This window comes from Abramis brama (assembly GCF_963993115.1).
Source record: "Abramis brama genome assembly, chromosome: 4".
NCBI classification, from domain to species: Eukaryota; Metazoa; Chordata; class Actinopteri; order Cypriniformes; family Leuciscidae; genus Abramis; species Abramis brama.
This window is the reverse complement of record NC_139966.1, coordinates 4,395,015-4,467,103: the sequence shown is the minus strand read 5'-3', so window position 1 is coordinate 4,467,103 and position 72,089 is coordinate 4,395,015. Positions and strand designations below refer to the sequence as shown.

Sequence of the window (72,089 nt, the reverse complement as noted above, 5' to 3'; positions counted from 1 at the left end):
CCTAACTGGACAGCTAGGCCATGTAAACGGGACAAGGAGGAACCTAAGATCAAGACTTCAGTTTTGCTCTCATTTAATTGCTCTCAATTAGCCAGCCAATGTTTGATATCTTTAAAACAATTTAAGGCTTTTTCAGATGAGCAATTTTTGTCTATACTCACTGGGAAATAAAACTGGGAATCATCGGCATAATAGTGATAAGATATGATGTACTTCTGAAAGATAAAGGTCAGGGGAAGCATATACAATGAAAATAACAGGGGTCCCAAAATTGACCCCTGAGGGACACCACATAGTAGCTGAGCCGATGCAGAAGAAAAGTTGCCCAAATTCACAGAGAATGTCCTTTCTTTTAGATAGGATGAAAACCACTGGAGGGTTGTTCCCTGCATGCACACCATATATTATAAACTATTTAAAAGACTATCATCGTCAATCGTATCGAACTGAGCACTGAGATCTAACAAAACTAGGACAACAGGCGAACCTGAGTCCATGGAGAGTAGAATATAATTTGTGACCTTCAATAATGCAGATTCAGTGCTGTGCAACACATCTGAAACCAGACTGAAATGTATCCAAAATGTTAAATGTATTTAGATAAGAGTAGAGCTGGGAATAAACAACTCTCTCCAAAATCTTTGACATGAAAGGCAGTTTGGAGATCGGTCTGTAGTTGTCATGTATTGCCGGATCCAGAAAAGTTTTTTTTAACAAGGGATGTAAGATTGCATGTTTAAAACTGCTTGGAACAAGTCCACTTGCTAATGAGCTGTTAATTATAGCTGTCGCATTTGCACTGAAAGTCATAAAAATTTCTGTTTTGACGTGTAGAAAGAGAATCCAGCTTATAGCTGGAACACTAGTTCTGGTGTAACTTGTTCAAAATTAGTCAGAGAGCTGGATAGTGGAGTAATTTGTGGTTGATCAAATGGAGCAAGTATAATTCAACATTTAATTTGCTCAATTTTGTGAGTAAAGGAGTATAGAAACGTTTCACTGTTCCCTTTTAGTCGCTCACGTTCGACGTAGTCATACGTTACAACTGATTTGTATCACGCTTAGGGAGCCTGTCATCTTCGAGTATTGAAAAAAATGAGCCAATGCTCATTCCCCTGTGTGCTCCGTCACTGGTGATAGGTCCCATTTCCTGATAGAGCAACACAGGTGCGTTTACGTCTTTTTCAAGATGTCATTCCACCCATGCGTTTCTGGATGCGATTGTTTCCTGTCCCCCCCAAATGGACGGTGACAATAGTTGTATCACGTGTTTGTGAAAATTGTGTCTATTGGAGTTAGACAACACGTGTCAGGACCTACTCATTGTCGTAATCATACTCTAGATCTAATATTATCACATGGAATCAATGTTGATGCCGTTGAAATTCTGCAGCAGAGCGATGACATCTCAGATCATTATCTAGTCTCGTGTAAACCGCAAAGCCGACTCCGTGTTATAAATATGTGAGACCTATCACTTCTGCCACTAAGGATTGCTTTATCAATAATCTTCCTAATCAGTTTCATCATCTCAGCGTCCCGGATAGCTTAGAAGAACTCGATATTGCGTCAGAAACTTTTAACTCTCTCTTTTCCAGCACTTTAGACACAGCTTAAACCGTTGCGCTTAAAGAAGATTAAAGAAAATAGTCCAACGCCGTGGTACAACGATCACACTCGGGCCCTTAAAGGAGAACTCCGATCAATTTTAACATTGAGCTCATTTTTTTGTACATTTGGAGTGCTGTCAGTACAGAGAACAACGACAAAAATCGGTGTTGCCAACACCGTGTTATCCTCTTTTTAAAATTTGCACCCTCTTGACTTCAATGGGGCAAGTTTTAAACCTGCTTTTAGCATCTTAACATCCTTCATGTGTCATTTCAAGTGCACAGATCATGTGAGTGATTCCTTCGGAGTGAACGCGTGTGACTCTGACTGCAGTAGATGTGAAAGATATGAATAAAAATGCTGTTATTTCAGCCAGCGCTCATACCTGTGTTTACATCCTGTTTTCGGTCGAAGTCCATAGTAATCGATTGTCGAGTTCACGCGCATAGGTTTAGTACGTATGATCACGCGCGTGAACTCGACAATCGATTACTATGGACTTCGTATTTTAGACCCTATACCGACTAAGCTACTGAAAGAGATGCTCCCAGAGGTCACAGATCCTCTTCTTAATATCATTAATTCATCTTTGTCACTAGGATATGTACCGAAAAATTTTAAGATGGCTATGATTAAAACCGCTTGTTAAAAAAATGCAACTTGATTCCACAGAATTAGTCAATTACAGGCCGATCTTGAATCTACCTTTTCTGTCAAAGATACTAGAGAAGGCAGTATCCTAACAACTGTGTTCCTTTCTTGAAAGAAATGATATCTGCGAGGATTTCCAGTCAGGATTTAGACCGTACCATAGTACTGAGACTGCCCTCATTAGAGTCACAAATTATTTGCTCTTATCCGATCGTGGTTGTATCTCGCTATTAGTGTTACTCAATCTTAGTGCTGCATTTGATACTATCGATCACAACATTTTTTTAAACAGACTCGAAAATTACGTTGACATTAGTGTAATTGCATTAGCATGGTTTAAATCATACTTATCTGACCGTTATCAGTTTGTAGCAGTAAATGAAGAGATGTCTCATCGATCACAAGTTCAGTATGGCGTACCACAAGGCTCAGTACTAGGACCGCTGCTGTTCACTCTGTACATGCTACCATTAGGAGATATCATTAGAAAACATGAAATAAGTTTTCACTGTTATGCTGATGATACTCAGCTCTATATTTCTTCACACTCTGACAAAACTTACCAATTCACAAAACTAATGGAGTGCACAGCTGATATAAAAATCTGGATGACTAGTAATTTCCTACTTCTAAATTCTGAAAAAACAGAGATTCTAATTATTAGACAAAAAACTTCCTCACGTAATAACCTAGAATACTGTCTAACACTTGATGGCTGCTCTGTTAAGTCTTCGTCGTCAGTTAGGAACCTGGGTGTGCTCTTTGATACCAATCTTTCATTTGACAGTCACGTGTCTAGTATCTGTAAAACCGCATTCTTCCATCTTAAAAATATATCTAAATTATGTTATATGCTCTCAATGAAAAATGCAGAACAATTAGTTAATGCGTTCTTGACATCAAGGCTAGATTATTGTAATGCTCTACTGGGTGGTTGCCCTGCACGCTTAATAAACAAACTACAGCTAGTTCAAAACCCAGCAGCTCGAGTTCTTACCAGGACCAGGAAGTATGACCATATTAGCCCTGCACATTAAACTGCACTGGCTCCCTATTAAACTTCGTATAAATTTTAAAATATTGCTGATTACTTACAAAGCACTAAATGGTTTAGCTCCGCAGTGCTTGAGCGAGCTCTTAATGCTTTATAGTCCTTCACGTCTATTGCGATCTCAAAATTCCGGCCAGTTAATAATACCTAGATTCACAAGTTCACATGTTAATGAAATCTGATGTAATATTATAATGCGTATTTGGCTTTACATTTTTAAGGCCAGACAAGTAGTTTATTGAGGGTTGATTTGTAAAGAAGGACTACACGCCTGCGCACATTTATATTCAAACACCATACCTTTGGGCTGAACGCGTAGTGTACATGTGCGTTTCCGCGGGTTTGCGTTTTGCGCAGAGATATACATTTGCACCTTCAAACCTATTTCAGGGAGTGCGTTCTCAAGACACCAGGCACTGTTTTGTGCGGATGGGTGGCCGGAGCGCGTTTAGGATTTTCCTGTTAGAATGGTGTCGTGTTAGCGGCCCCTAAGTTAATAACTAATGATCGCAACAGAAGTGAATCAATCAATCGAAACTAACTTTAGCTGGACAGTAACTGTAACATGCCAGAAGCCCTAGTCTCTCTCGATGCAGAGAAGGCTTTCGACTGTGTTGAGTGGGACTATTTATTTTATGCATTAAAAAAAATTGGGTTTGGTGATAAATTTGTGTCCTGGGTAAAACTCTTCTATTCTTCCCCTTTGGCGTTGGTAAAAACAAATGTTATTAGTTCTGAATATCTTTCTCTTCACCGTGGGACAAGACAGGGTTCACTTTTGTTTGCTATAGCTATAGAACCTCTTGCAATCTCTTTTCATACTAATTGCAATATCACTGGCATGCATCCATAGAGTAGGAAAAGAACAGAAAATTGTCATCTATGCTGATGACGTAGTGTTATATATCTCAGATCCAGTCACTAAATCGAGTGATTTCAGATTTTATTTGGAACGGAGGCCCAGTAAGAATTCAGAATTTATTCCTTCAGCAACCCAAAAGATTAGGTGGATTCGCACTTCCTTATTTCTTATTTTATTACTGGGCAGCAAACATTCATAGCATTTTATATTGGAGTCAGTCACATTATGGTCTGTGTCATTGGGTTCCGTCATGGGTTGAAATAGAGTGCGACTCTTGTATCTGAGTTTCTTTACATGCTTTGGTATGTTCTTCTATTCCCATTATTCTTCAAACCCTTTAGTTCTGCACAGCCTAAAAAATTGGCAACTATTTAGAAAACACTTTGGCTTTCACAAAATGTCGGGTCTGCCTCCTATATATGAAAATCCTTTTTTATCTTCCATTTCAGATGGAGCCTTCACATTATGGTTTAGAAAGGGCAATGTAAATATTAATGACCTCTTCCGCGATAATACTTTTGTCACTTTTTCATATCTACCAGACAAATTTAATCTTCCGAAAACGTACTTCTTTAGATATCTTCAGACTCGTGAATTCATAAGAAATAGATTCTCTCACTTTCCTCATGCACCTCTGAAACAAGAGATTGATCAAGTTTTAGAAATAAAAGTCTCTAAAGGTGCTGTCTCCAATATTTACAAAACTATTTTTTAATTTTCTTCACTCTCAGATTTTTCACCCATGTCTAAAATAAAGCAGAATTGGGAATCAGATCTTAATCATGTTTTTACTGATGAGGAATGGTCAAAGGCCCTTTGTCGTGTACATACCACCTCCATTTGCACTCGTCACTCACTAATGCAGTTTAAGCTGTTACACAGAATATACTGGACAAAAGCCAAACTGTTTAAAATAAACCCGGATCTCGATCCTACTTGTGACTGATGTCGACAAGCCCTGGCTACTCTCTATCATACTTTTTGGCTTTGCCCAGCGTTGACCTCTTCTATCTTCAAGTCAATTTCTGACGTTTTTATTTTAGATGTTGAACTGTGCCCTTTAGTGGCACTATTAGGTCTTAATCCCGCAAAGGTGTCCTCATCATCTTTACAGTCAAACGCTCTAGCTTTTTGCTTAATAATTGCCAAAAGGCTTATATTGATGAACTAGAAAAATCATTTTCCACCCAGCTACTTTCATTGGATGCACGACCTGTTGCAGTTTATTCAAATAGAAAAAAATAGATTTACAATGATTGGCAGAACAGAACAATTTCACATTATTTGGCAACCTTTTCTTTTGCAATTTAAAAAATTATAAATTTCCTATAAATAACCCGTTATGTAACCACTCCTCTGTATTTGACCCTTGCTGTTTTTTGTCCTCTTTCTCGTCCCTGTTTGATTAAGAAACAGAGTACATAAAAAAGTGAAATAAATTGTATTTGGTTTCCTTGACAGCTGGCAGTGATTGTTTAAAAAAGGTGCAAAGTTTGTTCTTTTTTTGTTTGTTTTTTTCTCAGTAATATTTACAGTTTTTTCACCTACAAAACCCTGGTCCTCACCTACAAAGCCCTCCACCATCTGGCCTCTTCATACCCCACTGACCTCCTTTCCCCCTACCAACCCTCACGGCCCCTCAGATCCACCTCAGCCAGTCTCCTCTGAATCCGCAAGTCCAACCTCCACAGTTTTGGGGACAGAGCCTTCTCCAGGGCAGCTCCCAGGCTCTAGAACTCCCTCCCCCTAGAGATCCACACCTCTGAGTCCCTCACCATCTTTCAGTCCCGCCTCAAGACCCATCTCTTCACCTCTGCCTACCCCTAGCCCCATACCCCCTCCATTTTCATCTCTGTCTGCATCTTGTTTTTTGGTTTTTTTTGCATTGTTTTTATTGTCTACCTGCCCAGTAAAGCGACTTTGAGTTCGTGAAAAGCGCTATATAAATTCAATTTATTATTATTATCACGCTCTGTTGTTATGGATCGTCATCACTGTCCCGCGTTCTCATTGGTTTACGCTCTGTTGTTATGGATCGTCATCACTGTCCCGCGTTCTCATTGGTTTACGCTCTGTTGTTATGTATCGTCATCACTGTCCCGCATTCTCATTGGTTTACGCTCTGTTGGTATGTATCATCATCACTGTCCCGCGTTCTCATTGGTTTACGCTCTGTTGTTATGGATCGTCATCACTGTCCCGCGTTCTCATTGGTTTACGCTCTGTTGGTATGTATCATCATCACTGTCCCGCGTTCTCATTGGTTTACACTCTGTTGTTATGGATCGTCATCACTGTCCCGCGTTCTCATTGGTTTACGCTCTGTTGTTATGTATCATCATCAATGTCCTGCGTTCTCATTGGTTTACACTCTGTTGTTATGGATCGTCATCACTGTCCCGCGTTCTCATTGGTTTACGCTCTGTTGTTATGGAAAACTTATAAACTGTTAAAGACAGGCCAACTGTAAGCAGACCTGTAACTATACAAGGCTGTTAATCGTAGTCTATGTGTTTGTAAAGTCATCAATTTGCATTTTATATATATATATATATATTTTATAGGGATGCACCAATAACCACTTTTTCCAGAACAAGTCTGATACAGATACTTTAATTTTTGGTACTCACTGATACCAAATACCGATACTGATACCAATACCTGAATTTTCACGGCATTTGTAATTTTTAAATGTATTGGGTAGAGAAACCAAAAGAATGTAAATCATATTAGTTGGCTTAATTTGTTCAGCAAATATATATTTCCTTAAGTTATTTCCATGCTTAATTAAGCCTGCTAAAATGCATAGTATGAGTTTCTGTTACTGTTACTGTCACTGTGTATATTTGATCTATCATTTAACAGCACAGCACATATTTAGAGCTGCTTCAGCAGGGCTCAGTCTTGGATTGGGTCAGCGGTTCAAATGTTCAGAGGCCAGTGAAATATCACAAAATGATCTATTACACTTTTGATACTACAGCAAAACTACAAGCCTAATTAATGTCAATTTAAAACATTATTAAAGACAAGTAAATAGTCAGTAATAACATATGAACAAATAATAAGTAAACATTTTCTGAAGGTTCCAAAACAAATTCACTAAGCAACCATACTTTAAAATCCCTGATAATAACACCACATTTTGCACAAACCAAGTCAAAACCCATATCTATAGAAAAAATATATATTCTTTTTTTTCCATGATACCACAATTGTTTGAATAACATTAATGAGACAGACAGACTTTATATTATGACCTACTTTACCGCATGGATGTAATATAATGTTACAAATCACGTTTTTCCCCAACAGTTAACCAAACGTTTATTTAAGACATAACAGATAATGTTTGCGTTATGCTGCACTAAAACAGTATTTTGCATGGATTATTAAAACAAAGGAAAGATATAGGAAGGTGTACCTCTAAGAGAACCTCAGATTTTTCCTGCAGCTCGTAATTGACATTCTGACTCATTCTGCTAGCACGGGACACACACCAGTGGTGTGCCCCAGTGGTCATTGCCCCTTTGTCCTTGAAATGCTTTCTGGCAGTATACAATCATTTTGAGTGAGGTACGGAGTAGAATTGATTAAAATGTTAGTTTCTGAAAATTATATCCAGATCCAATCAGTGAAGTCACACATTCAAACGCATTCATTACGCTCTGTCCCAAACGGCACACTTCTGCCGGATTCACAGACGAGGCTTGAGGGTTAAAATGCATGTTTAAACTGTTTTAACTGAAAGCATATCTTTTTCTAAGGCAGGTTTATAAAAACTACTTTAAGGTCCTAGTTTAACTAAGGCCTAATCCTGACTTAATCTAAACCCTGTCTGTGAAACCAGGCCTATATGTGCTAAGCATAAGTTTAGACACCCATGCTTAAGTTGACTAAAAAGAGGAATAAAAAAATCATCTTTTGGAAATTTAACTTAATGCCTTAATTGAAAAAATTAGGAAAACTCCAACCTTTAAGGACACCAATTTTCTTTGTGAATGAATAATGTATTGTTAATAAATAAATGTTCTTCCTTAAAATACAGGGTGCATAAGTCTGGACACCCCTATGTGAAATTCCCATAGAGGCAGGCAGATTTTTATTTTTAAAGGCCAGTACCACGGTGTTGGACTAACTTCTTTAATCTTCTTTAAGCTCAAAGGAGCAACTGTGTCTAAAGTAGGGATGGACATTTTTCAAAAATATTGTATTTGAATATTTAACCTCATTAAAATCGTAATATTTGAATATTTGTTTATTTAAATGATGTTTAACCCTCTATGGTACGCAATATGATATCAGTGAGGAAAAAAAATGTTTTTTTATGTTTTTCCTGCTTAAAAATGGACACTATAACAATATCAATAAACATTATCATAATTTTTTTAATTTATTTATTAATTAAAAGTTTGTTGCCTCAAGGCAACATTGTACCACAATGGACAAATTTAAACATTTGAGATTTTCATGAAGAAAAAATTTATATATTTATTGAAAACATTAATTTCTTTAACTAAACACTTGAACAAACATATTTATCAAGTTTTTAATGAATTACACATTTCATATTTAATAAAAAGTAACATTTATTATCCAACTGTTGCCCTCAGGCAACATTGTACCATCGTGGAACGCAAGTACTTCAAACCATCATATCATCAAGTTATCATATCAAAACATTACAATCGGTGTTGTTTCAAGGTTAAAACATTAACAATCACCATAACTTTATCCTAATATGAACCTCATCCTAACTCTGCTGTCTCTCCGGTAGAGGAGCCAGGCCTCAACAACAGCAAGATCAAACATGTGGAAGACCTCCCTGGCCGACCTAATGACCAGTGTGGGGTCAGAGGGGGCTCTGACCCCACACTGGCCACGCCCCCGTCCCACAAACCCACTATTTGTCTGATTGCCCACTATAGTGGCCAAATGTCCCGTTGAACCCCTGACCGGTCCCAAGCCACGCCCCCGTCCCACGAACCAACTATTTGTCCGATTTCCCACTATAGTGGCCAAATGTCCCATTGACCCCTCTGACCGGTCCCAAGCCACGCCCCCGTCACACGAACCAACTATTTGTCCGATTTCCCATGTCCCGTTGACCCCCCGACCGGTCCCAAGCCATGCCCCCGTCCCACGAACCCGCTATTTGTCCGATTACCCACTATAGTGGCCAAATAACCAGTCGGCCCCCCCGACCGGTCCCAAGCCACGCCCCCGTCCCACGAACCAACTATTTGTCCGATTTCCCACTATAGTGGCCAAATGTCCCATTGACCCCTCTGACCGGTCCCAAGCCACGCCCCCGTCACACGAACCAACTATTTGTCCGATTTCCCATGTCCCGTTGACCCCCCGACCGGTCCCAAGCCATGCCCCCGTCCCACGAACCCGCTATTTGTCCGATTACCCACTATAGTGGCCAAATAACCAGTCGGCCCCCCCGACCGGTCCCAAGCCACGCCCCCGTCCCACGAACCAACTATTTGTCCGATTTCCCACTATAGTAGCCAAATGTCCCGTTGACCCCCCGACCGGTCCCAAGCCATGCCCCCGTCCCACGAACCCGCTATTTGTCCGATTACTCACTATAGTGGCCAAATAACCAGTCGCCCCCCCCTGACCAGTCCCAAGCCACGCCCCCGTCCCACGAACCAACTATTTGTCCGATTTCCCACTATAGTGGCCAAATGTCCCATTGACCCCTCTGACCGGTCCCAAGCCACGCCCCCGTCCCACGAACCAACTATTTGTCCGATTTCCCACTATAGTGGCCAAATGTCCCATTGACCCCTCTGACCGGTCCCAAGCCACGCCCCCGTCCCACGAACCAACTATTTGTCCGATTTCCCACTATAGTGGCCAAATGTCCCGTTGACCCCCCGACCGGTCCCAAGCCATGCCCCCGTCCCACGAACCCGCTATTTGTCCGATTACCCACTATAGTGGCCAAATAACCAGTCGGCCCCCCCTGACCGGTCCCAAGCCACGCCCCCGTCCCACGAACCAACTATTTGTCCGATTTCCCACTATAGTGGCCAAATGTCCCGTTGACCCCCCGACCGGTCCCAAGCCATGCCCCCGTCCCACGAACCCGCTATTTGTCCGATTACTCACTATAGTGGCCAAATAACCAGTCGCCCCCCCCTGACCGGTCCCAAGCCACGCCCCCGTCCCACGAACCAACTATTTGTCCGATTTCCCACTATAGTGGCCAAATGTCCCATTGACCCCTCTGACCGGTCCCAAGCCACGCCCCCGTCCCACGAACCAACTATTTGTCCGATTTCCCACTATAGTGGCCAAATGTCCCGTTGACCCCCCGACCGGTCCCAAGCCATGCCCCCGTCCCACGAACCCGCTATTTGTCCGATTACCCACTATAGTGGCCAAATAACCAGTCGGCCCCCCCTGACCGGTCCCAAGCCATGCCCCCGTCCCACGAACCCGCTATTTGTCCGATTACTCACTATAGTGGCCAAATAACCAGTCGCCCCCCCCTGACCGGTCCCAAGCCACGCCCCCGTCCCACGAACCAACTATTTGTCCGATTTCCCACTATAGTGGCCAAATGTCCCATTGACCCCTCTGACCGGTCCCAAGCCACGCCCCCGTCCCACGAACCAACTATTTGTCCGATTTCCCACTATAGTGGCCAAATGTCCCGTTGACCCCCCGACCGGTCCCAAGCCATGCCCCCGTCCCACGAACCCGCTATTTGTCCGATTACCCACTATAGTGGCCAAATAACCAGTCGGCCCCCGCTGACCACTCACAAGCCACGCCCTCGTCCCACGATCCCACTATTTGTCCGATTTCCTACTATAGTGGCCAAATGTCCCGTCGAACCATGCTGAGTTTTCAGTTTGCAAAAATGCATATACATTTAGATAATTCAAACTTCTTTCCTTACAAATAAAATATAGTTTCAAGTATTCAAACCTAGTATGCCTGGTTTGGCCTTATGTGATTCCATTATGGTACAATGTTGCCTCGAGGCAACATGCAGTTTTATGTTATTTCCTATGAAATATTTGATGATATATAATGTAAAGTTTTTGAAAATACTTCTTTACTTACCAATGAAGGTGACTCAGATTTTTTGTAACTGATTATCTGGACAGAAATTAGTGAAAAATGCCCTTTTCAGTGTAGAAAATATGGAGCCATGTGACATGTGCACGTGTGCTGAAAGAGGGATCAAAATGGACCCCTGTGGGTCATGTGACCACTCTTTTGCATTCTCAACGGTTAGTATTTGAGTTCCCCTCCCCTTAGAGAGCATTGACAAATTAAATTTTATTAAGTTTTTATTATAAAAAGCTAAAATAGACTATGTTGCCTGGAGGAAACACCGTACCAGAGGGTTAACGAGAAATATAATTTTTTTTTTTTTCACCATTTCTGAACAAGCTTACGATTAGGCAATATACACAACGAGCTTAGGTTATATTTTAAGGTTTTCTTTTAGTGAAAAACATGAAACAATATGTGTAAACAAAAAATATAAAGAACAAAAGCATTTAAGCTCAAGCAGCGCAAATGAAAAAAAAAAAGCTATTAAAGCAGACTGCGCCAGTTATCGTATAGAACGTGCATATACACTTGAGTCAGAATATGGCTATCGTGTTTATATTGCTCCACATGTTCATGTTGAGAAGAACAATAAAATCCACATGATTGAGTGAGAAAATGTCTAACAGCACATTTTCTGTTCTTAAACTATGGCTCAAAATCATTTTGCTATAAGGCATCATATCGTCTCACGTGGGGTTCAGATGCGCTTACCAGCAGTCGTGATGCAGTGATGGACCAATATTTTTTCTCTATTATTTTTTCAATATTATTTAGCAAGATCATTTTCATTTAAAGGGGGGGTGAAACACTCAGTTTCAGTCAGTCTCATGTTAATCTTGAGTACCTATAGAGTAGTATTGCATCCTTCATATCTCCAAAAATTCTTTAGTTTTATTATATTTATAAAAGAAAGAAAGGCTGTTCCGAGTCTTTCCGGAAAAAAACGAGCGGCTGGAGGCGTGCCGTGTGGGCGGAGCTTACGCGCTGATAGCTAACAACACACAGGCATTTGAAGCAGTTTTACTCACCGTTCCAACGCACGACCGTGAACCTTTATCGTTGGGACTGCTCCGTCCTTAAGCATTAGATGATCTGCAAATCCGGCGTCGAACTGGGCTTTGTTTATAAAACAATCATCGTCGAAATGCAGGGAACAAACAAAGTCCTGTGACTGCAGCGAGCACAGTGCTTTAATGGTTTCGCTCCCTCTGTCTGGTCTAGGGGTGCGCGCGTGCCCTTCCGGGAGAAGTGCCCTTAGGACCCGTATAAGGAAATTACGCCCCATCTGACGTCACACAGACCCATACTCGAAAAAAACTTTCCGAAACTTGTGACAAACCGGAAGGAGCATTTTTGGCACAGAAAAACTCCATCAAACGTACAACTTAATTTTTTGAAACTTTGTCCATGTTTAGCATGGGAATCCAACTCTTTAACAGTGTAAAAAACTCAGTATGCATGAAATAGCATTTCACCCCCCCTTTAAGTAATTACAAACTTCGCGAGGATGACATTGTGATTAAATACAATCAATCAAAAATACAACAATTACAGATCGAATATTCAAATATTCAACTATTCGTGCACCTAGTCTAAAGTGCTGGAAAAGAGAGAGTCAATCATTTCTGTTGCAATATCAAGTTCTTCTAAGCTATCTGGGATGCTGAGGAGATGAAACTGATCAGGAATATTATTTATAAAGCAAAAGTGGTAGAAGTGATAGTTTATATTTGTAACACGGAGTCGGCTTTGCAGCCTTGGCTAAATAAAGTTTACACGAGACTAGGTAATGATCTGAGATGTCATCGCTCTGCTGCAGAATTTCAACGGCATCAACATCTATTCCGTGTGATAATATTAGATCTAGAGTATGATTACGACGATGAGTAGGTCCTGACACGTGTTGTCTAACTCCAATTGAGTTTACAATGTCTTTAAATGCCAATCCCAATGCATCTTTTTCATTATCTATATGTATATTAAAATCACCAACAATTAGTACTTTATCTGCAGCCAGTACTACCTCTTTGATCAAATTCTTTGATAAAGTCTGTATGATGCCCTGGTGGCCTGTATACAGTAGCCAGCACAAATCTCATCCGGGATTAATCATTCACACTAGTCAGTGGTCACCAACCTTTTCAAGCCCAAGATCCCTGACCTCAGCTTTGATGAAAGGCAAGATCTACCTATAGATTTTTCATGTGAAATTCATCCGTTTTCCGGAGTTGTTTTTACAAGCAAATTGGCCAATACCAATACCAGCTGCCGTTTTTTATTTCTTTGTCTTCTTTAAGCAAATTTATTTGTTGCTTATTTGCTCTATAACAGTCCAAACTGGCCTTTAAAAAAAACTCTAGCCAGTTGAAATGAGTCAACCACTGCATTTTAATCACAATCCAAACAAAGATGCTACACACATGTAGCATGAGCAGTTGTTTTTGATTTAAACTAGATTGTGTAATTTCAAGACTTAAAGCAAATATGGAATGGTCTGACTTTAGCTTTGTGAAATCATTACATAAGACACACCTGCATAAAACAAAAACAGACGGACTGAATGAAAATGCAAATTCACTCTTGGACAGCAGGTGGCGCTTATGGAAAATATGCGTTCCTTTGGGTACCGCTGTAAAAAAGCAGCTGCGCTTATAAACACGACTTTATACGAGGTAAGAGGAAAAGAAAATGCCATCGAAACTATTCAGAAGACAGTCAGTTTCCTTCAGAGATACATTCATATAAACCCACCCAATTCAATATTTATTTTTCTTCCTATATTTCGAGCATCACGAACAGTGATCTTGCGGTGTCTGTTTTTTTCTCTGCTGCATCTTTGCATCCATCTTCAGTGTGTCCTTTGTCCTGTGTTAACGTCCTGTTAACAGACTTCGTAACAGTTTGTAAATTTTGAGGTTGCACAGATTTTTGGGAGCATGAGTGACCACTTCAAGCGTCAAACATTCAACACATCAAAAGAAGTATATTTAAAACTAGACTTCTCAGTAATACTGAAGATATTGCTATAAATTACAGCAACACCTCCCCCTTTGCGTTTCAGACGAGGCTCATGTTTATAACAGTAATCTTGCGGGGTGGACTCATTTAACCCTTGTGTGGTGTTCATATTTTTGTTACTCAGCCAGTGTTCGTGGGTCTGGTGGACCCGCTGCATTTTTGGGTTTTAAATTCAACACAATCAAAAATGTTATGTTAAAATACTCAACATATGTTTACTTCATCCCAATTACAAGCAATATAAACAGCATATATGGTCAATATTTTCTCTTTACCTTTGTTAGATCACATTTAAGAATTGCCACCTCGTGTGGGAATGGCAGGAGTAGAAGCACAAAACTCACTCTTGCACTCTTTCACACTTACACACAATCTCTCTCTCACACGCACGCACACACACACACTCAAGCACACACATACACACACCCACAACACACACACACACCCACAACACACACACACACCCACAACACACACACACACACACACACACACATACACACACACACACACATACACATGCACACACACACTCACTTGGATATGTGGTGTACGGTCACTCTCCATAGGCATAATGGTTTTTCTAATGTACAAACTGTATAATCTATCCCCCTACACTAACCCTACCCCTAAACCTACCAATCACAGAAAACTTTTGGCATTTTTTGAATTTCAAAAAACACCATTTAGTATGTTTTAGTATGAGGACACAGATGTCGTCATAAACCATGTTTACGTTGTAATTCCCATGTCATTATACACATTTGTGTCCTCATAAACCATATAAAAGAACATACACACACTAACAGCAGGCCCTGACAGGAGGAGGACAGAGTAAAGGTACACAGGACCTACAATTTCCACACTTTTATTAGCCCCGGGTCCAGTGGACCCGAACATCCTGTGTGTAATATAAATGTGTAGGGGGGGTGTACAGTGTGTTTTCATTGAAAATGTGTTCTGATATATATTCCTCACAGAAAATGAGCCAAGGCCAATGAGTCTCAGTTTGAAAAAATAATTAATTGTATCATTTTTCTTTTGATAAAAAATGAAAACGGGTCCAACAGACCCGAACACCATACAAGGGTTAAAGTAATATAATTGTCTGGTTTTAGCAAGGTTTCTGTCAAACACAGCACATCTAGGTTATAGTCTGTAATCATATCATTAACAATGAGTGCTTTTGGAGTAAGGGATCTAATATTCAGCAACCCGAGCTTTAGCATTTGCTCAACTGTATTATATTCGTTTTTTATTTGTTGAACATCATTAACATTTTGACCCTATGTGATGGGATTTATCTGACTTCTGTGACTTGAAACAGCCAGCAGACGGTGTGTTTATCCAGTCTGTCTGCTTCCTGATCTGAGCCCTGGACCTGAGGCAGGCTTTATTCATATATTCATAAGTTTATTTAACAGGGACAAAACAGAAACATTGCTACAATTTCAAGCAGCCGATGATCCACATACAGGCTTCTAGTCAACGGCTATTTTGCAGCCCCAGACGCTGGTTAGGCTTTTATTCAACAATTAAACCATAATCACACAAAAAAACAAAGCAAAGATTAAATAATAATAATAATAATAATAATAATAACAGAAAGCTGAGACAGTGTACGACCATCAGTGTTCACAAACCTGCTTTTGTTTGAACCAATTTTTAGATTTCTTTTAAAGATGTACAACTATGTTTGCATTTTCAGTTCACCTGATAAGCTCTTCCAAAGAAGTGAACCTTGAACTGAAACTGTCGATTGTGCAAATTAGTTTTTTCTCTTCGGCACTGTGCAATTCTGATTAGTTGCACCTCTTGTAGTGATCCCCTTACTACCTGGAGCAAGATTATTTACACATTTAAAAAACATTTTAATGAGAGACTTTTAATTTTCACAACGAAGCAAACAATTTTTTTTTTAAGTATTACAACATCGCCATCTAACTGGTTTCTTGTCCAAACTGTTTAGTGTTTGTTTATAGAGTTCTAACAGTTTTCATAGCCAGTTGAGAAACCTGACTCCAGACAGTCACACAATAAGATAAATGCGAGAAGACCATTGCATGTGTACAGTTTCTGCCTGATGTTAACATTTCACACAACTTTCCTTACACGTCCAGTAAAATACCTTCCCTGATCAGATCCCATGTGAGCTGACGCTCCCAGAGAGGAGTTTAACACTTTGTTTGTGGGTTTGTTGCAGGAGAAAATGAACTTGTGCCTCCCCTTGTCACTGGGTTGAAGATCTATTAGATCAAGTTTAAATCATCCTATGGCTTTGTAAAGACCACCCATCGGCCCAAAGACGGAGTCCAACGGTGGACGAAGGGATAATGTGTATATGTCTTTTCAGCGCTCCAGTGAAGTTCACTTAATTGATTAGAATTTAGTTTCAATATTACTTTAGCTCTACGCTTAATCTGACTCCAATTTCAAATGATAATCAAATTTAGATCGTATTTCTTATTAGAAAATAGTCATAATATAAATTATGAATTAATTTAGATCTTTAATTATTCTGAGCATCTCATAATTTCAAATATTTGTTCATTAAGGACCCAGTGTCACTTTGAAACGTCATGTCGTAAATGTGTGCTCACAATCACGATCCAGCCAGTCCTGAAATAGCCAGAGGGTGCAGTGCAACTATTCTACCCTTAAGGCGGGCATACACTGTGCGATGTCTGTGCGATTTCAGCAAGGTACCTACTCACACTGAACGAGAAGATCGCATGCGATGTAAAGCCAAAGCTCAGGATTTATGTGCTCACACTGTACGGTCCGAACGTCGAGCTGCGACTTCACTGCTCACACTATACGTGTGAAATATGCGCGAATCAGCGCGATAAATCCTCGTGCCGGGTTGCGCCTATGGACGATATCATGTAGTCTATCCAGAGATATTGTCAAAACAAGCATCAGCTATCAATATCAAGAAGATTTAGCATTTCCAATTTATATATTAAATTATTAGTAGGCTAGTATTATTATTATTATTAGGGAAGGCTACTTTTATTATTAAACTGATAGGCTATTATAATTAAATAGCCACGCAACAATTTCATAGCGCATCACCGCATAACGCGCTGTGAGGATAATAAAATATTACATAGAAGCTTAGGCTACTTCTCCTCATTAAAAATTGTCTAAAACATTTAGGTCGATTACAATGAATTATATACATATAATTAATTATTAACAGTCTATAATATGTCCGAACACTGCAATAATTCATCAATGAAAATTAAAAACAGCTTTATTTAAAAAAAAAAATTTATAATAAAAGAGGCAAAGTGTACATTGCAGGTGGCTTGGAAGAAGTGGGTAATGGTTAATCCATTTTGCAACACGAACTGGAGGTAAGCAACAGTAATAGCTTTGAACTACAGAACTTAAAGATCTCCCTCTTTTTTTTTCTTTTTTTTTTTTTTGCTGCAGATGAAACTGTTTTTGCGCAGGTGCAGTGAGGGAAAAAACACTGAGTTTAGGGCAATCGGTTCGTAGCTCTGCTTCAACTGTGCGATATAGTCACAAGGAGCGACCAAAATTTCTAACATGCCAGAAATTCATCCGACCATCCGGTTGCCGGTCGTGAGAGGTTAATCGCCTCTCGTTTCCCCCTGTACACTGCACGACAAACGACGCATGACAAAGCTGAAAATCGGCCCGACCCGAAAAAGAGTCGCACGAGTCAGAATTCGGCTCAAAATCGGACAAAAATCACACAGTGTATGCCCGCCTTAAGCGGCCGCTCTCTGCTGACTCATAACAAAGGTGTAATTTTTGTAATAGTTGCGAGCTTATGTAGCCGGTCAATTTAGGCATTTGAGTTTTATTCAAAAATAATAATTATGTGTAATAAGAAATGTAGTATAAACTGTTAACTTCAGCAAAACTTGTTTTCAATGTACTATTTTCAATGGTTCCGATCGAGAGTTCCTATCAATTGTTGTATGTGGGGCTTTAATTAGTGGGACACCAAAGGAAACTGTAGCCGTTTCTCAATATGCGTTCTTGTCTGTACTTGTGTTCTTGTGGACTTGTGAAACGTCATCAGTCGCTGCCCTAGTACTGTGCCAATTCAAAGTTCACATCTAGCCAAGTCCAGTTCGAATCCCCGGATGTGTTCTTGATCCGCCCCTTTTACCGAGGATGCATCAAGAGGTGACTTGTGCGGACTTGACAAACCAGGTATTCCAGAATGCATCTCACACCAACCAGCAAGCGTCAATAGCAGAGGAGAAACCCCGCGTAATTTAAAAATACTGCTATAAATGTGTCACGAAATGTAGTTTTAAGAGTATTTCAGGCGAGAATGTAGTTGTTTAAAGCTCAAATCTTTGGTTTATTTATAAATTTAGCGCCTATTTGAAAATTTGATCTGACGTTTTCGGAGTTGTGAGAACCAGGCAATCGGACGCTCGGCGCTCATGTACCCCGCCGAGAACAGCCTTTCCTCGGCTTCTGCTGCTGACTTGCCGTTGGCTCGGATGTCTCTAGTCTAGTGGTATAACCTTTTACAGTCTGGGTATAACATGAGATTTAAATCGTCTTGTGTATATCCAACAGGCGATTTATTTATTTTATTTGTCTCATTAATGTATTATTTGTTCCCTGGCAAAACGTTTTAGCTGAGGGCAAAGTGAAGTTATAGCTTTATTTAACGTTAGTCTATTTAACTATGTAGCCTAGAGAGCTGACTTATGTTTGACTGAATCGTTGGCTTTATTATTGCTTTATTATTGTAGCTTCTTATAGCCTACCTTTTAGGCTACTTATACTTTTAGAATGGCTATTATTGATCATTAAAACTGACATTTAGCAAAAAAGGTTATGTCATTTTATTTTATATATTTAAAACATATAAAATATTTTATTATAATAGCCTACATGTTGCCTACATTCTCTTCACTGTATATACATATATGACACAACCCTGTCTCTTTTTGCTAAATGTTCGTTTTAATGATCAATATTATAATGTTTTTTATTCATCATATTTTTAAAATGAAAACAAAAAGAGTCAGGGTTGTGCTTTATATTTCGTGTTGTTGTAAATATGCAGTGAATCAATTGCGTTGCCTGAACCTCATTTCTGTGGCCATTATGTTAAAGATCTTTTTTAAATGAAAATGAAAAGAGGCAAAGTGGTGGTTTATAACATATTTTGTTTTATTTGTAGCCTATAAAGTGATAACCGGAGTAGCCAGAGCAAGCTGAGTGACGCTATCAAGTACGCCGCTGTTCCATTTGCAGAATTATCGGACTTGTGTCCTCCCGTCCTCGGGAGTTCGTTCTCCTGAGTCGAACTTGTCAGTCCGAACTACCAAGGACTCAAGTCCGAACTTTGCGTACTTGGTATTGAGAAACGGCTTATATCGCTTCTCCTTTAAGCGTTCGCGCTCAGACGCATGGTGTATGCAGACGGGGAAGCGGAGGTAGTTTTTATCTCTCCTACTTGTCTTGTATTAACTGATTTTCTGTAATGAAATCACTTTATTTATATGTCAAAACACTGTTAAGAGGTTATATCATAATGTGTATCATTGTGATTCGATTATTTTCTTTGTAAGTTGCTCTTTTAACCGTGTTAAAGTTAGAGCCTCGTTTGCACCTGCGTCTTTCAATGCAGGAACGAGAGAGTAGGCCTTCTGGGGCCTGTTTCAGAAAGGAGGTTCAACCAACTCTGAGTTAAAACTTGAACTTGAGTTGACTTACCCTGAGATGGGAAACTCTGAGTTTTCGGTTTCAGAACAGCTGAATTGAGTTAGTTCAATCAACTCTGAGTTGACCTACTCTGAGTTAAAGCAGCACTGTGGTGGGGTCCTCTTTCAAACTCCTCACAATAGGGAGAAACACAGGCGTAGTCGAAAAATAGTGACGTGCTTTTTATTATGCCGGCCTCCAATGTACAAATAGTGAAAAAACTTGCAAGAGGGAAAAAAAAAAATATTTGAAAATAAATAAATAACTCACTATAATAAAGTTACACACACAAAAAAAACACATCCTCAATAACTCTTTTTCTTTCCCCACGAAAAATGCAATTCACTAGTTACCTCCTCTGTAACCAGGCCAAGACTGACTTCACAGGCCCAAAGCTGCGACTTTTAAAGCCAGTAGCCCCTCCCTTTAGGCTTAACCATCAATTACACAATATCAACACATTGTACTAACTCCAGAAAAGGAATTATATCTATTACACTTTGACATATTTTCAACAATTACAACCATCTCCACAAACATTTTCCTTCCCCTTGCATCCCAAATTATTTTTACAACCCAAAAACCCATAATTATGCAGTTCACGTGACCATGAAAGCGCGCGAGAATCACGCTATTTAAAAGGCGGAAATGTAACGCTTCGGTTCTGCCAAACTGAATGGGAAACAGAGCAAACCTGCGATGCATCTCGGCACATAGTAAGTATTTATGATGTTCGTTTAAATGTATGCTTAAAGAAGAGTAGAACTACCAAGTGTGCACCCTTGATCGCGCTACTTAGGCTACGTCTACATTAATCCGGATACATTTGAAAATGGCGTTTTCCTTTATAAACGCTCTCCGTCCACACTAGCGTTTTCAAGCGTTTTCGGACGTTTCAGTGTGGATGAGAAACTTTTGAAAAACGCCTGAAAACGCTAAATTCACCTTTACTGCGCATGTGTAAAACCCCACAAACGCTCACTGATATGATTCAGATGGAAAAATAAATAATAAAGTTATCGCGCAATTCTTCTGACAGGATAATTTTATTTAGGAAAATATCTCACCATTCACTGATGCGTCCAGGTCGCACGCAGACACCATATGTTTGGTCTAAAACGCTTCTGCTCTCATGTATTACCGCAGGACAGCAAATGTGAGTAAATTCTGTCATCTTTGCAGGACTGTGATATGAAGAGTGTGCAATGTAGAATATTTTTAGCAACAGTGTGAAAGTGAATAGCACATAACAGGCACAATACTGGTATAAACGTGAATACCTATTGGTACAATATGCGTCACATGAGTAAAATTACGTCATCGTTTTTAAATCTCTCCGGTTTCACAGTCCACACTACAACGCAAAAACGGCGTTTTCAAATGTATACGCTTTGGAGTGCGTTTTCAAAAAGCTTCGTTTTCCTTAATAAAAACGCCGTCTCAGTGTGGACGGAAGGCCAAAACGGAGAGAAAAAGATGCGTTTTCAAACGAAAACGTATTAGTGTGGACATGGCCTTAAACAGTAGATGAAAAGTACATAACAGCGAGGTTTATGACCGGCTTAATTAAGGCTGAAAGGGAGCGGGGAGTGAGTATGTGCATATGTGTGTATGTGTGTGCGTGTATGTGTGTGTGGCCCGCACTCAGTGACGGAGCCACTCCGTCACAAGCACTCAGTAGTTTCGGGATTTCTTCGCTGTATTCTCGCTTTTTGCTCGCAGGTTTCTCTCTAGAGCTCCCCCACAGCTTCGGAATAGATATGTGACAACACTGTTGTAAAAACTTGTTGGCGATTCTCAGACACCAGAGGCTATAGATCAACGACATCAAAGCAGATGGGACATTCTTTAAAACGTCTTCTTCCTTCGGGTTCGGACAGCGTGAGGGAGCGCAATAATGACAGCATTTTAGCAGATTTCTTTTGGCCGTAAAGCAATTGTTTACATCGCGAGACCTGATATCACGCGATACTTCCTGACGCGGCGGCCGCCGGCTCAAAGTTGCAAGTGCGGATTTTCCGCTCAGGGGCACCAGGGGGGTGCGAAACGACCACCATTCAACCCGAAATAAGTAATATAACCATTCCAATGACTCCGAAGCTGTTCAGTTAAGGTAAAAAAGTTACTTAGTTCGCCTTTAAGCGCGTGCACCACAACTATAAAAAGCCAATGGAGCGCAGATATTATGAGTCACCATGGCAACAGTGCCAGACAAAAAGAGGTCTTCATATTTCTCACCAGTACGAACATTATTACTGTAATTTTACAGTATTAGAACATTAATACTGTAATTTAATTAAAGGAATTACTCTTAATTATTCTGTAATTTAAAGTCAAATCTGATGTAATTGCATTAGACTATAGAACAATTCTGTATATTTAACACACATTTTTAAAAGGTATATTTTTAATGTAAGGCCGGCTACACACTGGCTGCGTGGCGTAAGCGTCTCAGCTGCGTGGCGTGTCCGTTTTTATTTCGGCTCCCATGTTAACAGGTTAGAGCTTGCACACTGCCTGCGTGACACGCGCGGAAAACGCGTGCCTGCTAGAAATAGAGCCGACGCCTATTTTTCACGCGACACGCAAGCGTCTTGGAAGCGTTTCCAGGCAAAATTGAATAGGAAAAGATGTTTATATGACATTTTGACACGAATACATATTAATAAATGTCATTTTGATGTTTGAAAGTATCTAGGGTTTGACATAAATGCAAATATAAATGCAATTTAAAAAAATATTATCGATTTTCAAATACTGCACCTGTCAATACAGAACGAAATATTCTATAGTCTATATTGCCGTCAACACTGCCGACGTTGTCTTTGCTGCTATATATTTATGTTTAACATGAAGTATAGGCCTTCCACAACTCTCTCCCCATGTCACCAATATGTCACCTAGCAGCAGCAGCGCCGCGTCAGACACGCTTCTGGTGTGCAAAGACACAGAAAACGCGACGCAGCCGCCACGCATCTAACACGCTTCAGAAACGCCACGCTCACGCCACGCAGCCAGTGTGTAGCCGGCCTAACCTTCTCCCTCTACACACTTTGGTCAATTCAAGAATAGTTCATGCAATTGTATATTGTTTATTTGAAAGCATTAAAAGTGCAGTTTCTTGTCTCTCCTTGTATTGTTCAAGTGGTTGAGGTTGATATGGGATTTAGTAATAAGTAGACCAATGCTTTCTAAAGATAGTCATTATTACATGAATCTAATTACACTGTTGAAAATGGCAGTTGTAGTTAGTAATACAATGTTAGAATATCAGTGGGGAAACTGGAAGAACAGTATGTTATTCAACCTATTCATGTAGGGGCAATCCTGGCGGCATGGCAGCAGCTGAAAATTAAATATAAAAACATAATTCAATCAGGTAAGGCTTGAGCATATTGAGTGTAGGCTACCTGACAAACATTTGACATATTAAGTAACTAAATAGCATCCAGTGTCCAGCAGTGCAGCAGCATTTACAGCTGAGGGAATTCCTGGAGGGACTTCAGAGCCAGTCACTCCCGAAGATCCAAGGGCCTCATAAAATGTAAGAGGTTTACATATGTGTTATTTTTTTTTATATAGGCTATTTTAGAGGCCTACAGAGGTTAGGTGAATATTATGTGTCTACACATCAAACAATCTACACATTATGATTATTTCACATTTTTATGTGGAGTAGCTGATAGAATCAAAGTTTAAATCTAAGTATAAACAGGAATTCTTATTTGTTTAGAACTACATTATATAACTCTAATCTACTACTGTATTTTCAGTTGCCAGTTAAGGAGTTTTATAGACTTCATCTTATTAAAACAAAATAGAAAAAACTGCAGTAAAAATAGCAATATTTTATTTATTAATAAAAGATTAATTTTATTAATAAAAATGTACTGAAAGAATGAATGAGGTGTTTAAACAGCACTTCCTCTTAAAAAAGGGGAGGAGACCGATAGAAACTCTGGGTTTACCGAAGAAAACCTGCTCCCGACCAGGTTAGGTTCACAGAGTAAGTTACCATGGTAACTGACTCTGAGTATAAGTTACCTCTCTTTCTGAAACGGGCTTGACTTACTCTGCTTTCTCAGGTTTAACATACCTCCCATTCTGAAACAGAAAACTCAGAGTTTCCCTCATTTCAGGGTTAACATACTCAGAGTTTTCACTTAACCTCCTTTCTGAAACAGGCCCCTGGCAAAGAGTGTAGAAGCCCAAGAGGCGAAACTCAATAGAACGCTCCATAGCAACAGTTGCCCCCATGACGTGACGGCGCGGCCGCCATTATGGACTGAAAACTGAAGGAAAACGCCGAAAAATAATGGGAGTCAATGGCACTGAAAAACTTAACATAACAAAAACTTAACATAACTTAATTTTTTCTGGCTGTCATATCTAAACATGAAAACAATTTAAAATACATTAATGAGGATGACCGACGTTAAATGACGTTAAATGACAGAAAATATACGTCTGTGTTGGTTATGCATGGCCTAATTACCCTTAGGAAAATAGTATTTTGGGACAAAATATTACTATAGAAGTACTATAAGACTACTATAGAAATACTATAGCGACTCTAGGATATTATAGAGGTATTACAGAACATAACATACTTCTGTGATGTTCTGTAATAATATTTTAAAGCTGCTATAGTATTTACAGTGCTATGCATAAGTTTAGGCACCCATACTAAAGTTGAATAAAAAGAGGAATAAAAAATCATCTTTTGGAAATTGAACTTAATGCCTTAATTAAAAAAATTAGGAAAAATCCAACCTTTAAGGACACCAATTTTCTTTGTGAATGAATAATGTATCGTAAATAAATAAATGTTCTTCCTTAAAATACAGGGTGCATAAGTTTGGACACCCCTATGTTAAATTCCCATAGAGGCAGGCAGATTTTTATTTTTAAGTATTTTTTTTATTTATTTATTTTTAGGATACTATGCATCCTGATAAAGTTCCCTTGGCCTTTGGAATTAAAATAGCCCCACATCATCACATAGCCTTCACCATCCACTTACGGTTTGCAAAGATACAATTATAAAATTACTGCAAACCTTTAATCTATCAATATTTATGTTCTATTATGCATTTTCCTTGTTTTATGAATAACAGAAATTCATGAAATAATATATAGGCAGACACACAGTAATAAGATATTTATTCAAATGTTGATTTTGAAATTAGTGAACATCACCATATATATGATTTGGAAAAATAAATAAATAAATAACATTATAAATGAACATTTCTAAAGAATTTTCTTTTACATAGAATATCACAAAAATATTAACAACTTGTTTTTTCAACATCTTCAGTGAAAGTGCACACAGTGAACGTTTCAATGGCAAGAAAAAAACAATCTATGAATGTCCTATTACAGGCGGAAAGGTACAAAAAAGATGTGCAATCTAGCAAGTGCACATATGAACTATAAACACCTACTAAAATGGATTTTGCCATTGACTGGCGCTAACGATTTCAGCAGCTTTCAGTCCATAATGGCGGACGCGCCTCCACAGCGCCATCTATAGACTGTTACCCATAACACAACAGTTGTTGTGTTTCGCCTCTTGGGCTTCTATACTCTTTGCCCCTGGTATGTCCCTAATTGTGCCTCACTACTCTGTTTAAGGTATGTTTTTTTTTTTCAATTTGTGATCTTTTATTTGACTGTTTACTATGTAATGTGTGGGTTTAACTTGATAGTTGTGTACCTCCAGTATATACTAGGGCTAATTTCATACTAAATGCCTTTAGCATAAATGCATTTTCATACAATGAGACTGTTTGTGTAAAAAAGGAACTTTATTATACACACAGTAGTTCAAAAATCAATTTAAAGTACATTCATATGTGCATTTAAGTGAATTTATAACATGTTGGTATGTTAACTTTCTCAAATGTGTTATTTAATTTCCATTTATGTTTCCTATGAATGCTGTCCTGTTATGTGTGGTAATTCAGCACCATCATTTACATGTTAACCCTCTGAGGTCTGAGCTGTTTTCTGGCCCTGGATGTGTTCTGACATGCTCTGACATTTGTGCTTATTTCTGTTACTTGTGACATTTTCATGGCTAAAGTCTAATTACACTGTATTCAGCACAAACTCTGCTACAATAATATATCAACAGCATGTATGTAAAAGTTTGTAGTTTTGAGATAATGACATTTATGCGTGGTTTGTGAAAATACAAAAAAAAATTCTCACTGAAATAAGGTCATGAAACCCATACTGATTATTTCTTCACAAGACTTTTGAGAATTGTATGACGTAGCCTAGAATATTTGCAGCAAAACTATGTGAAAATCACCCTGACTGCTCATTCAGATAAGACAATATATTGATTTAAAAATGTTATGACGTGTTTTGTGTGAAAAAGCTTTATGCGGGAGCTCATTAATATGTAAGCTTTTCTCGCCTGAGAAAGACAAAGAACCTCCCCTAACGGCCCTATTAGGAGCTATCAGGCCCCTATCATTCTGAGCAACCTTGCACAATACTGTAAATGAGGAGATTTAAAAAAGAATTGCTTTTAAATTGTTTGGATTTATTTACAACACAACATAATCCAAAGATACACAACAAATGCCAAAAAAGCACTTCAAAGACAGAGACCTTTGTGCCATTCCTAAAAACATTGTACATACCTTTCATTTCCAAGATTTTCACTTTACCATGTTCACGTACAGAGACTCATGTGAATGTTGAAGTCCTCAGTGGCATCTGGGCCCTGAAAAAAAAAAGTGAACATACTGATATCAAGAGAAAGGCCTGCACGATTTTGGAAATAAATATTCGATTTTTCTGGTTAAAATTGCGTTTTAAAATTCCTTTTTAAAATTCACAGAATACACACACACACACACACACACACACACACAAATGTTTCCAACAATATATAATATAATGAACACCAGGTTTGTTGTGCCTTGTAGGCATAAGGTATATGCGCAGTGCCGGATAAAATAATAATAACAATAAATAACCTATAGCAGTATAAATCTTCCAAAAGATTTCAGTAACAACTAAGCTAGAGAAAAATATATTGATTATCATGTTACTTCAAATGTTTCCATCCGTTATGATGATATGAAATGAGATAATAATAAAAACATGAAGCCATTTGGTTCGTTTTGCTTTCATCCAAAATATGATACATTCAAACGCGATCGATCGCACTCAAATATATAACATTATGGTTACCATATACATATCTACGTTTGAGCAGATATCCACAAACACAGTAACAGTAAACACGGGTCTAAATATTATAATATAATATTCCCCATATATCTAGCAACAGTTCAACTGCAACGTGACATTTATGCAACAATAACAAACTAATAGAATTTCTTACCTTACATCTTTCTTGTCTTCAAATCGCGTTCTTCTTCTTCTGAGGTAGCCTAAATCCAATGTAAGCTCAGACACATCTTTCAAACTCGACGAAAAGTGAAGTGAAGTGTTTTGTTGTTGAGGTAATGAGAGTCCGCGTTCCATGTGGAGATTTGCATGTGAATATCTTTTGCGCGAGTGGGCGTGGCCAAATTAACTGTAATGAGCAAGCGTTTGAGAAGCTGGACATCTTGTTGGTTTTATACAAATTACTTAAACAGAGAATATTTGTTTTCGTTTTGAATCCGATCATTTAAAAGTACACACTTAAATGTTTATAAAGGTGTATGGCTCATAAATGTGTGACAAGTATTCGCTGAGTTTTGTTTCAGTTTATAGACGTGCTCAAGAAAAAAAAGTTCACCGCGACGGAGAGGCAGAACGCACACCCTGTCTATTTTCTTTATTTTACAAAAGCACGTTTTGATTTGATTGTAAGTGGACACATACAAAAGTAAAAATATCACAGATTCTTTTTTTATATTTCTTTTTTCTGTATGACCATAAATGACTAAATTTAAGTTTAAGCTAAATTTAAGTTTATAGTGCTACAATGTGAAGAAAATCCTCAGAGGGTTAATAGACAAAAAAAAACATTTTTGATGTCAAGCACTGTGAACCACGAAGCATTGGTTGAAACTTGTGATAAGATTGTAGCTGGATTTGCCACTATAGCTGTTCCTTTAGGCATAACTTTGTTGAGACGCTGATAATCAATGAAAAAAAAACATTTACCGTACGCACTGGCAAACATGGAGAATTTGTAGTTGAACTGCTTCGCCGAACTGTTATTTGGTGGAAAGCATTCGTGAGAGTGCCGAAATTGCATTGCAATGATAAGATCTTTTCATACGCGATCAACAGACTGTCTGTCATCTGCTCAATGCTCATCACTGCAGCCTTTCATGTGATGGGAATAGATCATTATGATCAATACTTTTCACGATTCCTTAATCTCAATAGCTATAATAGTAAAAACTTAGTAAAAGTTTTAGAGAGAGTTCCACATGTAATACTAGCTATTTCATATGCAAACATGTCAGCCATTCACAGCAGTAGGCGTTTACGCTGAAGTCTCACAGCAGAGCTAAAATCAGGCTTGGAAAAATGCCTTTTATTTATAAAATTATGACAATTTTTGATGTTAAAATCATACTAACATTATAAGGGCACCCAAGGAAACATTTTAAAATAATAAAATGATCCAGTTTATGACCCCTTTAAAAAGATGTTGCAGTAAGAGTAAATGAAGAGTTGTTTGCTGCATTTCTGGCCTTGCCCAGTTCTGGCCGTCGCCCTTCCTCGCTCTCCCGGGTGAACCTCCTACACCATGGCCCTACTGGTGAGGTGGCACCCGACTTGGAAGGCCCAACTCAGAAGACATAGTGGGGTCTGAGTGTGTGGTGCAACAATTATCTGTTTCCACGGGTCGGCAAGAGGTGCGTGAGAAGGCTTACCTGGGTCCTCAAACCGCACCAGGCTGTCGGCTAACACAATGCTAAATCATAAGTCAGATTTATGTAAAATAATATTACGATGTCCAGCCATCGATTTAAATAGTACATTGGGTTTAATTTATCGTTTAATAAATCGTTTAATAAATAAATACATAGATCCGACTATTTTAAGATGAAATGCAAGGGTGTCGTTTTCAGATTTATCCACTCTGGGACCTGGTTTTAAAAAATGGTGGTTTCAGGCTCCCAAAATGCCTGATCCATTTGGACGAAACGCTGATACGATACATTTTTGTGATACAGCTAAACGCGTCTCTGTGTGGGAAAGGCCTACAATCAGCTAAAACGCCTTACAACTTCACTCAAGAACATTTATTTTTATCTAACTCAATAATAATGGAAACATATGTGTGTGTAAAAATATACATAGTGCTGCTCACAGACACATACAAATCAAGATACAACTTTATTAAATCAAACATGGCACACTTTTATAAACTTTATTCAGTGATTTAATAACGGATAAATATGATTGATGAAAAGGATATAAAGAAAATTATGTGGAGCATCTGAATCCACCCCTTCACCATCAACACGAATAAGGTTGAGAAATGCATACATACAGATTGTCACTCACCATGACACACACACACACACTGTTCTTACTGTCTATATGAGGATTTATTACACACATTTATTCTGACATTATATTTCAGTGACAGAAGTTCAGCTGTGTTATTAATGTAATGAAGTGACAATAAGAGACTCTAGAACATCTCACTGTCACTGATTTATCATGAGCTCAAAGCATTATGGGTAGAGTCTCTCATCAGTCTATTCTGATTCATCAACACAGTCTCACTGATGATCCATGTTCAACCCTAAACCCAGGATAGAGTGTGTCAGTGAATGTGGTCTGGACTGTGTGTATGAGGCTCAGTGTGTCAGAGACGCTGTAGAAGGACAGAGTTCCTGCACTGTGATCCACATACACTCCTACTCTACACACTCCTGTTCTCCTGATGAGCTTTACTGGGACTTCAGTCCATATGTTATTGTGTGTGAATGAGTAACTGGAGGAATAGCAGATCAAACTCCAGGACTGATCATTACCTCCAAACTCACACTCTTTACCCGATCCCTTCCTGCTGATGCTCTTATATGACACTGATATAAACACATAATCACCACTCCCCTCAATCTCCCAGTAACAGCGTCCACACACACTCTCTCTACACAACACCTGCTGCCACTCTTCAAATCTGTCTGGATGATCAGGATACGGCTGAAGCTCTTGGTAAGTGTTAGAAATGACTCTGTTCTTCTCAGACAGAAGGAGGCGTCTATTCGCTGTGTTCGGATCCAGAGTGAGCTGATTGAAATCTGATGGAGATCAAACTTATTAGAGAAAAATATTTTTTAATTTAGCTGAACATCAGTAACTCAGTACAGCTTGACAGATATCCTGTGAAAATCATTTATATAATCAATTTCAAAATTGTTCACTCATGTTTTATTTCACCTTCTATAGGAAGAACATGAACAGTTTTTTTCTTATTGTTTTTAAACCCGTTCACATCACCAGCAACAAAGTGATATGATCCCATTCACTTTGAATGAGAGCTGGTGACAGTGACATGAGCAACAGTGGCCATTACCAACAGGATGGAGGCGTGTTCAGCGATGCTATAAAATTGAGAAATGTTTAACTTTATGCTAATGAAGAGCAACTTTTAGGAGAGACAACCAATAGGAGTAAAGATATTGTCAGTGAAGCTCACACTTCGTCCACCTCAAGTGCAGGTGTAACGCTCACTTACAGCATTTATTGTAATTTGTAGTTGAAAAAGACAACTGCGTACCTGGTCGGACGCTAAGGGCATGCCAGTGTCCAGTGTCTGAAGCATGTGTGAAAACACTATATACCGTATACATACGGAAGTATAAGAGGTTACGTCTACAAGTCATGTACATGTAGTACATGTCTTCACTTTTTTGTCTTCAGGAGCCGTTTGTTTCAGCGTTAATTTTGACAGCAAATTTTGGTTTAGTTTTAGTTATAGTCTTTTGACTAAAATGCCATTTAGTTTTATTCATTTTAGTCATCTGAATTGTTTTAGTTTTAGTTGACTAGATCTACAGTAGATTTAGTCGACTAAAATCGAATGGGTTTAGTTGAATTGCAACGAATCAGTTAAGCTTCAACTAAGCTTAGTTCTAAGCTAAGTTCTGCTCAGCTACTGTTCAGACGCTCTTGCTTACTGCTCTAAGCTTTGCTCTAGCGCTTTCATATTTTTATATTTTATCTCCTTTTATCACCTAATTTTAACTTCAGCAAATCAGCACAGTGCTCAAACGACATAGCTTGGATTACTACAAAAAAGCAGAATTCTTTTATCCGACCAGCTTCCCACTGAAAGCCATCAGCTTACATTCCAGGGAAAGGAAAACACAACTGCCTACATTCATAAGGATAAGAGAGAACATTACTATTCTGGATCAAGAATCTACTTGCTGCACAAACTGCCACAGAATTTTACAAAGGATTGCAGTTCTTTGAAACACAGTTACTTGCGGGACCACCAAACCAGACGGAACACACAGCCGGTGAGTCCAATGAATCTAGTGCTCCTCGACAGGCCATACTGAGTGTAGAGAAACAACCTGTAACCGATCAACACACAAATCGATGGCACAAATAGGGAGCGAGACCCAAAGGCACTCGAGACATCAGATTGTCACGAGCCTCACATATTGCCGCAGTAGCATCCTCTACTCCAGATACGGCTCTGACAAGGATCGCAAACACTGGTCTCCTACCACCACCTATACATCTTGAGAACAGATTTGAAGTACTAATGATTGTAAATGAGGAATCCCCAAATGTGATGAATGTGATTGAACACAGACTGAATGGGCCAGTAGCTAACACTGATGCTAACTGGCGCTCAAGGTTAGTGAGGGACTCCATATCCTTGATAGTGGGGGACTCCATAATCAGAAACATTAGCAGCAGGGATACAACTACGTGCTGCCTTCCACAAGCAACAACTTCTGATATAAACAGGGAACTTCAGAACATTCTGATGAAACATAAGACTGCAAATCGACTCATCATTCATGTGGGGAAGAATGATATTCATAAAGAGCAGTCAGAACTCCTTAAGATGGATTTCAATTAAAGTAGTCACTATGTCTGATTTTGAAGAAATTGATGGCAACATTTTGGAAGAAACCATACAGCACCTTAAAACATCAACCTCCACCCTTGACACACTTCCCACATGTTTTTTCAAAAGTGTGTTACACTGTTTAGAAGCAGATCTTTAGAAAATCATAACATACTTCTTGACAGGCTGGAAAACTGGGTGGGGCTTTCTGGGATAGTCCTAAAATGGTTCAGGTCATACTTAGATGGGAGAGGTTATTATGTGAGTATAGGAGATCATAAGTCTGAGTGGACATCCATGACATGCGGAGTCCCTCAAGGCTCAATTCTTGTGCCACTCCTGTTCAACCTGTATATGCTCCCAATGAGCCAAATAATGAGAAAGAACCAAATTGCTTACCACAGCTATGCAGACGACACACAGCTCTACTTAGCCCTATCACCTAACGATTACAGCCCCATTGACTCCCTGTGCCAATGCATTGATGAAGTCAACAGTTGGATGTGCCAAAACTTTCTTCAGTTAAACAAAGACAAAACTGAAATCATTGCGTTTGGAAACAAAGATGAAGTTCTCAAGGTGAACGCATACCTTCACTCTAGGGGTCAAACAACTAAACACATCAAGTCAGGAATCTTGGTGTGACACTAGAGTCAGACCTTAGTTTCAGTAGTCATGTCAAAGCAATAACTAAATCAGCATATTATCATCTGAAAAATATTGCAAGAATTAGATGCTTTGTTTCCAGACAAGACTTAGAGAAACTTGTTCATGCTTTCATCACCAGCAGGGTGGATTATTGTAATGGACTTCTCACTGGCCTTCCCAAAAGACCATAAGACAGTGTCAGCTCATACAGAACGCTGAGCAGAACCAGAACATATGAGCACATCACACCAGTCCTCAGGTCTTTACACTGGCTCCCAGTTAAATTTAGGATTGATTTTAAAGTATTATTACTGGTATATAAATCATTCAATGGCCTAGGACCTCAATACATTGCAGATATGCTCACTGAATATAAACCCAACAGATCATTCAGATCACTAGGATCATATCAGCTAGAAATGCCAAGGGTTCACTCTAAGCATGGCGAGTCCGCTTTTAGCTATTATGCTGGAACCAGCTTCCAGAGGAGATCAGATGTGAACACAGGGTGAACTTCCGGGTGGAGTGGAGTTGAGGCCATCAGGCAGATTAGAGGCAGCTGGCCACTGTCTCCAGATTGAATAAATCCCACCCCTTTCTGATTGTTGTCGGGCTTGACTGCTTGTTTCCTCCAGGGGCCTGTATCATGAAGGTAGCTGAACAAACTCGGGGTTACAGGATTTGTTTTGAGTTGACAAAACCAAACCGATGCAATCAGGCTTTATTGGTACCATGATGCAGCTCATCAACTTTCTCTGTCAACTCAGGCTTTAATCCTCAAGCTATGATTACTCCACGCGCGCGTGCACATAAAAGAGTGATGTCGACACTGAACAACCAATCGCGGGTGGAGCGAGAGCGATATATTTTTCCGCGGAGGAGCAAGAGATAATCATTCAGAATTACGATGAATTTAAATATGTATTTCAAGCTCGAAACAATACGGTCTCTGCTGCCGAAGCAAGAGAAGACTGTTGGAGAAAGATTGCTGATTGTTAATGTGTAAGTTAAACAAATACGTTCTATATTTATGTAAAATTATGTATATAATATATGTATGTGTAGCCTATATGTGTAATATAGCCTAGCCTATTTTAATAATATATAAAAAATGTGCATGTATGTACTAAGATTAATATTCTTTTTTTTTTTTTTTGATGCAACCCCAACTCCAAATGTTCTTGGCAGCAGATAAAGACAAAATATAAAAAATATAATTCAAAGTGGTGAGTATTTACCACAACCTTTTATTATTTTTGTGAACATTTTATCACAAACACTTGTTTGCAGCAAACAGAAATAAAGAGTTAAATTCAGAAAACCAGAATACACTGGCGGAGGAGTTGGCTCTGAGTAGGCAATAAGGGACGGCCGATTATGGATGTGATTACAGGTGCTGTACAGTCTGACCCTGGTGCTGGCTCCTCTAAGCAAGTAACACTGGGTACATGTGCAATACATTACTACTTTTTTAAAGGAGTCATGACCTAGTATTACCTTGGATACCTACTGCTGTATTATAGTCTTTCAGGCCCTTCTAAAAAAGAAAAGTGGAAAAAAAATAAACACAGAGCTCCTCAGACCCTTATTTCTGAAGGCATTATTGTCTCGCGAGATCTGATGCGATATTTTGGCTGTCGTGGACAGTCATTTTAATAATGCAAATGAGGGGCGCGTTGATTGGTGGCAGGAAGGAGGGGGTTGACACCGCAGGTGACGCTTTAGCATATCATTACAAAATGACATCATGGCGCAAATTATGAATGAACCCGACCCGACCCGAAGTATGAGGCGCCGTTTAGGGCTTAAATCAAACTTCATTCACGCACACATATATGAAACACGCTTGCATACATACTAAGTAGTCACACATACATGTATATGAACTCTCCACGCACATACTCATATGAGACGCGAGCACACCCACACAAACTCGCGCACATACTCATATGAGACGCGAGCACACACACACACACACACACACACACACACACAAACTAGATGGCGCCTCATATATAAGCGTTAGGCAATCCATATACAATAGCCGAATTCATGATGATCTCAGTCATTTGTTGTTTGCAAAGTAACGTTAGCAGCCATTCCCCATGTTTACCTCGAAGCTAATACTCCCGCTAGCATACAATAGCCGCATTAGCAGTTAGCTGCTGTTTGTTACACAGAGTAGAGCAATAAAAACACATTCTTACTGTTTCAATTGCAGGCAAGTGTCTGATTGTTGAAAATGGCCCCTTTTTCCCGAGCTTCGATGCCAACTTCGCCTGATATTGCCTCAAATTTGTGAAGGATTCCGGCGTAAAATGTTTAGTTAGCACAGACACATAACGTTAAGCCAGTGGGAAGGGTTGTAGGAACCGCGTCATTAAAAATGAATTTAATCCACTGGTCCCTGACAGCTTGGTCCGTTCTTGGGAGAGAAAACACATTTACATGTTGATTCTGGCAGTCAACAACAGAGCAACTCAGTGTGCACTACGTTTCTGCTTCTTTCTCGACTGAATATGAGGGGAGGAGGGGCGCCAGGGCGCACTTCCTGTGGCAGGTCTGCGGTGTCCATATATGGTATATCCTGCCCCGTCATGACGTCAAGTCGGGGCTGAAATCAAAATCTCGTATTTGAGTGCGCGTGCACGCGCGCTGGTTTATGAACCCTGGGGTAAACGAACGCTTCACTTTTAAATATCGGCTTCCCGGCCAGTGTATAATCGTTAGGCAATCATAACATACATTGATTCTCGTGGAAAAGTGAAAATTGCAGGTCATGACTCCTTTAAAGTTTTAAATATGGCTGACTGTATGTTCTGCAGGGAAATACAGTGTCCCTGTTGAAGCCAGCACACACACACAGTCTCCCACACAGAGGTCAGTATGCAGCAGACAGAACACCAAACATAACCTGCTTTACAACAGTTATGCTTTACATTGGCCTATTTTTATTTATTAAGGTGGAGGAAATGAAGACACTGTCTGTGTGTTCTCAGACAGTTGCTGATGTGAATGCACTGGGCTTTTTATTATGGCAAACATTTGAATGTGTGGCATAAAAAAGGGACTGGCCCTTACACATCTCTTTTGTAGGATTTTTCACAACCTGCCCCAGAAACTGAGGCCTCCACCTCAATGGCCTTCAGAAGAAATGTGTAAGGACTTAAAACCCTTGACATAAATTACAGTCAGTCCTGTGTTTGTAGGAAGTCAAGGAACTTTTTGTGATTTGATGAGCCTCCAGAAAACTTGTAATGATCATGTTTGTGGTGGAATTATGTTTCAGGTGGAAACAGACTCAGTCAGGGCCCTGTACAAAAGGAGTCTTGAACTAGACTGCATACTAAAGGAGGCTTGAACTAGACTAAAGGAGCTGGACTGTGAGCTGAGGAGGCTCCAAAAAAAATTGGAGATCAAACAGCTGGATAAAACTGATCTCAGTATGTGAACCTATTTAAAGTGAACTTATTTAACTCTTTAGTATGAATATTTATTAATGCAACTTTCTCTTGCTCTCTTTCTCCCTCCCATCCCACAAAACCAATACAACAGTTTGAGGCCTATCTGCAGTTTCAGTGTGCTTTTATTAAGTGTAATATTGTATGGTGATTGCATCTACATCTGCACCAGCTGGGTGGTCAAGTGTGATCGGGTCAGTTTCATCGGGGAGAAGCCGGTTTTGTGTTGTTTCTCACTCTTTCTACTGGTGGCTATATTGTGCAGAATGGCCCATGCAGCCACTATCTGTGATGCCCGCTCTGGTGACTCTTAAGCGCCGAACACAGTTGAAATGTGCCTTTAGGATGCCAAAGGTCATCTCTATCTTCACTCTGGTTTTACTGAGGGCCACATTGAAGCGGTGCTGTGGCCCTGTCTGAGGGTCATGATAGAGGGTTATTGTGTAGGTTTTTCTATCTCAGTTAAAATTAACAGTGTTTTGTGCTGACACAACACAGACTCAGGGAAAATGTGTGAGTCAAGCACTGGAGCCAGGCCATTTGGCATCCAAACTTGTGATCATACGTTCATGACCACAAGTCGTCTGCAGATGAAATGTTGAGTAGATCATTGTTATATCTGTTAATGTTACTATTAATTTAAAGATTCATCTCACAGAATATAATCATCTCACATATTCACATCATCTCTACCTGAACATTAAGGCTGTAATAGGATTTCCTATTAACATAATCTGCCTCATGTTCCCCTAGAGCAGTGGAGATTGGAGCAATAGACTGCATACATGTTGCAATGACTCTAGGGAATCCTATCATAAGATTAACAGAATAATAATAAAGATTTAAAATAATTCTTAACATGTATTATATTGTATAGTACATTTGTGAAATTTGCTTTTTGAAAAAAATAAAAAAAATAATGTGTTCATGTGATGTCACCCTATCAATATATCTCACTGGCACTTTTATAAAAGCCCTCTTTTATGGATATTGTCGATAAATGTCCGGGAAACACTATTAATGAAACTATTCATGTACTCCTGCAGAGCGACCTTGCGAATGGTTTGACAAACCGTGTTTTCCCCTAGCTTCTGTGCGTCACCCACCGTGCAAGTATGTAACACTTGCAAAAAAAAAAAAAAAAAACACAAAAAAAATTCCAACGCAATATTTGCGGTACAGTAAGTGCATGAATTCGACGTGTTAAATTCTTTATGTGCCGCTCAAGAAGTTCGCAAAGATAAGACATTGCTTCCGCGGAAAATCTGTATCTTTCATACAAATAACTATCAGGAAAGGCAAGGGGATTTTGTCATGCTAAAAACTCTTTCTCTACGAAGTGCTCGTCTAACAATTTGCGCTGAGATGCCCACAGGCTTTGGAAGAAAAGGTGAAGTCATTGCAACGGACACGGGGAATAAGTTACGTCACCTATATGTTTCTTTGCTCTCAGCTGATTGGTCAAACTTCGGTCTGAGATCTTGAATCCAGAACATAACCTGCCCCGGAGCAGGTTAGCCGTGCAGCGTAAGATACCATGGCAACGAACACCGATTAAAGCCGAGCTACTTTCATAGTACCTAAAACCCAGGGTTGGCAGAAACTAAACTGAAACATAGCTGGCTAGCCACCTAATCCGGCATCATGGTATAGGCCCCTGGTCCCCAGCACAATGGCGTTTTCTTTGTTGTGTTTTGTTTGTTCAGTTAACCTGGCATTATGTTTTGACAGCCACATTTGTTAAGCTTTATAAAATGATTTGTTATATTTGTTCAGTTAAATTACTTTTTGTGAATAAACATCTTTTTCCAGTAATCCCTTGAGCGTGGTTTCCTCTATTTGTTGTGGCCTTTGAGCCGGGCCAACAATTTAAATATCTTCTTTTTGTTTGGGAAAATTTTTTGTTGATGTAAATTATTTGTCAACTAAATTAACACCGGTTTGTTTGTTAGCGTGTTTGAAGGCTGGATTATAGAAAAAATCCCTGGCAAGCGTTTCAGGAAGTGTTTGCCTCCGTGTCCTGGATATCTGACACCTGAGGGTACACATAACTTGTACATTATGTGCTTGGTTGAGGAGCATGCACGTTCAGTTCTCGAGGGAGCTGAATGTGCCCATTGTGAGAAGTTCACAGTGAGAGAGCTCCGGCTCGTGTTTGTCTCTAGGACTAGGCCCCGCTGTTGCCGAGGCAAGGCTGAGATCGCAGGCCTAACTCGTCGAGGAGTTTGAAAGAGGGATGGCTCTCTCTTGCTTCTCGCCTGCGGGCTCTAGCGATCTGCTGGAATAGGATGTACTGTCTCTCGAGTCTCTCCAGAAGAAAGAGCATTGCTGGCACTCTCCAGCCAAGAGGAAGTGGATGTGGTTGATGGAGGACAGTGTGTGTGCGAGTATGTCTACTGAGTCTTCTCAACCTGCCAGCCCCACATACGGGGAATTATTAGACGTCTTGGAAGTTTAGAGAGGCGAGGTCACAGATGGCAGCGTTCAGAAAGTACATCCCTTGCTGATCCAGATCCCCGCCTTAGGCCTGTCAATGTCTGAGGAGCGGAGGCAGGGCTCCTCCTCCATCAAGGAGGCAAGGCACAAGGAAAAATATTCTAAAGATATGTACACATGAGCGTCTACCCAATAACATTAGAATGACAGCACTAGGAATGCCCATGAGCGACTCATTGTGTGTTGGTGATGTGAATGTAACTTTAGTGACTTACTTTGTAAGAGGTCGTTTCTGGTCCTAGAAACAATGTTGGTGAATGTGACTGTGGAACAGACACGAACAGCGTGAATATCATGTTAAAAGATTCCTATGCATTTATTCCTAAGACATTTCTAATATGATGTTCTACATGATATGAGATGATGGAGGACTGAGAGCAGATGAATCTCCAGGACTTTACCTCTGTCTGAGATCTTTTTGATCTCCTCTTTGCAGAAATCCTCCAGTTTCTCTCCCAGCTGACAGACAGATTCTCTCAGGCCATCAAAAGAGAAGAGAGAAGTAAATGGGATGTTGGGTACAGTAGATTCAGGAGGTGCTGAGAGAGACTGGAAACTCTACAGAAAACAGAAATCGAATCTCATCACCTCCACACTGAATGATGAACTTTATACTTACACATAAATATCCATGTAACAAGACATTCATGGCCGTATGCAGGATTTTAATTAATACAAGGTCCAATATCTGAGCTTGCTAGGGGGATTCAGAAGCATGTACCCCTAGCAAGATGTTTGTAGGGCAAAAATGGGATTACAATTTTGCATATAGGTTTGGAGTGTAAATGATAACAGGGGTTCTGGGGTTCATTAAATTTATACACAATATGCACACTTATACATTTTTAATCTTATGCCTGTTAATGTTTCTGTCAGGATCCTGTCACCTAGTCTGTCATATTTAGGGTTTTATGACAAGATCCTGATACTAATTTCCTAGTCCTTGTTTATGTTCGGTTAGTGCACAGCTTCAGGAATTTTCCCTAAACCTCCCTGTCCTTTATCGAATTGGAGCATGAGGTCTGCTTCATGTAGACCTATTTCTCCACTCTCCTTGCCTTCCAAGTCTGTGACAGTGGCTACGTTTACATGAAACCAAATAATCCATTAGTAATCAGATTGAAGGCTCAATCGGACTGAAAAGCCTTCATGTAAACACCTTAATCGATCCGATTGTGCTCTATCGGAATTAAATTTCTATTGGATTGAAAGGGGTGGTTTATTCCTTTTCTAATCCCATCAAAAGAAGAACATGTAAACACTTATTCGGATTTAAAAACCTAAACTGAAAGGACTGCACATGTGCAATGACCTAAAAATAGCGTAATGATGAATGGTTGCTGAACGAGTTGTTATTCCTGTTAAATAAGGGGCCGTTCAAATATCGATTTATTTTTTTTTTGCACCTGCAAATTTGTTATTTCAAATGTAGGCGCGCTCGTTTTTCCAGGCATGCCTTTGCCGCGGCGAGATGAAAATATCTCAACTTTTCAGAATGCTGCAAACTCATGAGGCTATAAGAACATTGAGTTACAGTACAGGTCATGGTCATATAGAGGTTTTCCAAGACGGGTTCTACTCGGAACAAGTCTCGCAAGGGGCAATCAAAGACATTGTGCTGTGCTTGTGCTGTGCATCAGGTGCAGAAGCTGGCTTCAAAAAACAGACGAATGAGTGCTGCCAGCATTGCTTTAGAGGTTGCAGAAGTGGAAGGTCAGCTTGTCAGTGCTCAGACCATACGCCACACAATGCAACGTCCCACCAGTCCTTGTTTCAGACTCTCATCCACAGACGACTGGTTTTGGGCATTTTTACTGCATGCCGTGAAAAATATAAGCAGCACGGCACAACGGTTCATATGCTCATTGTCTCCAAATGATGACCAGAAATGGATAAATATTAAGTCTGCTGTTAAAACAAATAAAGAACCAATGTAGGAGAATGGTTATTATGGGCAAAGAGCAGGAAACTCGATATATTCGTGCAGTGTGCGCATGTAAAAAAATCTATCCTGATTTGAAGCTTGTGACATATAAACGCGCACATCAACCCGATCACGTTTAGCGTTCATGTAAACAATACGTTTGGATTCATCAATCGGAATGAATTCAGTCCGATTGAAACAAAAGTTGTGCATGTAAACGTAGCCAGTTTGAAGATCACCTGACTAAATTTTGGTGAACATTACTCAAAATTTGTATTTAAAAAAAATGATTTAATTAAAAAGTTAGTAGGAAATAGGTTCCACCAAGCTCATTGATTTTCCATGATGTAAGACAGGGGTTCTCAACTTTGGCAGTAAAGGTCCACTTTCCTGCAGAGTTTAGCTCCAAACCTTGATCAAACCCACCTACATGTAACTTCATAGTAATCCTGTAGACTTGATTAGCTTGTTCAGTTTAAAGTGTTGGTGACCCTACATTTATTTTCCACAAGAAATAACTCCGAAAACTGTTTCCTAAGACAGGGAATTTCTATGCTGTTCCTGGATTCCCTCAACAGTATGCATTTTGCATGTCTCCTTAATCAAACACACCTGCTTCAGGTCATCAGCTCATTAATAGAGGCTCCAAGACCAGAAATTGGTGTTTTAGACAAAGGAGACATACAAAATGTGCAGGTTGGAGAAGATTTCCAGACATAAAGATGCTGTCTCTTCAGCTGATTCTAGTTAACTGCTCTTTCTGCTTTTGTGAAATATTTCTCATTAAGGCTCCTGTCATAGCAGGATCTTACTCTAGTCCACTAGATCTCTGTTACCTGCAGGAAATGGATGTGATCCTGTGTGTGTGAAAGCTGCTCCAGCTCAGTGTTTCTCCTCCTCAGATCATTGATCTCCTGCTCCATTTGCTTCAGTCCTCCTTCAGCTCGACTCAGCGCAGACTGTTCCTGATCTCTGATCCGCTGTGTCACCTCAGAGCGGCTTCTCTCAATGGAACAGAGGACCTCAGCAAATATCCTCTCACTTTCCTCCACTGCTGTCTGTGCAGAGCGCTGTTAAGACACACATCACAATCACACAGTGGGCTTCAGTGGGAATGAAACAGGATAGTCCTAACCAAGACTTCTCAAACTCACCTTATAAGTCTCCACAGCCTCTTTCAACTGCTGAATGTCTTTCTCTCTCTGCTGGATTCTCTTCTGGAATGACCTCTGCGTTACCTTCAAATCGAACTGGATGACAATCCAAACGGTCCGTGTAGGTTTTGATTTAGCATTGAAAGGAGAAACATGAAATAATGGCAACTTTTATTCATTTTTCATTTTTTCTACCACCAAAAAAATGAATGAAAAACAAGAATTCTATTTGATTTTTTGTTTTTAGGTTCGGGGATAGAAAATGGAAAAATAGCTTGAATATCCAATTTCCATATGTTAGATAAAATGGCCCTTTCCATTGATTGGTCAGCAAATTATCAGCATGTTACATCATCAGTTCTGTCAGGACCACTATCGTCAAATACTATTGACAATAAGCATACCGTTTGGATTGGCGGTATGGTTCTGTTCTAGGCAATAACTCCCTGCACATCCATGCAGCCTAGCATGGATGAGAGCAGGGAGAGCAGCAATAACCCCCTAAAACAAAACCACATGCTGATATCCACAAACACAAACTGACAACGAAAATCTGGATGCATTTTTTTTTTTAAATGCAGTTACCCGAGTGAGCTAAGACACCTGAAATATCTGAAAATGTTGCCAACAATTCAGGAAAGACTTAAGAAAATAAGTGGATTATTCATGTATAGCTAAAGAGGTGTAGATGGCTAAGCCAGAATAAAGGCTATAATGGCTGAATTCAAACAAAAGAATAATGATAAAAGAATAATGAAGATTAAGTTTCATCGCGGCAGAGGTGTGAAAGATCCTTCGATTGGCATCAATAAGCATGAATGGGCCAGTTCTCTTCGCCAGACATTAGTCAAAGACTGTAAATGGGTGTTTACAGGGCAATAAAATATTTGATTAGCATCTTATCAGCCTTCTCTAAAAAAAAAACGGTAACACTTTATTTTGATAGTCCGTTCGTTGAGACTTTACTAGTTATTAGTAGCCATTCAGTAGCTTGTCAACAGTGCATCAGTTGACATTCAACAACACTGTTTCAACAGACAAGTAACATACGTTCAACTGACTGCCTATAGACTATAAGGTACAATTCAAGTGTTAATCTACAGATTTTACAAAAAAGTGCCTGTTGACTGTCAATATTATTTTGCAACAGGTTATTAACCAATTGGCGACTAACTTTCAATTGTCAACTAACTTTCTGTAGATTGAGTACCAACAACTCAAGATCAATCTGTCAGTTAAATGTCAACAGTCATGTCAGCATATGAAGTATATGATACTGTATATCCTACTCAAGGGGTCTCATGTGCATCAAATTTATGATTATTTTAGCTGATTTAAAACTGTTTTTAAAAATGTTTTAACCATTTGTAGATAATCTGTTGATAGTCAACTAAAGATTAGATCTGTTGCTTGTCAACAAATAAATTGTTTATGATCAGTAGACTATTAATAGACATTATCCACTAAGTGTTAGTAGATACATTTTAGGACTATCTAATTAAAGTGAAAAACAGTTTATATCAGTAGAAAGTCTATAACCTATCAACAGATTGAAAACATACTTTTTTTGTACGTTTGGATAGATGCTGAAACGTATGATACAGACATGTCTGCAACGTAGAATTATTACGAATTCACAGCTACAAAACGTTTACGCATCATAAAGATATCTGTATCATTTCCCTTATACTGTTTTATAGATAAATGTAAGTTCCCTTAACCCTACTCCCAAACCTAAATATAAATTACTCATTAGAATATAAAAAGAATAAAACACTTTATGGACAGAGATGTGTAGGGAAATGCCAGTTTTATTAATAGCATTAAAATATATTTTGAGCCACTAACATTAATCCTACTCCTGCCCCTAAACCTACCCATAACCATTTCTTAAAACTATGCAGGCTAAAATTATGAAGAAAAACAACAGATGTGTAATCATAATAATTTATTGCGAAAATGTAAATCGGTACCAAAAGTCGCTCAAATGACGATGTGTTGCAGTCCTCTCTGGCAGTATATAATAGTTTTGTATAAGGGACAGAGCAGAATTTAAGTTATTAATCCATGAAAATGTTAACCCAGCTTCCCTCTGCGTGAAGACGGCGCGCGCGCTTCTGCATTTCAGGGCGCTTTCACACTTGGTTCGATTGCCTGTTCCGAACCCGAGTTCGATTGCTCCCCCCTCCCCCTGCCCCCGATGGACAATGTTCACATTATATTATTTCTATCCGAACCGCAGTACGCTTGCGTCATCAGGCTGCAGCTGGCGTAATGGCGTTGCTTGGTAACCGCGAAAGAAAAGGCGGCCAAATGGATAGACTTGCTCGGTTGACATTTTTTGTTCTTTTTTTTTTAACCTTTGGTTTTGTTTTCAACATAGACATACAGAAACACACTTGCGTCTGTCTGCCGCAAAAATTCTGAAAACGTTTCAAAGACAGCGGGCTGTCCGCCGAAGACACATTGTACGTCATCAATAGCGGTTCACTTCCGCGGTTTGGTTCGATTGCGTTCATATCAGCCGCGAACCGTACCCGAGTTCACATGAACCGTACCCCAGACCACCTTTTTAAGCGGACTCGAGTGCGGTTCGCGGGTGCGCACCCGAGTTCGGAATACAGCGTTCACATCATCCAAACGAACCGAACTCTGACGTCATCCGAACCCGGGTGCGCACTAAAAGTGCTAGTGTGAAAGCACCCTCAATGTTGTTTGAACTGAAACACGGCCTGCTGCAATCTGTGACGAAGCAGGCGAGAGCGAATGAGCGTTTGATATCACTGCCGTAAAACATGTCGTAACGCTACTTGAGGGCGCAATTTTTGAATTTAAATTCATCGAGCGCGGGATTTGACGGTCGCTGCTGAGAATGGAGATGGAGATCGCTGGATGTGGATGAAGGGCTGAATTTGGATCTGTTTCTTTCTTGCTTGCGTATGGATTATAAAGATTTGGATTACATCTAACGTTAAGTTAGCTAATAAAAAATATGTATTTTGTTAATTTATATTGTGTTTTGGTGTATTATGGTTCTATAGGAGAAAACGCCTTTTGTGTCTCACCGTAACGTTAAATAAACTAAATGTTACAAAATGGTTAAACGATTAAAGAAGGTATTGTTAAGGGTTTAAACTATAGTCTTGTCTGTTCATCCTCCGAAGCGAGTTTGCAGCAGGAACAGAGATTATTTCTTAAATGAGTAACTGTTATAACGTTAAACTGCATAATAAATGTGATTTTCTGTAAAACTTACTGTCATGAAAGGCTAAATGTATTCATTAATAATTATTTTTATTTGTTGTTTATAACTGTTGGCCTCGGCATTTGAAATGATGTAGACTATTGAGATTTTTCTCATTTGGAATGCTCAATATAATTTTTTTTCACATAATCAGATGGTTCAGATGTGATCGTGATATCCTAGTAAATAATGGGTTGTATTATTATTATTATTATTATTTTATTATTATTTAATAAAAGTTTTTTTTTTCTCTGATGTGCTGGCCATAGTGTTTGTTCTACTTCAGTCAGGTTAGGTAACTTATGCAATCTGTTGATAGGTTATAGCCTAGACTTTCTACTGATATCAACTGTCTTTCACTTTAATTAGATAGTCCTAAAATATATCTACTAACACTTAGTGGATAATGTCTATTAATAGTCAACTGATCATAAACAATATATTAATCTGTTGATAGGTTATAGACTTTCTACTGATATAAACTCTTTTTCACTTTAATTAGATAGTCCTAAAATATATCTACTAACGCTTAGTTGAGAATGTCTATTAATAGTCTACTGATCATAAACAATTTCTTTGTTGACAAGCAACAAATAAGCAACTACATGTAATCTTTAGTTGACTATCAACAGATTATCTACAAATGGTTAATTTTTGAAAAACAGTTTTAAATCAGCTAAAATAATCATTAAGTTGATGCATATGAGACCCCTTGAGTAGGATATACAGTATCATATACTTCATATGCTGACATGACTGTTGACTTTTAACTGACAGATTGATCTTGAGTTGTTGGTACTCAAACTACAGAAAGTTAGTTGACAATTGAAAGTTAGTCGCCAATTGGTTAATAACCTGTTGCAAAATAACATTGACAGTCAACAGGCACTTTTTTGTAAAATCTGTAGATTAACACTTGAATTGTACCTTGTAGTCTATAGGCAGTCAGTTGAACGTATGTTACTTGTCTGTTGAAACAGTGTTGTTGAATGTCAACTGATGCACTGTTGACAAGCTACTGAATGGCTACTAATAACTAGTATAGTCTCAACGAACGGACTATCAAAATAAAGTGTTACCAAAAAAACTCCCCGACATACTCTTACTAAAATCTTCACAGCAAGGATAATTTTAGAGATATCATCTTTAAATCTATCAGCAGATTTAAAATGAAGCCTGCCCTCACTTGTGGCTACACTTTAGTTGTGGTTATAAGTTGTTATACTACATTCACATAATATTTTTATACATTTAATATATATATATTCTTAATATTTTTTGTTTTATGTTTGAGCTTATATATCTAAATTTTAATAACGGTATGATTTATTCTGAGTCTTGAACTGTAAAATTCCAAGGGTTGGCTTTCTAAATATATGTTGGTTATGTGTCTATTCAGAATGAATGAATACGTGCAACCATGTTACGTTGAATAGGTTTAAACGTGATATGACAAGACTGAGATGAATCAGTAAACGGTACTCTAATTGACACCTGAATCTGTCTATTTAATCCATTAGAAATGTCAAGGACATGGTACAGTAATTGTACAAAATTGTACAGTAATGTCAGGTGACATTTCATTTTTGAGGGGAGAGTGTGGTAACTATAGCGGCTATGGTGACAATTTGTAAACCTCCCTTTAAAAGGAAGTACAGATGCATGTTTTGCTGTGTTATTAGGGGCCAAGCACTGAAAGTGCGTAGGCACCTATTGAAATCGTTGGCGTTCTTCTTCTTATTATTCCGTTGTTTATTCTTCTTCAACTCTGGGAGTCTATGGCAGCCCATAGAACTGGTTGCAGGAAAGTTATGAAATTTGGCACACTGATTGACAGTCTGAACAGTCCCATTAGCAAATTTGAGTCTCTAACTCAATTCCAATAGCGCCACCAACTGTCCAAAGTTTAACTCCTGTTTCTGCTAGTAAATTTTGAAACATAAGGGCTAGAAACTAAATTCCTTTCCCCTCTGATTACTTGGCTCAAGATGATTACCATCATGAATTTTTTTTTTAAAAACCTACTTTTTCGAACTCGTCCTAGCCATCTGCTCCGATTTTCACGAAAATTTAACCAGATAATCTTCAGACCATGCCAATTCGTCAAACCGTTCTTGAATACCGCGTAAACTAATTTTATGTAGCGCTTACGAAAACAGACTTAAGGCTGTATCTACGTAACGCTTTATCGTATTCAGACCAAATTTGGTACGTCATCACAAGCATGACTTAAGGCGACATGCACCTACTGGTCTCAAGATATAAAAAAGGCTATTTTTGCTTATAACTTCTGAACAGGTTGTCTAAAAATCATAAAAGTGGTCTTGTTAGATTCATGGCGCCATGCCAAGTCGACTGATATCCAGTTGTCCCATATCGGCCATTTTAGGCATTGACCATTTTGAATTTTGTCCCAAAATGTTTTATTTTATTAACGCATTGTTACGAAACTTGGTATGGGTCATTAGTACAATGCCCTGAAGGAGCCTGAGAAGTTTCGAACCAGTGCCACCTAGTGGTAAAATTACACTTTTAAAAATACTTATAACTGTTTTCACGGGAGTCATCTCCTTAGGTTCCTGAATCCTTGCCGAGTCCAACAATACAAAACATGCTAAGTTTGGAAACATAGTTTGTTGGCTATACGCTAATACCCAAATATCAAGTGGCATAAAAATGCAAACAAATTCAGGTGTGGGTCATTTTTTATGTGTTTATACATATAAATGTCTATAACTTCAAAATAAAATTAGATATTTTCACCAAAATTGACACGCATATGTATGGGCTCACCGTTAGGACACATAATAAAAATAGTGGGATTGTGCCTCTTGTTGGCGCTATAATAGAACAAAACATGAAATTGCCATTGACTTCAATACAGTATTGTGATTTAAAATTGTAAACTTTATGAACGCATTAGCGTATCATTATGAAACTCTGTATGAGTCATCAGCACCATGCCTTGAAGGTACTCAAAACATTTTGGGGCAGCGCCACCTTGTGGTAAAAAAGTGATAATTAAATTTCCAAAAATTCTAATAGCTCTTGAATAAATTTGCCTATTGTAATGACACTGGTCTTAATAGATTCCCTGGGTTATGCCGAAAACATAGATATCAATTTTGCTATAGTCAGCCAAACTTCCTGTCCGCCATCTTGATTTTCTTTAAAGGGGTCATATAATGCCATTTTTGTACAAGCTAATATGATTCTTTAGGGTCTAAATTAAAAGTTTGTAATATACTTTAATTAAAAATTCTCATTAGTATTGTAAGAAAACTCATTTTACCTGGTCAAAAACAGCTGTTTTCATCACGCCGTTTCAGTGCCTGGTTCTTTAAATGATAATGAGCTTGCTCACCACGCCCTCTGTTCTGTGCTCACACCGTTTCAAAAACAATAACACCATATCCATAACGCGTTTTTTATTATAAACATGGGATTATGAATTATATTGAGATCGTCGTACATAGAAAACATGCCGTAATGTACCCTGAGTGTAAAAATAGCCGCATTCATCGTGAAGCGTGCAGCAAGCGATTTGCAAAGATTAATATAAAGATTGATAAAATGTTACACTCACTCACTTCTTCTGGAGGTGCGTCAGGAACACGAATAGTTGGTACAGATCCTTTTTTCAGGAGCAGCTTCTTAGTAAAACCAGCTTTATAACGTACTGACCCTCGTTTATAAAGCAGCCTGGTGAAATGATTCGCGCAAACATGAAAGCATTGACGTTGATCATGATTCATGGGGAATTCCCTTCGAAAACAAACTCAGCCACTGCGTCTTCATCGGATCGGATTTAGGAACATCAGAATGACTGCTGTGTTCGTTATTACACCCAAGAAACACCACAATCGCTTAGACGCCATTCTACTCCAGCATATCAACAAAGGCGGACTACTATGACGAAGGCTGTCACAGCTCGCTCAGGGCGGGTCTTGTGTTGAAACACGGCTGTCACTCAACAATTGCGGGAGGGGCGTTGGATATTGTGACGTCATAATATCGAACGGCTTGATTTCAGAGATGGTCAAACATATAAGGAGATTAAAACAAAACCACTGGATGGATTTTTATCATGATAGGATGGTTGTGTACAGGCACTGCCAACAGACATTTCAGTGCAATCAACTTGTAAAAGTGCATGTACCATTATATGACCCCTTTAAAACCTACTTTTTTCTAACTCCTCCTAGACCGTTTGTCCAAATTTCAGCAAAACGAATTGTATCATCTCCAGACCGTGCAGACTAAAAGTTATGGATTTTTTGATGATAGACGAAACCATTTTCGTATACTGCAGCATCAAAGTTGAGGCATGCTGCCAAATTGACTATTCAGGCTGCATCCCTGCAATGCCTTCACATATTGACACCAAACTTTGTATGTGTCATTGTCACCTCACTCTGAACGCACCACATCAGTTATGTAACTGCGCCACCTATTGGTCGAAAGTGGTAATCCATTAAATCATATTTTTCTTTACTGTTTAAATGATTTTTCAGCCATTTTGCGTAAGATCCTCTTTAAAAGTCTTTAATTGCTCTTGTTGCAGTTGGTCTGACGTTCCCAGCCATGTTGGCATGTCTTATTGTCTGCTTAACGCTTGGCCCAGATGATTGCGGCTTTCAGCTATATTTTTATTTACAACTGTTCATTGGCATTAATTTAAAGACATTGTAAGTAAATGCATTAATTCAAAGACATTGTGAATAAATGTATAGCACTATCAGGCGCAGGTATGACAGCTAGAGAAAGTTTGCCGGGGTCCGAGAAGACGACAAGTGAGCAAGTGAGAGAAATGCGCCATGCTGTGTGTGGCGTGCCAGTGTTCAGGATGAGAGTGGATGATGTGTGATCTCTCAGCCTTACATTCTGGGGTCAATTGCTCAGAATATCCAGTATCCATGTACACAGCGAGCTGCCTAGGCCCAGTTTGTACAGTTTTTTTGGGGAATGACCATAGACACAGCGACCCCATAGACTTCAAGGGAGACCAGTGAAGTCAATTAGAAGCACTCACTTCCTTATGGCTGAGCGACTGCGCAGCCTTAAACTGAGCTTGACGACGTAGATGTGACGTGAGCAACCCGTCTGTCTTCTAGTATCTGTGCCAAGAGAAATCTGAATCATTCCCTTCCGAAACTTGCAGAGACGGAGAGTGTGAGTAGGAGCTGTCCATGAGCTATAGGAGCAGGAGCAACTTTATGACTCTCTATGGGCTTCTCCCTTGACTTTATCAGACTTTATGCCTCCACGTCCCCCCGATTGACTGCGAGCTTCTCCTCCTGTCTACAAGGTAATTTCTCTACTGTGCGACAGAGAGTCGAGTGGTTATGTTAGTGGCTAATCGTTAGCCTATTTTTACAAAAATAGGGCCCATAGTGTAATGGAGCCTTTTATACATTGTCGTGTCTCTTTAGAAATAAACAATGGACTAATGGAGTCTTTAAACGCCTCAGATGTAAAGTTATTCGCTGTCAAAATGACACCAAAATAAATGGGAGTCAATGGGATACTAACAGCAGGTGAGGGCTTGATAGCCAATGGATGCCCCCATGGAAGGTATGCTTTCCGGGTGCTGGATTATTGCAAAATAATGAAAAGTGTAACATGATGAAGCTAGGCGTTTTGTTTTATCAAGGTGATGGGGACGCAGTGCCATCGCAGGTGGGGTGCAAGGCCCTGTGCGAACTTGAAATGCGAGGCCCTGCTTTTTGATGTGGATGCTCAATTGCGCATGAATAACAGTCACACTGACGGACGTAGCTGTTCTAGTTCTATTGCACGCATAATCTCGCTGCAATACGTTTTTATCAAGTAGAATAATACAGCATAATCATGCACATAGTCTCAGAGTCAGCTATGACTTTTGGCTATTTATTTCAGAGGGAAAAAAATCAAATGTGCAGCGAGGGGCTTTACATCAAGTCAGCTCGAGAATTTTCATGTGAATACATACATAGATCCGCCTCTCGCCTATCGTGTCAAAGGTTCTCGGTTCTAGTCCGCCCTCGTATAGTATTTTTTTTTTATCGTATAGTTTTTTCCCTCATAAAAAACGATTATGTTCATCAGTGGTTGTATATCAAGAGGGGACACATTTGTGTGCATTATGTTTGGTGATTTCACCAGAACGAATAGTGTATCCGCAACGGATTGAAGCGCGCGTCCGAGTGAAGTTAGTGCGGTGTGTGCGCGAGCCACACGAGAAAATACTGTATCCGCGCCACTGATTGCAACGAGCACTTTGATCACTTGATTTACAAAACATTTCAGCGCTAGATCGTCTCTTATTTAAAAAACGAACGAAATGAATGCTCTGCCAGTTAACTGGAGATGTTTTATTTGTAGAATTGTTATATTCGTGTCGCGAGATGTTTTAAAAAGTGGTGGGGACAAAAAAAAAAATGTAAAAAAAACAAAACAGGAGGATTGCGAGGCCCCCTAGTGGCGCGAGGCCCTGTGCGGTTGCACAGTTCGCACAGTCTATGCGACAGCTCTGTGGGGACGTTTACATGTTTGCATGGTTGATTACCATATGAATAGTCTGCGCTGCACGTATGATAATGAGCTCAGACAGGAACGACTGTAGGCTACCTCTTGGTACCTCATACGGTTTACATAATCAGAAAATGATGTAGACATTTCAAGATTTCTATAGACACTTTTCTCATGTCTGTGAGGCAAGTTTTCGGACGGAGAAGTCTTGTTGTGCTCTATAGAGATGTATATAGGAAAGAAATATATGCAACAGCCAAAGAGTATAAAGAGAAACTTTATAGTAACTAATTTGCAGAGCAGTATACACCTGATGCACTCTTATTCTGCGTGATGGAAAAGACAGTATTCAGAAGACTTTTCAATGAGTTGAAAAGGAATGTTTCAGGGCCGCCCACTCATTCCAAACAAATAAACAAAGTGACTTCAAGCCCGAGGTCCGGTCAATAGTAAAAGCATAATCTTTTTTATTTGAATTTTTTTACTTAAAAAAAAAAAAAAACCTAGCTTAATTTTCATTTTTCCATTTCTTAAAACAGAAAAAAACCTTCTCATTTCTCTTTATTTCTAGTAGAAAATCAAATGACCAGAAGGCACACCCCATATACATTTAAAGTACTAACACAATCATCACTGAGTGGTAAATGATCTAGCATAGAAACAGAAAATAGGTTCAAACCACAAATTTAAATGATATTATAAATGAACAGCGTCAGGATTTTTATCTTCATTGACAATTTTTAAGGGTTAGTTCATCCAAAAATGTAAATTCTGTTATCATTTACTCACCCTCATGTCGTCCCAATCTTGGACGGTTTTCTTGTCTATTGTTTCATGAGACAAAAACAACGAGGTGTTATATGTGATTTGGGTTCTGTATACATGAGCTGATCAATGGTTTTATTTGAGACTGAATAATTATTTAAATTTTGCTCTGTTCATCATACAATGTGATTATAATCACTTCAGAAGACTTGGCTTAAACTACTGGATTACTTTTACATGTAAACAATTGTGTTATATTTATATTGTGTCAGTCTTATCATTGTTTTGTCCTGTAATTGCTGCTTGCAATTATACTTTCTCTTGCACCTACACAGTAGTCCATATGACTGAAATAAGAATAAACCCAAATTTGTGGTTTCTCTGTACAGACAGCAATCAGTATTTACCCTCTATCGGTTTTGAACTGGCTCCAACAGGAGCAGGATCCTCAAAACTGCCCTCAGCCTGAGCTGTGTGAGAGAGAAAGAGATCAGAATGAAAATACAGTGACATTAAACCACACAAACACATCAGCAATGCAAAGAGGAACGTTTAGGCTAAAAGCCAGTAGTTATTTATTTATCCAGTAGTCAGTTATTTAGTTATTTAGCCAGTAGTCATTCTATAACCCAGGATAGAGCAGCTGAGTTTGGGTTTTCTCTGAACAGACAGCGATCAGTATTTACCCCCTATCGGTTTTGGTTCGGCTCCAACAAGTGCAGGATCCTCAAAACTGCCCTCAGCCTGAGCTGTGTGACAGAGAATGATAATACAGTGACATTAAACCACACAAACACATCAGCAATGCAAAGAGGAAAGTTTAAGTCAACAGTTAATTTATTATGTGAAACACCAATAACAGAAAAGTATTATATTTGATACATGAAAAAGGCTTTATATTAAAAAAAAAAACTTATTTAATTCAACTTTTTATTTGAAATGGCACATTTAACAACTTTGTTTTAACTGTAACCTGTTACCTTGCTTGTGTTTGTTCTCTAACTGTTCAGCCACATGGTTCTGGTTCATCTTCCTCAGGATCTCCACCATGATCTTCACAGCTTCTTCTGGTCCAAAACGCTTCATCATCAGATCCACCGTGTCAGGGGTGTCTGCCTTATCCAGAGCAGCACTTGAAACACAGTAATGGTTCTTGAAACGCCATTTAAACCTCTTCAGTTCATCTGGGTCTAGATCATCCAGAGCAGCCAGAAGATTTTCTGAAACGGACGCCATCATCCTTCACTGATTCACTTCTGCAGGACAAGTAGGAAAAGAGCTGATCAGTCATCTGATGTGTGTTAAACGACTTACTTTGAAAGCTTTTCTGAAAAACAACAGGAAAACAAGTTAAACCGGCTAACCTGCCCCGGGTCAGGTTATGTTCTCGAACTGAAACTGGACTAAGCAGCTGTGAGCAAAGTGACACTTGTCTGACGCAATAAAGAAGTCCCTAAGTTTCTCTGGATCCAAATTAAAGGTCACATCACCTGTGTCCCAGTTCAGGGGCTGCATCCTTCAAATGTGGCCTACTGCGCAGGACAGAGCGAGTGGATCCTTCGCAGCTTAGCCTATCCCGCTACACCGACGGCAGGATTATCATCAAAGAAAATGGCGTGTGATTGTTCTTCTGTGGCGGCGGATGAATACACTAAAAAAAAATATTATTTACTCAAATAGCCAACAAAACAGGTGTTAAAAGCCAGGGCCCGTATTCATAAAGAATCTTAATGCAAAGAGTAGCTCCTAGTGACAAAATTCTAAGAAAATTCTTAGAAATGTGGGCGTTTACTCTTAAAATTAAAGAAAAAATCCTAGTAAAGAAAAAAGTAATTCAGAAAGCATCTTAACCCTTAAAAGAGGTCTTAAGGTCAAAATTGTTAGGAGCAAGGGCGAGGACTTTTAAGAGGCTTAAGAGTTTCTTTAAAAGAGGAGAAAATGGCAGAAAGACGAAGAAGGAGAAGAAATGTGTTGTGTACAATGAATAACAGTGAGTTAATAAGACGCTATAGATTAGATCGTGCAGGGATCATGTTTGTGACTGATCTTATTAGAGACACGCTAACATCTCCAACACAGCACAGAAATGCCATAGCGCCAGAAATGAAAGTAATCACTACATTACGATATTTGGCAACTGAGAAAATTCCATGTTTGATACATTAAAACCAACATTCAAACCACCACTTAAATAGACACGCCAGCAATCAGTGTAACTGGAAAGAGTGGAACAATTTTTATCATTCTAAGCAATCAAATGCCTTATTGGAAATTAACAGCATGGTAAATTAAAAAAAGGATTTATATACATATATATAATGTGTGTGTGTGTGTGTGAGAACGGTCAAATAGGAAAAATTATGCATGTAATTTCAAAGTAAAGACTTAGAATAGACCCTATAGTTAAAATCACTTTTTTCTTCCTTCTTGGACAACCAACCAATCACAGTCGTCAAAAGATAGTGTCATACATAGCAACGGGGTCAACCCCGCCTCCTCACTAAGATAAAAGTTTTTGTCTTTTCCTTACTCAGAGTTGCTCTCAGATCGGTCCCGAATCGCTTTTAAGCTAAGACTCCTACGTAAAAGTTTTTAAGCTAAATTAAGAGTTTTCTTAGAGGATTCTTAGAATCTTTATGAATACGGGCCCAGGGGTTTTTCTTTCTTAAAAACGTGAACTAAATCCCTGAGTTACCACTGTGCGCCTTCACTTGTTCTAATATTTCATTATGTTTTAGGCAGCAAGGGGCAGACAGCTGAGTTTATTCAAATGAGGGCTGAAAATTATCATTTATTTACCCAAGGCCAAAAATATTTCCCAAAAAATATTGGAAACTTGTGTTTTATAACAAATAGCCCTCAACCCCATACAATACCCACAAAAATAAGAAAACCAGTAGATAAGTCTTTCACTTTTTTAGTTTTTTGTAGTGCTGTCATGCAAACTATGTCTACAAATGTTTTAAACAAATTAGAGTGTCCAGAAATATGATTTCTGGACTATTTTGTATGCATGTACTGTTTAAAAATATGTAATATTTTTATATTAATATTATATTAATATTATAATATTTTATTACATGGCTTGGCTGAATTCCAATGTAGAATGTGGTCTGTTATTTCTTGATAACAGACCGCTGCGAGCTATAACAGACCGTTGCCATGAAAAACAGCGCGTTGCTATGGACGCGGAACGGACTATTTTCTTTGGCGGAAGCAATACAATCGTTTTTAAAACAATAAACTCCTTTTTAACTCAATAATTTGTCAAATTAATTATTTATTTTGTAGGTAGCCATGTAATAAGCGGGATAATGTATAGAGAGGCGGTCGTTATAGCGAATAACAAGCCCAACAGGCTGAATGAGACCCCGACGCGAAGCGGAGGGGTCTTGACAGCCTGAAGGGCTTGTTATTGAAGGGCTTGAAGGGCTTGTTATTCGCTATAACGACCGCGTCTCTATACATTATCCCTTACTTAAATATTCATATTTAAAAATGTTCTTAGTGTTTTCTTTTTCTCAAGATTTAGGACAATTCTGGATAAAAAGGGCTGGCTGGGGAAGGTTAACTCCCTTGCAGGAAAAAAAATAAAAATACAAAGTATGGAAATTTCAACGCATTCTCATCCTTGGGCGTCATATACATGACGCTTTTGACATTTTGTCTACATCGAACGCACATGGCACCCTTTAGCGTCAATATGACACGCACAGAGCTTTGTTCGGTTATGGGTAGGTTTAGGTCTGGAGTAGGGTTAGGGTTAGACCGCTAGGAGGCGCCTTCTGGCCCATTTCTATCTGCGTCTCATATTGACGCTAAAGGGTGCCATGTGCGTTCAGGGGGCTGTTTATATTGTGCGAGTGCTTTTCTGTACACAGTAGGCACCGCCTCTGAGGCGAGGGGCTGCTTATCGTGTAAAAGATGCATGTATGAAGTGCCATGTGGGACCTGTGCCGACATGAGGACACTAGCTGCATTCTCCGCGCTCGGCTCGCAGCTCTACCACGGTAGGAGAGCATAACAAGCCAGGCTTATGAAGATTCTTTCTTTGTTGCCACTCGGCGCTGTGGACGGCGGGGAAAGCATGATACCTGCAGGCCATACCAGGTATGGACCACGGCTCAGCGCTGCTCCAAGGCAGGGCTCTGAACTGGCATCTCAAGAAAAAGCTCTGAAACTCATCTCTGGGAAAACAAGGCAAACCAGTTTTTCAAAAGGCGAGAGTGAAACTCTGGGGAGAGAACACGTCAAGACACGCATAACTGATCATGTATGCAGTAAATGGAATGAGATAGTCTGAGAAGTTACAGGTACAGTAAGAGACAGATGTACTTATTTAGCAGACACTTTTATCCAAAGTGACTTTGGTGATAAGAAGCATCATCATGAATATATTACAATGTTTATGGGTGTGAATTAGTTAAGTGTTTGTAGAAGTAGTGTGTCTTCAGTTGTTTCTTAAATGCATTGATGGTCTCAGCAGATCGGGTGGATAATGACAGCTCATTCCACCATATAGGACCAGAGAGTGCCAGTGTGTAGATGAGGCACAATGACTCGCTGCCACAAGAGCTTAGTTTAAACTTGCTTTAATGCCGACTGCAATGAAAACAACAGGCAGCAACATCACAAGCTCGCTCCGCCCACGTCAAATGCCTGGGAACAACACCACATTCCACAAACTGGTGCAACCTCATTTTTCCTTAAGAACATATACCCTTTTCTCCAGTGACTGCTGAAGCACACAAGATGGGGATAATTATGTTGGATATCTGTTGGATATTTTAATTTCATTGAATCATAATCATGCACTGTTTGTTGGCTAGAGGAGAAATGAGCGCCTGAGCCTAGCTTCTGTCACCTGATGGAGTTTTGGTTCCTTGATTAGTTGGGGACACTTATATTCAGAATATTATTGATCTGCCTGTATTGACACCATTATATGAGAACTGAACTGAGCTGGACGATGACATCAATGTTTTCTCCAAAGCGGCTGTATAGTGAAATCGATTAATAACTTTTTACAACAAACATGAACCATTATTGAACTTACTTAAGCTGGACTATGACGCTATTTTCCTCTAGATCTGCTGTACAGCAGAAATAAACTTTGTTGATCAGTAGAGTTGGGTTAGAGCATCAGAGTTTCCAGCAGCCATATCACCCTGAAGCCCAAGACTGGTTGCCCACTGAAGCTAACGCCCCAGTGTAGTGACGGGGACACTATACTGTCAAAGAGCACCGTCCTTCAGATGAGACGTTAAACCGAGGTCCTGGCTCTCTGTGGTCATTAAAAAACCCCTTGACATCTGTCCATCATGGCCTCCTAATCATCCCCATTTACTGATTGGCTTCATCTCTGTCTCCTCTCCACCAGTAAGCTGGTGTGTGGTGAGCGTTCTGGCGTAATATGGCTGCCGTCGCATCATCCAGGTGGAGCTGCACATTGGTGGTGGTTAAGGAGATTCCCCCTTACATGTAAAAGCACAGAGTACCCAGAAAAGCGTTATATAAATGTAACAAAATTATTATTATTATTATTAGAGTTGGGGTAATTCTGACTCAAGTCCTATTTTCAATGAACGCAAATTCGGCTGAATTTGTACTCTGAAAACTTCTCAGAATACAGTCCAGTCGAGTCCGGGCACTGAAGGACACAATATAATATTATTCAAAACTTTGAAGGACGCAAGAGGACAACTACTTGAGCTTTACTGTTTTTCATTTACTTCTGTTTGCAGAGGTATTGGCAGAAGCAATAGTAGAAGCAGTAGTTACATTAGGTTGATAATCTATAAAAGATATACATTAATATAAAAAAAAAATATATAAATAAAGATTATTTAAGCTAACATTTAACATCTCATTCACCATCACCATATTAACTACAGTATAATCAACTAAATCAAATGCCTTGTGTCACGAACACAGACACGGAAAGGTAAGATCCATTAGCAGTATTTATTTAGGGTAATCCGTACTCACAAAACCAGTCCAGGCAGGGGTCAAAAACCATATAAGCAGTCCAAAACGAGAAACAAACAAGAAACAAACGTAAACAGAACTCTTGTTTAGTGCAGGATAGGAAACAGCTGTGTGCAATGATCAATGAGTGACAGAACAGGATGATGGGAAATGTAGTTATGAGTGAATGACACCGAGGGGGAAGAGGACCTCTAGTGGTTACCCAGGGAAACACAAACCAGACACTGTGACATAAATGTATAGCATTGGTGAATCTCTTGAGAGCATTCTTGCAGCGGAGGATGATTCCATCCATTGTGGTCACTGAACAAAAAAACAACAACAACACAAATAAATAAATAAATAAATACATAAAGGCTTTCAAAACTATTAATTGCGATTATTCGAACTTGCTGTTTGTACTTAATCATGATTAAGTATCAGTTGACAGTCCTACTTCATACAATTATAAAAGAGACAACTTTTCTCTAGATTTTACTTATTTTATGAAGTCATATAGTGTCATCCTTGCAGTATTAGAGGTTTAAGCTCAGCTAATGTGGGCGTGGCTTGGAGTAAGATGGGGCGTGGCTTGGAGTAAGATGGTGCGTGGGGTGTGGCTTGGAGTAAGATGGCTGCAACAGATTCTCTCTGCTCAAAGGCCTGATGAAATCCATTAAAATCATCAAATTGCACTGACATCCAACAAAAGTCAAGACTGCTTGGAGTACTGTCAAGTTGTGATCTATTTTTTGTGCAATTCCCCACTTGAAAAGGACAGTCCCTCCACATGAAGATCTTAACTGGATTTCACTCAATAAACAGCCATGGAATCAGTTGTTTGTCTTTTATTTACCAATCTTTGGTTGGCAGTAAACAGGTGAAAAACCTCAAAAGAGAGATGACAAATACAAGATTATTATTTGAGTTGACAGCCAAATTAAATAAACAAAATGATTCACATTCACCTCAGATAAACTCATTACTGCTATTACAAGGTTTCCATTTTTATTCTAATCAGTAGTTTTAAGCAGTATTTTCATAATAAAGAATTATTCTAAGGTATCATTGTAGCCACACAACTAGATATGCTTTACCAAAACAAATCAGTTGGTATTTAAATTTTCAAAAATGTATATTGTCTTATCTTTTAACCAAGTATCTTTAGCCAAATAACTTTTTTACCTTCAATTGGTTTAATATTTAGGTTAATTAATAGATCTCATTATATTTTTAGCCAAACTGTGTTTCCACCCTTTCTAGCCAAGTTACTAGATCTTACATTTTTTAGCCAAAGATTTTTAGAGTATACATTTTTAACTAAATGAAGAACTTTAGAACGTTTATTAAGATTTCTACAAAGTTTAAATTACTTTTAACCATTTCAAACACATTCTTTTCTTTGTCAAACAATGAATTTGGCTTTTCTTACTTTTCCTTTATACCCCACTTGTTTGATAAAACCAAACAACATTTGAAGTTACAAATATCACTGTAAAATTCCTATCAAAGTCAACAAGAGTTAAGAGTCTGTGTTTTCCAGAGTATCATTTGCACTGCAACTTAAGTCAGTCTAGCCAAACATGGCCAATATGGCGCTTACCGGCTGTCCTTCACTTTTTTGTGGAGGGTTTGGTTTTGCACAGTCTCCTTGATGACAAAGATGAAGTTTCCTTGGTCTAGTGGTGTTTTAAATGCTCCTTTCACTGTGGTCTAAAGACAACAACAGAGCCAGGTACTGGCACGCTCAGATTGCCTCAGATTTGTTCCACCTGGTTCTCCACTGATTGAAGGAGGAGGAGTTTCACCACTGAGGAGCTCCCAGGCAGTTTGTCAGCACAAGTACAATGGCCACTACTGCAAAAATAGCACCTGAAATGGCGGAAATTAAAAATTCCCTGAATTTTATGTCAAGGGAAATAAGTGAAGTGGTGGAACAACAAAGAAAACTGACAGGCCTCATGGAGGAGATCAGGCAACTAAAAACTATTATCCAACAGAAGGATGAACGTATTGAGCTCCTGGAACAAAGGGTGGATGACTTGGAACAGTATTCCAGAGCTGATGACCTTGTAATCACCGGCCTAGAGACTAGGCATCAAAGTTACGCCCGGGCTACAGGCCTATCTGGTGACCAACAAGGTGAGGATGCACCATCTGAGGAGCTTGAAACCTTGGAGCAACAAGTGATGCGCTTCATGAAGAGTAAAACCATTCCTCTGGACAGTCAGCAAATTTCAGCATGTTACATTCTTCCAAGTAAGGACAAAAAAACTAAACCTAAAATTATTGTCAAGTTTGCGAGTAGAAGGCACAAGGTGGAAATCCTGAAGGAAGCTAAGACACTTAAAGGCACCGGAGTGTATTTAAATGAGCACTTGACAAAGAAAAATGCAGAAATTGCTTGGACCAGCCGTACCCTGAAAAAGGAAGTCAAAATTCAATCAACCTGGACCAGGAATGGAAAAGTTTTCATCCGGACGAATGGACCTCCGGAACAAGTCGAGGTGATTATGGTGAGAAAAATGAAGGACCTGGATCTGTACAAATGACAATAGTGAGTGCATCATTCTTTTTTTCTGCTTGATTATTGGATCTCTTATAAGGAACTCATGACTCTTTTATTTAAGACTGAAGCCTTTGCAAGTGTTGATTATATAGAACGTGATACATATGATTTTGAAAATAATGTGGATCCAGAGACTAATTTATTTAGTCATATTAGGAACTCTTGTCAGTATTACACTGAGGAACAATTTGATGAGGTACAAATTGAACAGGCATTTTCTTTTATTCATTTCAATTGCAGAAGTCTATCAAAACATTTTTCTGAAATCAAACATTTTTTGGAGACACTTAAAGGAAGATTTAAGTTAATTGCTTTATCTGAAACATGGATAAAGAAAGGCAAGGAGGTTGATCTGAAATTAAAGGGCTATGATTTATATGTCACCAACAGAGCCAACAGGACTGGAGGGGGAGTGGCCCTCTATATCTATAATGAATTGAAATGTAGACCAGTTAAATGCATGACAACAGCCATTAATGATTTAATGGAAAGTGTAGCTGTAGAAATAGAATTAGAACAAAATAGGAATATTGTTGTTGCATGTGTATATAGTAAACCAGGATCAAAAGTGGAAACCTTCATAGATAAATTAGAAGAAATGATTCATGGTCTAAATAACAAACGAAATATCGTAATTTGTGGAGATTATAATATTGATCTTCTAAAGGTAGATTCACATATACAAAACTCAGATTTTTTTGAGACATTATATAAAAACAGGTTGTATCCATTAATAACGAAGCCTAGCAGAATAACCACAACTAGTGCAACTTTAATAGATAATATCTTTACAAATGTTTTAGAGAATCACATTACTAGTGGGTTGGTAATAAATGATATAAGCGACCATCTGCCTATATTTGCAATATTTGACTATAAGTTGCCTAAAAAAACAGTATACCATCAAATATACAAAAGAAAAAGGAGTGCTGATCATATTAATAAGTTTAGGAATGATTTAATCAAACAAGAGTGGAAAGAGGTGTACACAGATGATGTAAATAATGCTTATAATTCTTTTCTTAAATGTTATCTTACTCTGTATAATAAGCATTGTCCTGAGATCCCATGCAGATCCAAACAAAGGCAAAATAGTAAATCTTGGATAACAAACGGATTAAAAAATGCCTCTAAAAAGAAAAATAGACTTTATAAGGAGTTTATCAAATCAAGAACAGAGAATGCAGAAAAACGCTATAAGAAATATAAAAATAAGTTGACTGATATATTGAGACAAGCAAAAAAGGACTATTATAATAGAATGTTGCATGAAAATAAAAATAATATAAAGGCTACATGGAATATTCTGAACAATGTAATTGGGAATAAGATTGGATGAACGGAATTACCTAAATATTTCGAAAAGGACAATAGGGTGATTGAAAATAAAGATGAAATGGTCCATGAACTAAATCAATTCTTTGTAAATGTAGGACCTAGCTTAGCAAACGAAATACCAATATCTAGTGATCAGCTAGGGGGAGTCTGGAAAAGGGAAAATAGGATTATGCAGTCAATGTATCTAGGTGAGGTGACTGAAAATGAAATATTATCTGTGGTTTATAAGCTAAAAAACAAGACCTCAACGGATAGTGATGGTATTGACATGAAAATAATAAAAAACACAATTGATTGCATTATTAAACCATTACATTATATAATTAATTATTCTTTTACAGAAGGAGTTTTTCCAGATAGTATGAAAATAGCTAAGGTAATACCTTTTTTTTAAACTGGAGATAAACATATTTTTAATAACTATAGACCAGTATCTCTCCTACCTCAATTTTCCAAAGTGTTTGAAAAACACTTTGTTAATAAATTAGACAACTTTATTGAAAAACATGAATTATTAAATGAAAATCAGTACGGATTTATGGGGCGCCGTTTGTAAAGCGGCTCACGCTGAAAATAACAGCAACATTTTGTCACATTTAGCTTCAAACAATGTTTAAAAAACTGGTATGAATTTTTGACGGTCACTTTTTAGACAATTTTTAGACATTTAAAAACAATATTTGTCAACTTAGGGATATTTTAAATAGTTAAATCTAAATGTTAAATGTTAAATCTAAATGCTAAATCTAAATGTTAAATCTAAATGTTAAATCTAAATGTTAAATCTAAATGTTAAATCTAAATGTTAAATCTAAATGTTAAATCTAAATCTAAATGTTAAATCTAAATGTTAAATCTAAATGTTAAATCTAAATCTAAATCTAAATGTTAAATCTAAATGTTAAATCTAAATGTTAAATCTAAATGTTAAATCTAAATCTAAATGTTAAATCTAAATCTAAATGTTAAATCTAAATCTAAATGTTAAATCTAAATCTAAATGTTAAATCTAAATCTAAATGTTAAATCTAAATGTTAAATCTAAATGTTAAATCTAAATGTTAAATCTAAATGTTAAATCTAAATGTTAACTAAATGTTAAATCTAAATGTTAAATCTAAATGTTAAATGTTAAATCTAAATGTTTAATCTAAATCTAAATGTTAAATCTAAATGTTAAATATAAATCTAAATGTTAAATATAAATGTTAAATCTAAATCTAAATGTTGAATTTAAATGTTAAATCTAAATCTAAATGTTGAATCTACATGTTAAATCTAAATCTAAATCTAAATGTTTCGGAGGAAACTAAATATTTAACTAATATGCAAATTAAAAATGCCGGTAACCGGAAGTGCCAAAATAAAAGCTTGAGGTGGACAGTGTGTTTTTATAGAATGGTTTATAGTGTCAAATAACGAATAAAAACCATCTCATCCGAGGAAGTGGACTCTTGGACATGGATTATCATGATAATAACTACCTAAAATAATAAACACGTTTGGAGAAACTGTATTTGAAGAGTAGGCTAGTGTCACTTTTATGAAAAGTGCGGGACTTATGACCTGTAGCCATAATAGCCAGCCACGAGGGGGCTCACTTTGACTGAATGTCAACTCGTCATCACTCTCTGTCAACTCATCACTCTCTGTCATGTTCGGCCCGGACCAGGTACGTCGTTCAAAATGTCCAACGAAACGGCGTTAGCCGAGAGCATCGGCAGAGCCGTCCTGGCGGCTATTCAAAATGTTTCTAACGTTACAACGACAGCAACCGCCTCAGGGCCTCCACAGGCCACCTCGGTAAGTATGTTTTCCAAATCACGTATAGCATTCGATTCTTGTCAAGGCTAACTTAACTAAACTAGCTAACGGTAGCCAGTAGAGATTTGCTACTAGCACCAAATGCACTTTATGTGTAACGTTAGCACATTTGTTTTCTATAAACCGTAAAACTCACACCGGTTAAGTGACGCAGTGGGATGAACTCATGAGTAAATGTGAGTTTACGATTATGTGAAGATGTTCTGAGCAGCAAAGCATAAATTATATAATTTAACGTTAGCGTTACAGGTAACGTAGGCTGTTTGTCACCCCTCAGGCCCACAAATGACACTGTAAATTGTTGGTCAAATGAAAATCTGCCTCTGTCCTCAGTCAGACATCTCACCTTGGCTTAAGTTACCTGCTGGCCTTTACTCACAAGATAAAACCGTTCTCTGCTTGGCTAGAGAGAGAGAGAAATGCTGGTGGAGGACAGAGGCAGTCACAATGATAAAGACATTTAATTTAATGTGAATAAGGCACCACAGTTAGAGTGCATACTGTAAAAAAGCATAAAATGTATCTCTCTTTGTTTCCTTTGCCAATCTCAACCCTGGTTTTTGACTGCTGGACATATAAACACTAAAAACACATGAAATATAATGTTGCTAATATTTTGATAATGTCTCTTCAGACTCCCACCACCTACAATTACACACCGCCGGGGCCAGCCACACCCACCACCTCCACTGGGACATCATACCGCTCGATATACTTTCATACTCATGTAACCTAGCTAGCTGTTTGTTGGTTTTTTAATTTGTGTGGTGTAATGTTTCGGCATTAGTTCCAATCATGGTGGCATATTTTACACAACACCAGTGTTTTGATTTAATAAATTGCTTATTGACAAAAAAAAAGGTTAATGAACCACCTGGTAATCGATCAATCGTATAGAGACCCCATGGTGGGTTGATGATACTATCAGTTAGTTGGTTTGCATCTACAGTTTGCATTCATAATGAACTAAAAACGTATTGCTTTCTTGTAATGCACAGGTGTCTGTGTTTTCATTGATTTCAGGTTCCCTTTCCATCAGTTCATCAAAGGACTGCTACACACTCACGTTTTGTCAGAAAAAACAAAGCCTGCAAACACTATACAAGAGATGTTGTGTGCTTGCCTTTTTCGTCAGCATCAACATTCCACATTCCAAGGGGAGACTCCAGAGCAAATTTTGCATGAGATGGCCTTATTGGGAAAGATCTCTTTCACATCTGACTGGTCTGAAGCACAACTTAGAGAAGAAATGACTGCCATTTTCAGAAGAACGTTTGCATTGTCTATGGGCCAGTCATTCCCATTTGAGTATTTGAGTACAGTCAAGGGATGCAAAAGACTAATGAAACCAAACGTCTCAAGCAGTTTTCTGTGGGGTGGAAAAGAAGTTGCCTCGATTAGTTCAGCCACTTGTCTCTATATAATGGCATTAATATGCAAACCTGTACAGGTACACAGTTTATATGTGACATGTTTATGTGTTTATATATGACAGTACAGAGTTTCAGCAACATTCAATGTATTAGAAGTAAAAATATGTATGTTGCTTATTCTGCTCCTTTACATAAATAACATATCCCTTTTTTAGGTTAACTTAGTGTTAAATACTTAACTACCACTGGCTTGATGTATTATATATCACACATGACATACTTTTTTTCTCCAGGAGGAACCTGAGGATCTCTCCGATAGTGACTTTGAAAGACCTGTGTGCCGGAGAAGGAGAGGTGGGTGTGAGAATTTGAAATGTTGTTTCGCAACAGGTTGTAGTATTATTATTTTAGGTATGTGTTTATATGTCTCTATTTATTCCATACATCAAGATATCCACATCCAGTCTTTTCTAGTAGGTAAAGCAACTTCCTGACTACAAACATGCCACGTTTCAAAGCTCTCTGAGCTTGTGTGACTGATCTGCATTAGTTTATATGCCTTAACTCTCATACGGACAGGCAATATTTTAGTCCTTTTTTGGTTTGGGGGTGTATAACAATATCTGTTAATTTAACAATCTTAGCAGTAAAATATTTTGAGCCAAGAATCCATTTCATATATGGGAGACCTTAGAGATGAGGAAAAACATTGTTGGGTTTAGTTCTACCTCCGGTAGGGGTATCTCAAAAATTCCGGGGCATTGTCACTAGCCTAGAGGGGCAGGTCTTTGTGAAAGGATTTGAAATTGACCATAAAATCTTTGTGGACTCGACTCAGATGTTGAGGACTTGGACTTGGTTTTGTAAATTCCGTTATAAGTAATTTACAATTGATTAGTTAATGATTAACTAATCATTTACAAAACATGAATATGCGTTTCATAAATGTTTATAATTTTAATTAAAATTATAAAATGACATAATTGATGTTAAATTTTGCATACTGATATTACAAAAACATTTCATAAAACATAAAACATATTTCTTAAATTTTCAAAAACATATTCTTATCAGATATTCATTTGATTCTTGGTATCAATAGAATTAACTATTTAGGGTGATTTAAACAGTAAATACGGGCTACAGTAGGCCAGGGGCGGACTGGCCATCTGTGTGATCTGGAGAATCACAGAACGGTTCACCCCAGCAGTTTTACCCCGCGCATGCGCAGTTTCATCACAACAGTTTTACCCGCAGAGTCCGTTTACCGTTACATTAACCCATACAATTTGTATTATGCATTTCCTTAACATGTACTTGCTAATCAAACACTTTATATGAACAAACTACTAATCTATAAAACACAATCAGTCTCCCGGCCTTTTACTATTGAGTTGATATCAGGTTGATATACGCGAGGGAGAGAGAGCGCTCGTGTTGTTTGAAGGCGGTGAGAGTGCGCGCGCGCGCGGCCGGGGCTCTCTCTCTCTCTCTGTTTGTTCTTTTCACTGATCTAAATAATTAGTTGTTGCGACGACTTATTTGTTCCCTCGTTTTAATAAATCGTGGACACGTTGAACTAATTCCCTCCCTCATTTTGATTTAACGAATTACAACGTGGCCAAAAACAGTTTGATACTATTAATTTGTGAATGCTAAAGACCTATTTTTGTGAATTGGTGAATATTCAGGTGAATTATTTCGTGGCCACGAATTAATAATACCTCAGCACGTTTTACAAATTTGAGTACAACGTGGCCACATTATAGTAAAACGAGGGAACAAATTACTATATAACCTGCTGAGGTATTATTAATTCGTGGCCACGAAACAATACTCACCGGAATATTCGCCAATTCACAAAAATATAGGTCTTTTTAAATATATTTCTCATATTAATATAAACTAAAACTGCGCATGCGCGGGGTGAAACTGCTGGGGTGAAACTGCTGGGGTGAAACTGTGGCTCTGCGGCTCTGCAGTCAGACCCTTCTCGCTGTGGCCGCCAAGTAAGGAAAAGCAAAGACGTTAGATAGAAGCATAGAAACAAGCAAACAATATGCATAACGCGGCCGCGGGTAAAAAACGGAAAGAAAAGGGTGTGAGAAGGCGAGAGAAAAAAAAAATTAGATACTGAAGCCGCTAAATATCGCAAACTAACTGAAATATTTAGCAGCACAGCCAGCAGCAGCACCTCGCAGTTAAATATTAGCAGCAGTGAAGAAGTGAGCCAGACAGCTATGCAGCCAGTGATGAGGGACAGAAAGATGAGCTGGTTCCACAGGCAGATCCAGGGCAAGTAAGTATGGAACATGAGAGGAGAAAGAGAGTTAGTTGCTAGGGATGATGTTAGGAAGTGATATTCAGGTTGCTACGTTTTTAATGATTACAGTAGTTAAAACAGCTAAACTTCAACATTTTAGCTGTAAAATGCCACATGCAGTAGCTAATATTAAGAAATATGTTGTGCTTTTACTTTTAAAAATGTTGGTAACGTTACAGTTAATGCTTACAAACTTTGGTTACATTTGTAATGGTGTATTTTCATTTAGATGTGGTATTATTATTTGTGCAGTAAGATTAATTACTGCATACATTAATTAAGATTATTAAGTAATAAATTCATTTTAAGACAGCATGGAATAGATTGTATAATATGCTGTTATATCTATCTTTGAATAAAACCTGTTTTTTTTTTTTAAATCCATTCCATCATTTGTTTATTCAGGTTGAGCTTAGACCAAGTCCATTTATATGTGAGTATTCAAGTCAATCTAGAATAATATGCTTTTAACACAACATCTAGTCAACATCAGTGCTATTGCTATAATTTGGATGGTATCGTATCATGAGCCACAATTAAAGTCTTGTGACACTCATGCCAGGCGTTATTGTTGTTGTTTTCGAGTTTCCGCGCGCCGATTGCTTTGGGCCGGGCCTAGTCAAAGTCCAGGACCGTTTTTTAGTCCCAGTCCGTCCCTGCAGTAGGCCCATGTTAGTGGTGTTAGAAGTGACAGTTTTTGGATGTGTTTGATGAGCCGATCTCTTCTCACCTTCAGTTCCCTTTCAGTCGGTCACTTTTGACGTTCATTGACGTTCATCAACAGCCATATATCAATATCAGCAATTTCTATTTGTAAGAAAGTACATACACGTACTACATATGCAGATGCATACAGAATAATATACAGTTGTGTTTGTCTCCAAAAAATCTAGGGACGCATTTCTCTAGATTGCACTTATGCAGCTATGTAAACCTGGGTTCTCTACTAGCATTCAAAGAAAATAAACTTTTGATGCTTTCAACAAAGCTTGGCAGAGCTGCAAAAACTGATGTCACTGATGTCAGACATGAAAAAAATGAAACAATTACTTCATAATAATTAAGAAAAGTCATTATATAATCACATCTGTGCTGTTCTAAAGGCATGTACACACATTTGTGTTCAATTGCTGAGGCATGTACAGCAGTTAGGAGAGACATCACCTTCTTGACTGGATGAAAGTGTAGAGGATTTTGAACACAAGCAGAAAGCAGCTGTGCTTCCCCTCCTCAAAAAAGTGACCAATAGTATAACAAGTACTGCCATTTCCTACATCTGTCACCATGAACATTATAACAGAGAAGAATGCGTTGTCAGTTTTTATACGAACGGCACTAGAATTCCTCTTCTCTGAACGGTGGTATGCCTGGGAACGAACGATCGCACCATTGACAAACACTCGATCTGCTTCTCTACCCGATCACCAACACTATGCAAAGCAATGATGAAAAATGACTACATCATGTGCCATCATTTTTTTCTTGGGTGGTCCAAAAGCTGTAACTCCCAAACACCTCACTGCATGCTTTCGCTCTTTTCTTCCCCTCAATAACTGACTAAGAACAGCACTACACTCTGATGAGGGATTTTTCAGTGTTTGACTGGCATACAGTGGAAGTGCTTTTTTCATCCAAAAACTTTGCATATTTGAATGGGCACAGACTGGGTGCTTTTGACCATTTCGATCAACTCCATGTTATAGGCCTCAAATTGAAAGGCAGAATGGGCCCATAATGCCCCCCAATTCTGGACTCTTCTAGAGAGATGGAGACAGAGGTGAACATTGTAGGTGACATTGCCTATACCATAAAGGGGCTCCATCTCAGATACAAACTGGTGAAGAATAGCAAAGCTATGCCACTCACAAGTTTCAGCAAATGATTAAGGTATCTCTCAGGTAGAATCCCCTTAAGAACGGGAATACTGTAGTAAAGTAGCCACATCAGCCATTCATGGGCTTTCCAGTAACGTCTTTCTTTTATGGGTCGAGGTGTTCTGGAGACATTACTTGGGGGCTTTATCTTTAACAGTAGTTTGTCAATTTGTGGTATGGACCTGCCTAAGTACCAAGGAGATTGGTGGTTTTCAGAGTTACACCATAGCGAAGTAATAGATCTTGTAACTCCAAGGAGGACACTGTGCATGTAGTCAGGGACACATCCCTCAATTATATCAAATCCAGATAAAAGGGACAACACCGATGGTCCTTTCACACCTGCTGAAGGTGAGCCTGTCTCAACAGCCTTGTAACCTGCTCCAAAGTCTGACTTTGACATCTAAGTTCTATGTTTTCCTCAATTGGGTAAACCCTGGCATTTCCCTGACCACATTCGACAAGTGTTCCTTTCTGAAGAAAAAAAGAACATCCAAACTCCCCATTGAACTGCTTAAAGTTATGTAGGGGTGGACAGCCAACAGAATCACTTACAAGTATTAAAGCACATACTTTGCTGGTTCCATGTACACCATCAGATGTAACCCAATCAAAGCCACGCTCATGTAGATCAGTGCACTCATTCACACATGGGTCAAGATAGATGTTCATCGGGGGCTTTTTAGCTCCAAACCACAATGCTGCTAACATTATGTGGTCAGATCTCAGATTGGGAGGTAGTTCATTTAAAGTGCACAACAGGGGCCATATGGACTGTGAAGAGGATTTGAATAAAGGTACACCATCACAACTAAAGGTGGTTGAAAAGTTGGGGCAATAGTTTATAAAGCGACGAGAATACTTTTTGTGTGCAAAAACAAACAAAAATAACGACTTTATTCCACTTTTCATTTCCTTCTCTCTCTGGACCTCGAGTCTTTTTACGTAGTGTTTAAGCGTAGCGCGTCTGTGTTGCACGTCACCACGTAGGCTCACTATTGGGCGACTCTGGTCATGTGTGATACGTGGTGACGTGAAACACAGATGCGCTACGCTATTACACTACGTAAAAAAAAACTCGAGGTCCAGAGAGAAGGAAATGAAAAGTGGAATAAAGTCGTTATTTTTGTTTGTTTTTGCGCACAAAAAGTATTCTCGTTGCTTTATAAACTTAAGATTGAGCCACTGGAGTCACTTGGATTATATTAACGATGTCTTTAATACATTTTCTGGGCAAGCAAGTTATAGTGTCCATAAGCCTGCAGGAGGAGTGATCCAGCTCTCAGATTTCATCAAAAATATCTTAATTTGTGTTCCGAAGATGAATGAAAGTCTTACGGGGTTGGAACAACATGAGGGTGAGTGATTACTGACAGAATTTTCATTTTTGGGTGAACTAACCCTTTAACAAACATTTGGTTGCATCGGCAGGAAAAATGGTGGCAAAATGCGACCATTCAGTCGCAGTCTGGAGCCCTGACATAAGTTAACCCTCTATGGTACGCAATATGATATCAGTGAGGAAAAAATTGTTTGTTATGTTTTTCCTGCTTAAAAATGGACACTATAACAATATCAATAAACATTATCATTATTTTTTACATTTATTTATTAATTAAAAGTTTGTTGCCTCAAGGCAACATTGTACCACAATGGACAAATTTAAACATTTGACATTTTCATGAAGAAAAAATGTATATATTTATTGAAAACATCAATTTCTTTAACTAAACGCTTGAACAAACATACTTATCAAGTTTTTAATGAATTACACATTTCATATTTAATAAAAAGTAACATTTATTATCCAGCTGTTGCCCTCAGGCAACATTGTACCATCATGGAACGCAAGTACTACAAACCATCATATCATCAAGTTATCATATCAAAACATTACAATCGGTGTTGTTTCAAGGTAAAACATTAACAATCACCATAACCTCATCCTAACTCTGCTGTCTCTCTGGTAGAGGAGCCAGGCCTCAACAACAGCAAGATCAAACATGTGGAAGACCTCCCTGGCCGACCTAATGACCTGTGAGGGGCCAGAGGCCTGACGGGAGCCCCCTGATTATCCGAGACCCCCAGAAGTAGCGCCGCCTTCATCCTCGGTTTGGCGCCACTCGCCCCTGTCCCACTAATTGTCTGATTGCCCACGATAGTGGCCAAATGTCCCGTTGACCCCCGCTGACCAATCACAAGCCACGCCCCCGTCCCACAGACCCACTATTTGTCCGATTACCCACTATAGTGGCCAAATGTCCTGTTGACCCCCGCTGACCAATCACAAGCCACGCCCCCCGTCCCACAGACCCACTATTTGTCCGATTACCCACTATAGTGGCCAAATGACCAGTCGAACCATGCTGAGTTTTCAGTTTGCAAAAATGCAAATACATTTAGATAATTCAAACTTCTTTCCTTACAAATAAAATATACTTTCAAGTATTCAAACCTAGTATGCCTGGTATGGCCTTATGTGATTCCATTATGGTACAATGTTGCCTCGAGGCAACATGCAGTTTTATGTAATTTCCTATGAAATATTTGATGACATATAATGTAAAGTTTTTGAAAATACTTCTTTACTTACCAATGAAGGTGAC

General features: G+C 38.8%; 2 protein-coding genes across 8 annotated transcripts in view; both read right to left on the bottom strand.

The window, feature by feature from the left end:
• Positions 1-7,687, bottom strand: part of LOC311081587 (stonustoxin subunit beta-like) — a 20,174-nt gene extending 12,487 nt beyond the window's left edge. The window contains exons 1-3 of one of the 7 annotated variants that reach the window (XM_084112128.1): positions 7,600-7,655; positions 2,619-2,726; positions 162-215 (exon numbers count right to left, since the gene is read on the bottom strand). Coding sequence is in view for 1 of the 7 variants with exons in the window: in XM_084112123.1 (XP_083968249.1) it covers positions 5,741-5,759 (19 nt within the window). In the remaining 6 variants the exon portion in view is untranslated. Of the gene's footprint in view, positions 1-161; positions 216-2,609; positions 2,727-5,740; positions 5,851-7,599 lie in introns of those variants that run through there. The other 6 variants (XM_084112125.1, XM_084112127.1, XM_084112126.1 and 3 more) reach the window with 6 other exon arrangements.
• Positions 7,688-29,291: 21,604 nt separating this feature from the next.
• On the bottom strand, positions 29,292-53,536 carry LOC311082024 (tripartite motif-containing protein 16-like protein). Its single transcript, XM_084112770.1, has 9 exons — positions 53,196-53,536; positions 52,902-52,964; positions 52,623-52,685; positions 52,240-52,274; positions 41,697-41,792; positions 41,379-41,612; positions 39,020-39,176; positions 38,834-38,881; positions 29,292-30,226 (listed from the first exon to the last, which is right to left on the bottom strand). The coding sequence occupies exons 1-9, from the start codon at positions 53,452-53,454 to the stop codon at positions 29,691-29,693; spliced, it is 1,491 nt and encodes a 496-aa protein (XP_083968896.1). The 5' UTR covers positions 53,455-53,536; the 3' UTR covers positions 29,292-29,690.
• Between the last annotated feature and the right edge of the window lie 18,553 nt (positions 53,537-72,089).

What these genes read in the sequence shown, in the direction of transcription:
- LOC311082024 (XM_084112770.1), bottom strand. Translation starts at nt 53,454, where the DNA reads ATGATGGCGTCCGTTTCAGAAAATCTTCTGGCTGCTCTGGATGATCTA. An exon ending in CGAACCAAAACCGATAGGGG is followed by an intron (nt 52,686 to 52,901) that starts GTAAATACTGAT and finishes TCTCTCACACAG; the next exon opens with CTCAGGCTGAGGGCAGTTTT. An exon ending in CAAAAAGATCTCAGACAGAG is followed by an intron (nt 38,882 to 39,019) that starts GTAAAGTCCTGG and finishes TCTGTTCCACAG; the next exon opens with TCACATTCACCAACATTGTT.